The 51,819-nt window shown below is 33.8% G+C and overlaps 4 protein-coding genes across 4 annotated transcripts; 1 reads left to right on the forward strand and 3 right to left on the reverse strand.

Annotated features, from left to right (window-relative positions):
• Positions 1–5,990: 5,990 nt before the first annotated feature.
• Positions 5,991–9,475, reverse strand: LOC137938231 (receptor-like protein EIX1). The gene is made up of 9 exons (XM_068783224.1): positions 9,419–9,475; positions 9,147–9,359; positions 8,890–8,980; positions 8,283–8,586; positions 8,105–8,179; positions 8,004–8,018; positions 7,367–7,942; positions 6,913–7,066; positions 5,991–6,044 (listed from the first exon to the last, which is right to left on the reverse strand). The coding sequence occupies exons 1-9, from the start codon at positions 9,473–9,475 to the stop codon at positions 5,991–5,993; spliced, it is 1,539 nt and encodes a 512-aa protein (XP_068639325.1).
• A 7,858-nt stretch (positions 9,476–17,333) lies between these two features.
• On the reverse strand, positions 17,334–22,519 carry LOC137938233 (receptor-like protein EIX1). Its single transcript, XM_068783225.1, has 10 exons — positions 22,470–22,519; positions 22,116–22,245; positions 19,702–19,763; positions 19,350–19,611; positions 19,212–19,261; positions 18,927–19,124; positions 18,682–18,837; positions 18,046–18,366; positions 17,868–17,942; positions 17,334–17,706 (listed from the first exon to the last, which is right to left on the reverse strand). Exons 1-10 carry the CDS (start codon positions 22,517–22,519, stop codon positions 17,334–17,336), a joined length of 1,677 nt encoding a protein of 558 aa, XP_068639326.1.
• Positions 22,520–28,444: 5,925 nt separating this feature from the next.
• Positions 28,445–29,739, reverse strand: LOC137938234 (probable LRR receptor-like serine/threonine-protein kinase At4g36180). The gene is made up of 5 exons (XM_068783226.1): positions 29,471–29,739; positions 29,288–29,372; positions 29,095–29,183; positions 28,774–28,963; positions 28,445–28,543 (listed from the first exon to the last, which is right to left on the reverse strand). Exons 1-5 carry the CDS (start codon positions 29,737–29,739, stop codon positions 28,445–28,447), a joined length of 732 nt encoding a protein of 243 aa, XP_068639327.1.
• A 13,919-nt stretch (positions 29,740–43,658) lies between these two features.
• LOC137938235 (uncharacterized) lies at positions 43,659–44,180 on the forward strand. Its single transcript, XM_068783227.1, has one exon. The coding sequence runs from the start codon at positions 43,659–43,661 to the stop codon at positions 44,178–44,180; it is 522 nt and encodes a 173-aa protein (XP_068639328.1).
• Positions 44,181–51,819: the final 7,639 nt, after the last annotated feature.

Genomic DNA, 51,819 nt, shown 5'->3' on the forward strand with positions numbered 1-51,819 from the left:
TGTTTTTTTTTGGTTTACATCAATTTTGCAAGCAATGAAATCCAATTGGTAAATGTGTTGGAATATGAAAGCCACCATGACTTGACTTGGGAATGAAAATGGCCGTATGAAGAAGTTGCCTAACTTGTGTATGAAATGGCACAATGTGGACTTGATAGACCAGTGTAAAAGGCCAAAATGCGGATTTGACTAGCATGTGGAAAAATACATAATCAATATTTTAAGTGGAGATTGTGGTCCACCAAATGATACAACTACACATATAACGTGACCTATGGGATAGACTAAGAAGCTCAAAGACACAAACACATCACCATTAAAATAAAGAGGACAGAGACTATAAAAAATATTCAACTACCACCTATGAAAATATCATAATATCACTAACAATGTGTGTTTATGCCTAGAAGAAATCATAGCTAGGCAAGAAAGTGCAGAGAGGAATAATTTTTATTGATATAAGGAAATTTTAAGAGGTAAAATATTTTTAGTCCTGATTCAATTTTCCCTAAAAAAACTCTTTAATGGGACAAGAAAAAAAAACAAAAATTGCTCTTGAAAAAATAATTTGTGTTTGTGTCAATTTTGGGAGATGAGAAAATTTTCATCCCACTTATTCCACAAAACTTTCATGAGGATAGAAAATAATTATCTTATTGCTCCTATTGGAAATGAGTCTTTTAATTTTGTTGATTATGTGTATATGTGTGTGAGTGTATCTATGTGTTTGTTTATTATAAGGATAATGTACTTTTAGAAGATTTGATAGGATTTTGGAATTTTGGTCATTCATTTATAAAATATATCTTTTATAGTTTGAAAAATATTCATAAATTACGTTATGTTTGAAAATAAAAATTCTATTTTTAAATTCTATTTCTGAAAACGTGGTTGACAATTAGCCAAATCAAAATTTTGAACGTGTTGTGCACTCTCCAATCTCCTTCTTTGTCCTTCCCCCATAGCGATGACTCGACAAGTTAAGCCTTAATAGTCTAAAACGAACTGAAAGATAGACCTAAACGAATAGGAGCACACTCTCTCTAAAACTTATGCTAAATTAACTTTTCCCCCATTCAGATGAAAGAGTAAAGGAACAAGTAATGAAATACTCATTACCCTTTCTCTCTATTACCTATTTATAACCCTATCTCTTGTCTCTCCCACACATAGTCTTATTAACTATATTTGGGACTTTTTTAAAGTTTTACTTGAATAAAATTCACTATGAAATTGTTAGCATGCATTTTCTATTGCAATTAACCTATGTTCATTGAAATTTGGATTTTTTTTTATTTTAAATCAATCATGATCCGTTCAAATATTTGAACTCTTTGATACCTTAAAAAAAAAAAAGTGAGCTTGCACTTAAAGTTTACAGTATTATCACCTTAGCAAATGTGTTGGAATATGAAAGCCACCTTGACTTGACTTAGGAATGAAAATGGCCCAATGAAGAAGTTATCTAGCTTGGGTATGAAAATGACAAAATGTGGATTTGACTATTGACTTGTAAATGCCCAAATGAGGACCGGACTAGCCTAATGGAAAAATGCATAGTGAAGACTTTAAGTGGAGATTGTGGTCGAGTAAATGATACAACTACATATATGGCGTGACCATCGAGATAGACTAAGATGCTACAAGTTCATAAAAACATCACTGTTAGAATAAAGATGACAAAAACTACACAAAATATTCAAATATCACCTATGAAAATTAGATAATATCACTAGCAATGTGTGTTCAGGCCTAAGAAGATATCATAGCTAGGTAAGAAAGTAGGAGAAAAATAATTATTCACATGAAATAATTTTTTTGATATATGTAGGTTTTAAGTGGTAAAAATGTTTTTTAACTAACCCCACAAAACCCTTTAATCGACTAAAAAAACATATAAAAAATTACTCATGAAATTAAATCCTTGTTTGTGTTAATTTTGGGAGATGAGAAAATTGTCACCCCAGATCTTCCACAAAAATTTCAAAAAAGGACCAAAAAATAATTTTCTTATTGCCCATTTTGGAAATGAGTCTATTAATTTTTTTGATTATGTGTATGTGTGTTCATGTATCTGTGTGTTTGTTTATTTAAAGGATAATGTATTTTTAGTAGATTTAATAGGATTTTTGAATTTTGGTCATTCATGAAAACTATTCATAAATTATGTTAAGTTCAAAAATAAAAATTCTATTTTTGAAATTTTAGTTTAGGAATATAACTAGTACCACTAGTACCAAAAGAGATAATAAGTAGAAACATAAAACTTGTTATCATATGAAATGGAACAATTGGCTCATGAAAGTCTATCAAGATAAAACAAACATTCAGAGTATTATGTGACTCAAAGATACAATATGGAATATATATAATATTAAGTAATATAATTTTTTTAACATATTTATAGTAATTATAGCCCTTGTAATTATAATTTCATTACATAGTTACATAATATTTTGATTTTATTATTTTGTAAACATCATTTTTAACAAAGAAACATTAAACTAATTGGAGGAAACAATATATTTTTACTCTCAAATTGATTTTTAGTAGTCACTTTTTTCCTTCATTGCTCCATGAAGTAAGAGAAAGGTTGTGGACCCTGAAGGAAAGAACACACCCCAAATTTTGCTTTAAATTGGCATGGGTGTTTTGGATATTTTGAAATGTGTAACCTAGGTCAAACTTTGAGATATATGGTTTTGCCCCCTAAGAAATATATGATCCCATATATAAGGTATGCATCCAACCTTGGTTTCGTAAAGACATCAATGCAAGGATCCTCTGTCTCTCTCCTACATAGTTTTGACCAATCTAGGGCCACTCTATCAGGACCACTGGTTCATCAACCAAGTAGGGTCCAAATTATTATTTTTAATTCAAAATATCAAATTTAACTCTTGTGAGTTTGCATTAATGATGAGTCAAACCCATCTTCACAACACGTATCAAAAGATGGTAGGATGAGGTCCAATGTCTTGCTCTGATAAGCCTAAGCCAAAGTTTGACAACCCCAATTTAAATAGCTAAAAATTAAAATATTTCTCCTATTACATCTGTATTCAGTATTCATTACCTTAATTAGTTAGTTAAAGGAAATCTATTTAGAGGTGTTATTAACTAAATAAATGAAAACATGTTTTAGGATCAACATTATGAAGACACAACTGTTTTGAAAAAGAATCACTAGATAATTTTACATTTTTTAAGAAGAGTTAATTTGTCAAAGTCTCCTCTCTCTCTCTCTCTCTCTCTCTCTCTCTCTCTCTCTCTCTCTCTCTCTCTCTCTCTCTCTCTCTCTCTCTCTCTCTCTCTCTCTCTCTCTCTCTCTCTCTCTCTCTCTCTGTGTGTGTAAAATTATTGGACCAACTATCAGTCAAACCATTTACTCCCTCTATCAAACCATCTTATTACGCATGTTGTAGCTTAGACAAGGATTATGTTTGTTTACATCAAATGGGGATGGGAATAGGTTTTTATCCATTTAGATGAAATCAGTAACGGAACAAGTAATTGAATACCGACTTCCCATTCCCTCTCTTACCTATTTACAAGTATCTCTTGTCTCTCCCATCATAGTCTTATTAACCATATTTGGATCTTTTCAAGTTTTTACTTGAATAAAATTTACAATAAAATTCATAGCAAGCATTTTCTATTGCAATTCATCTATCTTCTTACGAATTGGGATTGTCATAGAGGGATTTGCCTATGGAAGAAAATAGACCTAGGTGTCATCATCTTTTTTAAGTAATGCATACACCACTTAGAATTTTAATAATTGGGAATTAATTTTTACTTTTAATCGATTAAACATAATTATAAAATTTATTAGCACAAGAAATAAAAATTCATGTCAAATTTAATAGGGTTTTTATAATGAAATTATTAAAAATATATAGTATTATATATCATATATAAAAATGTTATTCTTTAGATTCTCAAAGCGTATTGGCTTGTTTGGGAGATAAACAATATCTTCCTCATAGAGGGTACTCAGGCTACAAATGGATTCAAATTTTTTGAAGTATTTCCTTGATGTTTTTTAGAAATATTTTGATTGTTTTTTGGCTAGAGGATAAAAAGGTCATTTTTTATATAAAAAAATAGTCAAGCCGAGTGGTCAGCCTTGAAGAATGAAACACACTGCACTTGCCAAAAACTTCCGTGTTTATTTTTCTTGAAATTACCAGTGAGAAGAGTCTGAAATCATTCTAGTCTACTTGGAGTTAACATTCTTCTCTTTCCGGTTGCTTGTTTTCTTAATCCTCGAGGCGGGAACAATTATGGAGTCATGACAATTGGAAGAGTATTGAGAACATAAAAGATCAATTTTGTGTTCAATTCGTCCTCCTCAAGATTCTGTTGAAGTGTTTTTCTTTGAAAACTGGAGCACTTTTTAGTCCATTCATCGTCTGTTTTCTGTCAAAATAAATAATTGGACATATTCATGAATAACTCGAGTTTGGCTTAGAGCCAGCTTGATTCGATTCCAATAAATCCCAACTCGAATCAAATTTGAGATCGGCTTTCGAATTGTTTGAGTAAACTACCTGAACTCGAACAAGGGTGATTCGATTCACGAAAAAAATGGAGAGCTTCTTAGTTGCACTATAACCCTAGCTTCTCCCTATTGAAAACAACAGGTTTCCAATATCATATATAAGAGATGTATCCAACTCTAGTTTTCATAGTCATTAAGGCCACTGAGATCTCAACTTCATCAACCATGTAGGGGTCAAATTATTTTTATTCTAAAATCGGATTAAAAAATCAGAACTATCTAGGTGTCAATTGTAAGCCTTCAAGAACCTGTGTTTGTAATATTTAATCTCATTTTGTAATACATAGATACATAATATTTTGATCATATTTAATTGTAAATGCAATTTTTCACAAAAGATTAAACAAATCCAAGAAAATAATATAATTTTACTCCCATATTATTTTTAAACGGTCACTTTTCCCTTCAAGGAATCGTCCATGAGGTAAGCGCGACACACTAAAAAAAAGTTATATTCTGAACACAATCATGTTATTAATTTTAATGCACTTCTAAAATAAAACTATTTAGAGGTGTTATTACGTGAATAAATGAAACCAGTTTTAGGATCGACAATTTGAATGCCCAATTATCTTGGGAGAGAATCACTAGACAAGGATTATCACGTCTTTTAAAAAGAAATGCAAGCACATGGAGTTTTATTCATAATCTAATAGTCAATTTAAGCCACTAACATTACTTTTATAGAGCCTCTATAGTAAAAAAGAAAAAAGAATGTTGGCTCACATTTATTTGGACTTTAATATAAAAGAAAGTACCAAGCTTACCTACCGGTCAATCAATCAAATATTATCCCTCTTTCCTTCTCTCTCTACAGAACTACCGGACTTGCTACCAATCAAACTATCTGCTCTCTCTCTTTCTCTCTCAACCGTTAGCAATACATTTCAAATATGACTTCCTATACTATGTAAAATTTCTTTCTCTTTCAATCTCTCTCAATCACACTCAAAATCGAATTCAAATTTAATAGGGATAGAGCTGGGGTGGGCTCGAAAGTGTAATATATATCAATTACCCAAAAATCCAATTCATACTATTGATATATGAGAGATTTACACCCATGATGTCTCAATGGACTTTATGGGACAATACACTCATCATTTTTAAAAATTAAAATTCTTAAAAACACATTATTTCCTACATATTTGTATAAAAATCAAGATACACCGGTTTTGAAAACTATAACTATATAAATCTTTGTTTGAATTAGAGTATAACTTGAGAATTTCATCTCAGAAAGCTAAAGTTTTTTGTAAAAATTAAAACAAAATGTGGATTAGAAGTTCAGAACATACACATTTATACATCACTAGAAAATGAAAATATAGAGACACCCAACTCGCAAAAATAACTAAAAGAGCTAATAATACAACTTAGAATATGGCTATTTTTTAGAATATTTTAAATATCAAATATCAAAGACTCAAAAGAAAGCAGTGTACCAATGAGAATGAGTTGGTCTTATCATGGTTTCCACCTACAGTGTTGTTATAATCATCTAGACTTTAAAACTATGTTGACATTCACTTCAAATTCAAAAAAAAACTTTCCCAACCAAAATAGAATTCCACCATAGTAGATGATCTTTCGTAGCGGAATTATATTTCTTCGAAATATAAAATTTTAAACTATTTCGAAGATCATGCAATTTATCTTAAATAAAGAAATTTTTGGTAGAATTTTTTTTCATTACCAAGATGGTAAAACTTTTGTGGTGGAAAATAAATTCCACCATGATGGTTTCAAATATTTTTTATTAGAAAAAAAATTTGATGGAAATTGTTTCCACCAAAATATTTTTTGGTACACAATATTTTTTGTCAAAACAATATTTCTCAAAAAGACATTCTTTTCATAAAAAGCTTATTTCAATTGAAAATTAATTCTACTGAAAGAAATCATATCTTGCCATGTACTTGTCATAACTCTACTACCAGAAAATCAATTTCCGATGGTAGAGTTTTCTTTTCTTTCTTATTTACTCTACTAGTGAAATATTATTTATGCTTAAGGTGGCTTCTATCGAAGAAAGTAAAAACTACTTTTCTTGTAGTGTTATATTTAATTATGTAATAAATTATTTTAAGTTTTAGTTACAAACCTTTGTTAAAAACTTGACTTGGTCAAGGTACATGGCATGGTTGAACCAGATTCAATTGACTTATCCAAGCCCGATTTATAATAAAACATTCAACAACATCTCCTGGGCCAATTGGTTAATCAGATCCAGGTTTATAATAGAGCATTCAACATTTCCTTTTAACTGATTATTGATTTTCATAATTGGCATGAACTATGTGGCCATGGACTCGTCTTGTAATCACCTATATTTTAACTATACAAACTCGATCTTTCTTCCATGGAATATCACCATACGTTCTCTTGGGTGTTGTATCTTTACTTTGTTTGGTATTCCTTCTTCCCTTAAGCTCCATTGGCAATAAAGTAACTTTTGGGTTGCTCAATTCTCTACTATTAGAAGAAGAATAGTATTTGTAGCTGTCATTATTTCGACACCAAAGAAGACATACATTATTTCTTTTTGTCTTTTGAAAATTTCACTAATATTTTAATAAAGAAAAAAAATGTCACTGTATTTTGAAAAGCCCTACTAAATTATTATGGGAAAGATATTATTGAATGACATTTGCATTTGAAAAAGGATGAGTTACAAAGAAACGGAAAAAAAAAGTCATATCCCTTGAACACTTTTTGAGCTTTGACAATATTATGTATATTTCTAACAAAACCAATCTTGAAAACCATCTATAAATCGAAAAATACATAATTCTCCAAGACCTTTTGAATAGTAAAATTCCAAACACACTTACGAAGCCAACTACAAATCCAAGAGCAATGTCAGCATAGATCCATCTTATTTCAAACCCGTCTTTAAACTCTTCATCATCAATAGTTTGGACCGAAATTTGATCCCTCCCATCACTTTTACATTTTTTTCTCAATGGATATCCACAAAGATGTTCATTACCCACATAAATCGATTCATCATTGAGGATATCAAGTCGATTACCAGATGGAATTATTTTAGAAAAATTGTTGTATGAAAGGTTGAGATAACTCAAAAATGTCAAACTAGCAATAGCTGCAAGAATCGACCCAAAAAGACGGTTTCTTGACAAATCTAGATTTATTAATTGTTGCAGCCTTCCAATGCTTTGTGGGAGCTTCCCAAAAAATCTATTCCTCGACAAGTTCAAAGCAATCAAACCAATAAGGTCTCCAATTTCTTCTGGGATTGTTCCTAATAAATTGTTGTTTGAGAGATCTAAAACAATAACCAATGCAAAATTGGTAGTGTATTCATACACAAACCCATTCATCGACACATCAACCCTTTCTTTGTAATAGGTGCCCCTATAGACAAGTTTATTGTTTGTAACATGATTGATTCTCATGGCTGCATAAATTTTTATACCTCTTGGAATGGCTCCTGTCAGATGATTATGTGATACATGAAGGACTTCCAAATAACCCAAATTTCATAGTTCTGGAATAGTTCTAGTAAACATGTTCAACCTCAATTGGAGTATTTGAAGGTTAAACAACGTTACTCCAATCCAACTTTGAAGACTTCCACTGAATTCGTTCCCACTAAGGTCAAGAGTTTTCAAATTATTACATTTTAAAAAAAAATAAAAGAAATTCTCCGAATAATTTATTCTTCTCAAGGTGCAATCTTTGTATATTCACAAACTGGATGGAAGACCATGGAATATTGCCAGATAAATGGTTTGCCTTCAAATCAAGTACCTTGAGAGATCCACATTTAGCCAAGGTTGGGGGCACACCTCCAGTGAGATTGTTATGGGAAAGATTAAGAATTTTTAATCCCTTCATCTTACCAAATAGAGAAGGAATAACCCCAGAAAATTGATCGTAGGAGATATCAAGAAAATAGACAAGGTTTGTGAGAAAAGGTATTGGACCTGTGAACTTGTTGTAGCTAAGATCAATATATGTATATGAATTAGTGGCAAGTGTAATGTATGGAGGTGAACCTGAAATATTATTCATATTGAGGTTCAAAAAATAAAGTTGAGAAGTCTTGTTCCAAAACCACGATGGTATATTACCCACATATGTTCAGGAGAGATGTAGGGTAGTGAGTTTTTTTTTTTTTTTTTTTTTTAGTATGAAGTCATAGAGGAAATTGTGGCCAAGGCGACAAGATTCAAGATAGAGATATTCAGCTTGAAATGGAGGAACCCGGTCTATAGGAAGACAAAACTCTAGTGAATTTAAGTATAAGTCTAGGGTGGTTAGGTTGTTCAAATTTCAAAAATGTTTTTCAATTACAACACCCTGCAACATAATATTTTCAATTGTAAGAACTTTCAGAGACGAGAGTTCTCCCAAGCATGTAAGAATTGTCCATGAAGGAGCATAACCAATCTAAGTACATAGTATGTAGGTTGTGTAAGTTTCCCATTTAGCTTAGAAAGCCCTTTGTGGTTCGATTACCTCCTGTGACTCCCAAGTAAAGACTAGTAAGAGAGGTCATATTATCAATAGACTCTAGGATTTCTTTGTATAGCTCAACCCCTTTTAGTTACATCGCCTTAATATTCTTCCAACTGCCACCGAATAGATTTGAGAAATTTACTCTGAGGTTATAATTATACCACAAATAGAGCTCCTCCATGTGAAGCAATGTTCCAAACTCTGAAGATATATCACCATAGAAGTCATTAGAACTAAGATCCAAATAATGTAGTTGTGTAAGATTGAGAAATGAGGGCGTTGGGGGAAAATTGAAGGAGAAAATCTCTGCCTATTGAGTATATGTAGGGAAGAAAGTGAGTTAATTACATGAAACCAACAAAAACCTACCATGGAAAGATTAACATAATTCATCTCTAGGTGCTTCAGAGATGCCATATTTACCATCTAGTCAAAATTATCTGCATACAAACACGAGGAGATCTCGTTCGGTCTATGTTGGAAGAACCATCTAAAAATTCAATATAAGAAAGATTTGCAAGATGGAAAGGAATTGAATTTTCTGACTAAATCCTGCATACGACAAGTTCAAATGCCTCAACTTCTTTAAGGAACTGAAAAAATCCGGAATTTGAACTCCATAGAAAGAGTACCCACTCAAGTCAAGGTGTCGGAGATGTTTTAGTTGCAACAACAATACATTGATCCTCCGTAAGCTCATTGCAATTATCCAACACAGAGAATGGTGAACCATAAGGGTCACAAACGAATGCACAGTTGAAGTCGCCCCCATCTCTTCGACCCTAACTCGGTTCTCCCGGTGCTTTATTCTCCTTTCATCTATTTATAGCTTGCACATAGGAGGTTTTGTTTCAGAAAATGAGGTTCAGCCGAATCAAATTTCTATGTTAGAGAACGTGTTGCACACTCTACTGTCCCCTCCTTTCTCCTTCACCCAAAGCAATGACGACTTGACAAGTTAAAGGCTGAATAGTCTGAAATGAACAGAAAGGAACCGATTGCATGTAGTTGATAGAACAATCTAGTGGTAAAATAAATAAAAAAGCCTGTAAATCTCTCTCTTCTCTATCTCATGTTTTACTTCTTTAATTCTGGATGCATTGAGTATAGGTGTTTAAATGGTCAGCGAGGGAAACACAAGAGATTTGCATTTTTTATTTTTTATTTATTTCACGTCGATGATGATAAGCAAGAATCTGGTGGCTATTAGACTTCTTGATACAAATACCGGTGTATCTCAATTTTTCTTTTTGAAACTTTATGGCCTAATGTTCAAGTTCTAATAGCCTTAATGAATTTTAAGGCCATTCGGCTATTAGAACTTTAGACTTTATGGCCTTTAAACAAAAATGTGGAGAAAATCCACTTGGTAAATTTATTGGAATATGAAAGACTTCCTGACTTGAGTTGGGAATGAAAATGGTCATAAGAAGAAGTTAGACTTGACTAGCTTGTGGAAAAATGCATAATGAAGACTTTTAGTAAAAATTGCAGTCCACTAAATGATATATCTACATATGAGGACTTTGACTAACTTGTGGTAAAATGCATAATGAAGAGTTTAAGTGGAGATTGCAATCCTCTAAATGATAAAACAATATATATTACATGACCTATGGGATAAACTAAGATGCTCAAAGCCACAAAAACATCACCATTAAAATAAAGAGGACAAAGACTATAAAAAATATTCAAGTACCACATATGAAAGTGTATTGAATTGTAGCAGTTTTTGTAACATTATCTTGGCATTGCTGAATTGTCTGTCACCCCCCTTAAAATTTGGTTGTAGTAAGTGACGAAAACTATTGAATTTTTTAAAAAGAGAAATACTTCACTAACTTGTTGTAATTTGATTTCAGTGAGTCTTTATTTATAACAGAGAAAAATGGTAGAATTCTATGACGATTAAACCACTCGTGTCCCAGTTCCACACAAAAATTAAATATTAAAAGATTAGTACTAAGCAATGAAATCCTAGAGGCAAATGTGTTGGAATATGAAACCTACCTTGACTTGACTTGACTTGGGAATGAAAATGGCCCAATGAAGAAGTTATCTAGCTTGGGTATGAAAATGACAAAATGTGGATTTGACTATTGACCTGTAAATGCCCAAATGAGGACTGGACTAGCCTAATGGAAAAATGCATAGTGAAGACTTTAAGTGGAAATTGTGGTCCAGTAAATGATATAACTACATATATGGCGTGACCAACGAGATAGACTAAGATGCTACAAGTTCATAAAAACATCATTGTTAGAATAAAGATGACAAAAACTATACAAAATATTCAAATATCACCTATGAATATTAGATAATATCACTAGCAATGTGTGTTCACGCCTAAGAAGATATCATAGCTAGGTAAGAAAGGAAGAGTAAAATAATTATTCACATGACATAAGTTTTTTGATATATGTAGGTTTTTAAGTGGTAAAAATGTTTTTGGACTAACCCCACAAAACCCTTTAATGCAACAGAAAAAACATATAAAAAATTACTCATGAAATTGAATCCTTGTTTGTGTTAATTTCGGGAGATGAGAAAATTGTCACCCCGGATCTTCCACAAAAATTTAAAAAAAGGACCAAAAAATAATTTTCTTATTGCCCATTTTGGAAATGAGTCTATTAATTTTGTTGATTATGTGTATGTGTGTTTGTGTATCTGTGTGTTTGTTTATTTAAAGGATAGTGTACGTTTAGTAGATTTAATAGGATTTTCAAATTTTGGTCATTCACTTGTGAAAATTATCTTTTATAGTTTGAAAACTATTCATAAATTATTTTGGTACTAGTGGTGTTAGTTATATTCCTAAACTAAAATTTCAAAAATAAAAATTCTATTTTTGAAATTTTAGTTTAGGAATATAACTAATACCACTAGTACCAAAAGAGATAATAAGTAGAAACATAAAACTTGTTATCATATGAAATGGAACAATTGGCTCATGAAAGTCTATCAAGATAAAACAGACATTCAGAGTATTATATGACTCAAAGATACAATATGGAATATATATAATATTAAGTAATATAATTTTTTTTAACATATTTATAGTAATTATAGCCCTTGTAATTATAATTTCATTACATAGTTACATAATATTTTGATTTTATTGTTTTGTAAACATCATTTTTAACAAAGAAACATTAAACTAATTGAAGGAAACAATATATTTTTACTCTCAAATTGATTGTTAGTAGTCACTTTTTTCCTTCATTGCTCCACGAAGCAAGAGAAAGGTTGTGGACCCCGAAGGAAAGAACACCCCCCAAATTTTGCTTTAAATTGGCATGGGTGTTTTGGATATTTCGAAATGTGTCACCTAGATCAAACTCTTAGATATATCGTTTTGCCCCCTAGGAAATATATGATCCCATATATAAGGCATGCATCCAACCTTGGATTGGTAAAGACATCAATGCAAGGATCCTTTGTCTCTCTCCTACATAGTTTTGACCAATCTAGGGCCACTCTATCAAGACCACTAGTTCATCAACCAAGTAGGGTCCAAATTATTGTTTTTAATTCAAAATATCAAATTTAACTCTTGTGAATTTGCACTAATGACGAGTCAAGTCCATCTTCACAACATGTATCAAAAGATGGTAGGATGAGGTCCACTGTCTTGCTCTAATAAGCCTAAGCCAAAGTTAGACAGCCCCAATTTAAATAGCTGACAATTAAAATATTTCTCCTATTACATCTGTATTCAGTATTTGATTAATTGTATACGTAATTTTTTTCAAAAATGACATATGCATTGTATTTTTCTCTCTCTCTCAATGCGCCTTATTATTTGGTTTATAGTAAAATGTATTTAGGTAAATGTGTAATCTTACGTAAATTCATAAAATGAGTAAATTACTTTCCTAAATACTTGGATATTATACAATCAAATTATCATTACCTTAATTAGTTAGTTAAAGGAAATCTATTTAGAGGTGTTATTAACTGAATAAATGAAAACATGTTTTAGGATCAACATTATGAAGACCCAATTGTTTTGAAAGAGAATCACTAGATAATTTTACGTTTTTGAAGAAGAGTTAATTTGTCACTCTCTCTCTCTCTCTCTCTCTCTCTCTCTCTCTCTCTTTGTAAAATTATTGGACCAACTATTACGCATGTTGTAGCTTAGACAGGATTATGACCATTCTTTGTTTGGTTTACATCAAATGGGGATGGGAATAGGTTTTTCTCCATTTAGATGAAATCGGTAACGGAACAAGTAATTGAATACCAACTTCCCATTCCCTCTGTTACCTATTTACAACAGTATCTCTTGTCTCTCCCATCCTAGTCTTATTAAGCATATTTAGATCTTTTCAATTTTTTACTTGAATAAAATTTACTATAAAATTCATAGCAAGCATTTTCTATTGCAATTCATCTATCTTCTTATAAATTGGGATTATCATAGAGGGATTTACCTGTGGAAAAAAATAGTCCTAGGTGTCATCATCTTTTTTAAGTAATGCATACACCACTTAGAGTTTTAATAATTGGGAATTAGTTTTTACTTTTAATCTATTAAAAATAATTATAAATTTTATTAGCACAAGAAATAAAAATTCATGTCAAATTTAATAGGGTTTTTATAATGAAATTATTAAAAATATATAGTATTATATATCATATATAAAATGTTATTCTTTATATACTCAAAGTGTATTGGCTTGTTTGGGAGATAAACAATATCTTCTTCATAGAGGGTACTCAGGCTAAAAATGGATTCAAATTTTTTGAAGTATTTCCTTGATTTTTTTAGAAATATTTTGATTGTTTTTTAGCTAGAGGATAAAAAGGTCATTTTTTAATATAAAAAATAGTCAAGCCGAGTGGTCAGCCTTGAAGAATGAAAAACACTGCACTTGCCAAAAACTTCCGAGTTTATTTTTCTTGAAATTACCAGTGAGAAGAGTCTGAAATTATTCTAGTCTACTTGGAGTTAACATTCTCCTCTTTCTAGTTGCTTGTTTTCTTAATCCTCGAGGCGGGAACAATTATGGAGTCATGACAATTGGAAGAGTATTGAGAACACAAAAGATCAATTATGTATTCAATTCGTCCTCCTCAAGATTTTGTTGAAGTGTTTTTCTTTTAAAATTGGAGCACTTTTTAGTCCATTCATCGTCGGTTTTCTGTCAAAAGAAAGAATTGGACATATTATGTCTTTTTAGGTGGCATCGAACCGAACTGGTTCATGAATAACTCCAGTTTGGCTTAGAGCCAGCTTGATTCGATTCAAATAAATCCCATCTCAAATCAAATTCGAGATCGATTTTCGATTTGTTTAAGTAAACTACATGAACTTGAACAAGGGTGATTCGATTCACGAAAAAAATGGAGAGCTTCTTAGTTTCACTGTAACCCTAGCTTCTCCCTATTGAAAACAACATGTTTCCACAATCGTATATAAGAGACGTATCCAACTCTAGTTTTCATAGTCATCAAGGCCACTGAGATCTCAATTTCATCAACCATGTAGGGGTCAAATTATTTTTTATTCTAAAACTCGATTCAAAAATCAGAACTATCTAGGTGTCAATTGTAAGCCTTCAAGAACCTGTGTTTGTAATATTTAATATCATTTTCAATACATAGATACATAATATTTTGATCATATTTATTTTTAAATGCAATTTTCCTCAAAAGATTAAACAAATCCAAGAAAATAATATAATTTTACTCCCATATTATTTTTAATGGTCACTTTTCCCCTTCAAGGAATCTTCCATGGAAGCGCAACACACTATGAGGTAAGCGCAACACACTAACACAATCATGTTATTAATTTTAATGCACTTCTAAAATAAAAATATTTAGAGGTGTTATTACGTGAATAAATGAAACCAGTTTTAGGACCGACAATTCGAAGGCCCAATTATCTTGGGAGAGAATCACTAGACAAGGATTATCACGTCTTTTTAAAAAGAAATGCGAGCACATGGAGTTTTATTCATAATCTAATAGTCAATTTAAGCCACTAACATTACTTTTACCGTGCCTCTACAATAAAAAAGAAAAAAGAATGTTGGCTCACATTTATTTGGACTTTAATATAAAAGAAAGTACCAAGCTTACCTACCGGTCAATCAATCAAATATTATCTCTCTTTCCTTCTCTCTCTACAGAACTACCGAACTTGCTACCAATCAAACTATCTGCTCTCTCTCTTTCTCTCTCAACCGTTAGCAATACATTTCAAATATGACTTCCTATACTATGTAAAATTTCTTTCTCTTTCAATCTCTCTCAATCACACTCAAAATCGAATTCGAATTTAATAGGGATAGAGCTGGGGTGGGCGCAAAAGTTTGATATATATCAATTACCCAAAAATCCAATTATGATATATGAGAGATTTACACCCATGATGTCTCAATGGACTTTATAGGACAATACACTCATAATTTTTAAAAATTAAAATTCCTAAAAACACATTATTTCCAACATATTTGTATAAAAATCAAGATACACCAATTTTGAAAATGATAACTATATGAATCTTTGTTTGAATTAGAGTATAACTTGAGAATTTCATCTCAAATGTGGATTAGAAGTTCAGAACATACACATTTATACATCACTAGAAAATGAAAATTTAAAGGCACCCAACTCTCAAAAATAACTAAAATAACTAATAATAAAACTTAGAATGTGCTATTTTTTAGAATATTTTAAATATGAAATATCAAAGACTCAAAAGAAAGCAGTGTACCAATGAGAATGAGTTGGTCTTATCATGATTTCCACCTACAATGTTGTTATAATCATCTAGATTTTAAAACTATGTTGCCATTCACATCAAATTCAAAAAAGAAAAAAATTCTCAACCAAAATAGAATTCCACCATAGATCTTTCGTAGAGGAATTATATTTCCTAGAAAAATAAAATTTTAAACTATTTCAAAGATCATGCAATTTATCTTAAATAAAGAAATTTTTGGTAGAAAAGGTTTTCATTACCAAAATGGTAAAACTTTTGTGGTGGAAAATAAATTCCACCATGATGGTTTCAATTATTTTTTATTAGAAAATATTTTTATGGAAATTGTTTCCACCAAATTTTTATGTGGTACACAATATTTTTTGTCAAAACAATATTTCTCAAAAAGACTTTATTTTCCTAAAAAATTTATTTCAATTGAAAATTAATTCTACTGAAAGAAAGCATATCTTGCCATGTACTTGTCATAACTCTACGACCAGAAAATCAATTTTTGATGGTAGAGTTTTCTTTTCTTTCTTAGTTACTCTACCAGTGAATTATTATTTATGCTTGATAAGGTGGCTTCTATCGAAGAAAGTAAAAACTATTTTTTTAGTGTTATATTTAATTATGTAATTAATTATTTTAAGTTTTAGTTGCAAACCTTTGTTAAAAACTTGACTTGGTCAAGGTACATGGCATGGTTGAACTAGATTCAATTGACTTATCCAATCCCAAATTTATAATAAAACATTCAACAACATCTCCTGGGCCAATTGGTTAATCTGATCCAGGTTTATAATAGAGCATTCAACATTTCCTTTTAACCGATTATTGATTTTCATAATTGGCACGAACTATGTGGCCATGGACTTGTCTTATAATCACCTATATTTTAACTATACAGACTCGATCTTTCTTCCATGGAATATCACCATATGTTCTCTTGGGTGTTGTATCTTTACTTTGTTTGGTATTCCTTCTTCCCTTAGGCTCCATTGGCAATAAAGTCACTTTTGGGTTGCTCAATTCTCTTCTATTGGAAGAAGAATAGTATTTATAGCTGTCGTTATTTTGACACCAAAGAAGACATACATTATCACTGTTTGTCTTTTGAAAATTTCACAAATATTTTAATAAATAAAAAAAGAATGTCACTGTATTTTGAAAAGCCCTACTAAATTATTATGGGAAGGAAATTATTGAGTGACATTTGCATTTGAAAAAGGATGAGTTACAAAGAAACGAAGAAAAGGCCATATCCCATGAACACTTTTTGAGCTTTGACAATATTATGTATATTTCTAACAAAACCAATCTTGAAAACCATCTACAAATCGAAAAATACATAATTCTCCAAGACCTTTTGAATAAAAAATTCCAAACACACTTACGAAGCCAACTACAAATCCATGAGCAATGTCAGCATAGATCCATCTCATTTCAGACCTGTCTTTAAACTCTTCATCACCAAAAGTTTGGATCGGAATTTGATTCCTCCCATCACTTTTATATTTTTTCTCAATAGATATCCACAAAGATGTGCATTACCACATAAATCGATTAATCATTGAGGGTATCAACTTGATTACTAGATGGAATTATTCTAGACAAATTGTTGTATGAAAGGTTGAGATAACTCAAAAATGTCAAACTAGCAATAGCTGCAAGAATCAACCCAAAAAGACGGTTTCTTGACAAATCTAGATTTATTGATTGTTGCAGCCTTCCAATGCTTTGTGGGAGCTTCCCAAAAAATCTATTCCTCGACAAGTTCAAAACTATCAAACCAATAAGGTCTGTAACTTCTTCTGGGATTGTTCCTGATAAATTGTTGTTTGAGAGATCTAAAACAATAACCAATGAAAAATTGGTAGTGTATTCATACACAAACCCATTCATCGACACATCAACCCTTTCTTTGTAATAGGTGCCCCTATAAAAAAATTTATTGTTTGAAACATGATTGATTCTCATGGTTGCATAAATTTTTATACCTCTTGGAATGGCTCTTGTCAGACGATTATGTACACATCAAGGACTTCCAAATAACCCAAATTCCATAGTTCTGGAATAGTTCTAGTAAACATGTTCAACCTCAATTGGAGTATTTGAAGGTTAGACAACGTTACTCCAATCCAACTTGGAAGGCTTCCACTAAATTCGTTCCCACTAAGGTCAAGAGTTTTCAAATTATTACATTTTAAAAAAAAACAAAGGAAATTCTCCGGATAATTTATTCTTCTCAAGGTGCAATCTTTGTATATTCACAAACTGGATGGAAGACCATGGAATATTGTTAGATAAATGGTTTGCCTTCAAATCCAGTACATTGAGAGATCCACAATTAGCCAAGGTTGGGAGCACACCTCCAGTGAGATTGTTATGAGAAAGATTAAGAATTTCTAATTCCTTCATCTTACCCAACAGAGGAGGAATAACCCCAGAAAATTGATTGTAGGAGATATCAAGAAAATAGACAGGGTTTGTGAGAAAAGATATTGGACCTGTGAACTTGTTGTAGCTCAGATCAATATATGTATATGAATTAGTGGCAAGTGTAATGTATGGAGGTGAACCTGAATTATTATTCATACTGAGGTTCAAAAAATAAAGTTGAGAAGTCTTGTTCCAAAACCACGATAGTACATATGTTCGGGATAGATCTAGGTAAGTGAGTTTATTTTTTTTATTTTTTATTTTTTTAGTATGAAGTCATAGAGGAAATTGTGGGCCAAGACGACAAGATTCAAGATAGAGATATTCAGCTTGAAATGGAGGAACCCGGTCTATAGGAAGACAAAACTCTAGTGAATTTAACAATAAGTCTAGGGTGGTTAGGTTGTTCAAATTTCAAAAAATGTTTTTCAATTACAACACCTTGCAACATAATATTTTCAATTGTAAGAACTTCCAGAGACGAGAGTTCTCCCAAGCATGTAAGAATTGTCCATGAGGTATAACTGGGTTAAATTTTTTAAGGAGCATAACCAATCTAAGTACAGAGTTTGGAGGTTGTGAAAGTTTCCCATTTAGCTTAGAAAGCCCTTTGTGGTTCGATTTCCTCCTGTGACTCCCAAGTAAAGACTAGTAAGAGAGGTCATATTACCAATAGACTCTGGGATTTCTTTGGATAGCTCAATCCCTTTTAGTTACATCGCCTTAATATTCTTCCAACTGCCACCGAATAGATTTGAGAAATTTACTTTGAGGTTATAATTATACCACAAATAGAACTCCTCCAAATGAGGCAATGTTCCAAACTCTGAAGATACATCGCCATAGAAGTCATTAGAACTAAGATCCAAATAACTCAGTTGTGTAAGATTGAGAAATGAGGGCGTTGGGGGACAACTGAAAAAGAAGCTTTCTGCATATCGAGTATTTGTAGAGAAGAAAGAGCTAATTCATCTCTAGCTGCTTCGGAGATGGCATATTTACCATCTAGTCAAAATTATCTGCATACAAACACGAGGAGATCTCGTTCGGTCCTATGTTGGAAGAAACATCCAAAAATTCAATATAAGAAAGATTTCCATGATGGAAAGGAAATGAATTTTTCGACTAAATCCTACATACGACAAGTTCAAATGCCTCAACTTCTTTAAGGAACTGAAAAAAATCCGGAATTTGAACTCCATGGAAAGAGTACCCACTCAAGTCAAGGTGTCGGAGATGTTTTAGTTGCAACAACCCTACATCGATCCTCCGTAAGCTCACTGCAATTATCCAACACTGAGAATGGTGAACCATAAGGGCCACAAACGAATTCACAATTGAAGTCACCTCCATGTCTTGGACACTAACTCTGTTCTCCCGGTGCTTTATTCTCCTTTCATCTCTTTATAGTTTGAACATAGGAGGTTTTGTTTCAGAAAATGAGGTTCAGCTGAATCAAATTTCTGTGTTAGAGCAGTGTTGCACACTCTACTGTCCCCTCCTTTCTCCTTCACCCAAAGCATTGACGACTTGACAAGTTAAAGGCTGAATAGTCTAAAATGAACAGAAAGGAAGCGATTGCATGTAGTTGATAGAACAATCTAGTGGTAAAATAAATAAAAAATCCTGTAAATCCCTCTCTCTTCTCTATCTCATGTTTTACTTCTTTAATTCTGGACTCATTGAGTATAGGTGTTTAAATGGTCAGCGAAGGGAAACACAAGAGATTTGCATTTTTTATTTTTTATTTATTTCATGTCGATGATGATAAGCAAGAATCTGGCGACTATTAGACTTCTTGATACAAATACCGGTGTATCTCAATTTTTCTTTTTGAAACTTTATGGCCTAATGTTCAAGTTCTAATGGCCTTAATGAATTTTAAGGCCCTTCGGTTATTAGAACTTTAGACTTTATGGCCTTTAAACAAAAATGTGGAGAAAATCCACTTGGTAAATGTATTGGAATATGAAAGCCTTGGTGACTTGAGTTGGGAATGAAAATGGTCATAAGAAGTTAGACTTGACTAGCTTATGGAAAAATGCATAATGAAGACTTTTAGTAAAAATTGTAGTCCACTAAATGATATATCTACATATGAGGACTTGACTAGCTTGCAGTAAAATGCATAATGAAGAGTTTAAGTGGAGATTGTAGTCCTCTAAATGATAAAACATTATATATAACATGACCTACGGGATAGATAAGATGCTCAAAGTCACAAAAACATCACCATTAAAATAAAGAGGACAAAGACTATAAAAACTATTCAAGTACCACATATGAAAGTGTCATAATATCACTAACAATGTGTGTTTATGCCAATCGAAAAATCATAGTTGCATAAGAAAGTGCAGACAAAAATAATTATTTACTCGAAATAATTTTTATTGATATAAGTAAATTTTAAGTGGTTAAATTTTTTTAGTCCTGATTCAATTTTCCCTAAAAAAACACTTTAATGGGACAAGAAAACTAACAAAAAAAATGCTCTTGAAAAAAGAATTTGTGTTTGTGTCGATTTTGTTAGATGAGAAAATTTTCATCCCACTTCTTCCACAAAACTTTAAGAGGATAGAAAATAATTATCTTATTTCTCCTATTCAAAATGAGTCTATTAATTTTTTTAATTATGTGTATGTGTGTGTGAGTGTGTCTGAAACCGATGATAAAATAACTTTTCCTCCATTCAGATAAAACAAGTAAAGGAACAAGTAATGAAATACTCACTACCCTTTCCCTCTATTACCTATTTACCACCATATCTCTTGTCTCTCCCACACTTAGTCTTATTAACTATATTTGGGACTTTTTTTTTTAAGTTTTTACTTGAATAAAATTTACTACAAATTTGTTAACAGACATTTTCAATTTCAATTAACCTCTCTTCATTGGAATTTGGATTATTTTTTTTCTCTTAATTCAATTTGATACCTTTAACAAAAACAAGCCAACTTTCACATAAGTTTACAGTATTATCACTTTGCCACATAGTTAAAAAAATTGTAATTAAGTTATTTAACGAATTAAAAAAATCAATGACAAATCAATTAAAAATTTGGTTTATCTATATTGCCAAAAATCAAGGAAAAATATCTTGAATGGTTTGACTGCACATCTCTTGCTATTGTACTATCTTAACTCTCTCATCTCAGTATTATAAAATTAACCATTTTAGGAATTTCCATGTTTTTACTTGAATAAATTTGACTAAAACATTATTTAGCAACTTTATGGTGTTCTAGTCTACAAACATAAATGAGGGTTACACAAGTAGTAGCCTGGACAAGGACCATGAATTTTTTTTTCTTTTTTCTTTTTCTGGTTAACAACAATATTGCAAGCAATAAAAAATATTCAAGTATCACCTATGAAAATGACATAATATGTCTAGCAATATGTGTTTATGCTTAAGAAGAAATCATAGCTAGGTAAGAAAGTATGGAGAAAAATAATTATTCACTTGAAATAAGTTTTTTGATATATGTATGTTTTAAGTGGTAAACCAATTTCCTTCTTGATTAAACTCCATTTGATTCCCTTTTGTCTTTAGACTGTCTCATCTTAGTATTATAAAATTAACCTTTGTAGGACTTTCCAAGTTTTTACTTGAATACAATTTACTAGAAAATCTTTCTCAGATATATGGCGTTTTAGTTTAGAAACATAAATGTGGGGTTACACAAGTAGTAGCCTTGACAAGGACCATGAAGGTTCTTTTTTCTTTTTTCTTTTTCTAGTTTATATCAATATTGTAAGCAATGAAATCCTATAGGCAAATGTGTTGGAATATGAAACCTACCTTGACTTGACTTGACTTGACTTGACTTGGGAATGAAAATGGCCCAATGAAGAAGTTATCTAGCTTGGGTATGAAAATGACAAAATGTGGATTTGACTATTGACCTGTAAATGCCCAAATGAGGACTGGACTAGCCTAATGTTAAAATGCATAGTGAAGACTTTAAGTGGAGATTGTGGTCCAGTAAACGATATAACTACATATATGGCGTGACCAACGAGATAGACTAAGATGCTACAAGTTCATAAAAACATCTCTATTAGAATAAAGATGCCAAAAACTATACAAAATATTCAGATATCACCTATGAAAATTAGATAATATCACTAGCAATGTGTGTTCAGGCCTAAGAAGATATCATAGCTAGGTAAGAAAGTAAGAGAAAAATAATTATTCACATGAAATAAGTTTTTTGATATATGTAAGTTTTTAATTGGTAAAAATGTTTTTTGACTAACCCCACAAAACCCTTTAATGCGACAGAAAAAACATATAAAAAATTACTCATGAAATTAAATCCTTGTTTGTGTTAATTTTGGGATATGAGAAAATTGTCACCCCGGATCTTCCACAAAAAATTTAAAAAATGACCATAAAATAATTCTCTTATTGTCCATTTTGGAAATGAGGCTATTAATTTTGTTGATTATGTGTATGTGTGTTTGTGTATCTGTGTGTTTGTTTATTTAAAGGATAGTGTACGTTTAGTAGATTTAATAGGATTTTCGAATTTTGGTCATTCACTTGTGAAAATTATCTTTTATAGTTTGAAAAATATTCAAAAATTATGTTAAGTTCAAAAATAAAAATTCTCATCAATGGGGAGGTTCAAGAATGTCTTCTTCTTCTGCAAATTTCACGTCATCAATTATTTCATCATTTGACTACTCTTCTGCTGCCGCTGAAATTAACAGCTCAAAATTCTCTTTGCTACTGTTTTAGCGTTATTTCTTCCACTTATCTTCAATTAACAACTACCAAAAGAAGAAAAAAAAACAGCATTTCTTTATGGGTCCTCCCTTGTGAAGATCGTAAACAGAGACGATTGGTGCTTCTTGAATGTGTAGATTTTCGTCATAAATATTACAGTTTTTTGTGATTAATGAAGATGGTCCTTTATGAGTAGGATCTTTTGCCAGCAGAACCCAGGGTAAAGCATCATTCCAGTTTCAGGAAACAGTTTTTTTTTTTTTTTTTTTTTTTTTTTTTTCAGGCTCCATTCTTTTGGAAGAATAGTTGAGACCCATTTCGGTGCGGAACCAAGAGCAAACAAGTAATGATCAAAATGACAGATCTTCTACTATTTAGCCGATGAAACTCCATTTGATTCCCTTTTGTCTTTAGACTGTTGTGAGTCAGTTTAACCTATATTAGCTCGAACCAATATACTGCTTCCAGACTTGCAACCACTGACCAATATCTGGGTTTTTGGTTTGTGGTCATGTGAAATGAATTTTTCATTGCTACTGCTGCTGCTACCATTTTGTTGGTGAGTACAGATTTTTTTGGCTACTTGAAGACTATTATGTGTTGGGGAATGGCTACTGAGCTCCAGAACCACGAAGAAGTGCCAGAAGACCACTTCAGGAGAAAGCTTGCAGCTGCTGTTAGGAGATCTATTTTTTTTCTTGGTTCTCTCAGCCAAAAAAAAAAAAAAGTGTTTTATTTGTCTGTTCTGCATCTCAAATTAATGAGATCAGGTTCTGTTCTGCGTCAAGGTTTTCCTTCTGCTTAACATCTGCACATTTACTTGCTTTTTTCAGCCTCTTGGTTTCTTTGTCCGTCCTTCAATTGTAAACTACAACTATAACGGTGACCATAACTCGGCTATCAAACATAAGAACATTGAATGTTGTTCATTCTATTAATCTCAGAGTTTAGTTTTCATGTATTTTCAGCAACTTTGTGAGATACCACGAAAGCCACTTTGCTTTCTCTCTTGTTTCTATAAAAATTAAACATTTGCTATCATTGTGACGAGGTTCTGGGTATTTTCTCTTCTTGACTTGTTTTTGTTTACGATGAGATCTTATAGGATGCTAGAATGGAATGATGGGTGGTACGATAATGGGGACATAAAGACGAGAAAGACAGTTCAACCTAATGCTGACCAAAGAGGTTTACAGAGATATGAGCAACTGAGGGAACTTTATGGATCTCTTTCAGCAGGTGACAACAATCAACAAGCCAAGAGGCCTTCTGCTTCTTTATCCCCTGAGGATCTTACTGAGTCGGAGTGGTATTATTTGGTCTTCATGTCCCTCACATTTAATCCTGACCTCTGCTGGTTAAATTCGAATCCATTTAATAAAATCTTGGACGAAAGGTCAAATGCATATCTGTTTAATGGGTGGCATGACATCTGATTTATAGAAGTATAATAGTTCAAATGCATAGCTATTTGAGGGAGACTGACCAACTGCTGCTGCTGTTTCTTGCTCCTGATTAGTATTAGGGTCGTGGGAATGAGCTCTAATGCATATCTATTTGGCTGTAATGTGGCATCTGATTTATATGACTATACTAGTTCAGATGCTTTAGAATTTTGAGGGATACTACTGCTATTTCTTGCTTCTGTTAATTATAACGATAGCGACTCTGTTGTGTCTTGTTCTGTGTTGTTTTATTTGTTCATTTACATTATATATTTTGTTTTTAGGCCTTAATCTTTTGAAACTCTTCATTCCATTGAGTAAAGGTGGAGATCCGTCAGCACAGTTATTGCAGCGTTGCCTCACTTGGATGAGCTCCTATTGTCATATAATTATAACCTCGGAGTAAATTGCTCAAATCTATTCGGTGGCAGTAGGAAGAATATTAAGGTGATGGATGTAGATGGGGTTCAACTATACGGGGAAATCCCAGAATCTGTAGGTAATATGACCTCTCTTACTACTCTTTCTTTGGGAGGCATGGGAAGGAATCGAACCACGAAGGGCTTTCTAAGCCAAAAGGGAAACTTGTACAACCTGCAAGCTTTGTACTTAAAGAGGTTTTGAAGATTTGATTGCGCCGAAGCTTGATCGGTTATGCTCCTTAACAAATCTAGTCATCTTATATATTTGAGACTATATGCTTGGGAGAACTCTCGTCTCTAAAAATACTTACAATTAAAAATAGTATGTTGGAAGGTGTTGTACTTGAAAAGCATTTCCAAAATTTGAGCAACCTAACCATTCTTCCACAAAAATTGTCACCCCGGATCTTCCACAAAAATTTAAAGAGAGGACCAAATTTTTTCTTTTATTGCCAATTTAGGAAATGAATCTATTAATTTTCTTGATTATGTGTATGTGTGTGAGTGTGTCTGTGTGTTTGTTTATTTTAAGGATAATGTACTTTTAGTAGATTTAATAGGATTTTTGAATTTTGGTTGTTAAAATTATCTCTTATAGTTTGAACGCTATTCATAAAATTATGTTAAGTTCGAAAATAAAAATTCTATTTTTAAAATTTTAGTTTTGGAATATAACTAGTACCAAAAGAGATAAATAAGTAGAAACACAAAACTATTTTTATCATATGAAATGGAACAATTGGCTCATGAAAGTTTATCAAGATAAAACAAACATTCAGAGTATTATGTGACTCAAAGTTACAATATGGAATAGATATACAATTAAGTAATATAAATTTATTGAACATATTTATAGCAATTATATCCCTTCTTGTAATTATAATTTCATTACATAGTTATATAATATTTTGATTTTATTTTTTTTATAAACATCATTTTGAACAAAGAAACATTAAACTAATCAGAGGAAACAATTTATTTTTACTCTCAGATTGGTTGTTAGTGGTCACTTTTTTCCTTCATTGCTCCTTGAGGTAAGAGAAAGGTTATGGACCTTGAAGGAAAGAACACACCCCAAATGTTGGTTTAAACTGACATGGGTATTTTAGATTTTTTGAAATGTGTCACCTAGATAAAACTTTGAGATATATCACTTTGCCCCCTAGAAAATATATGATCCCATATATAAGAATTGTATCCAACCCTGGTTTCATAAAGACATGAGTGCAAGGATCCTCTGTCTCTCTCCTACATAGTTCAGACTAATCTAGGGCCACTCTATCAGGAATTCTTGTGAATTGGCACTAATGACGAGTCAACCTCATCTTCACAACACGTGTCAAATGATGAGCCTAAATGAAAGTTTTATAACCCCAATTTAAATAGTTGACAATTAGAATTTTTCTCCTATTACATATGTATTTAGTATTTGATTAATTGTATATGTAAATTTAAAAAAAATAAAATGACATATGCATTGTATTTTTTTCTCTCAATGCGCCTTATTATTTGTTTTATTAGTAAAATGTATATAGGTAAATGTGTAATCTTACATAAATTCAAAAAATAAGTAAATTACGTTCTTAAATACTTGGATATTATACAATGAAATTATCATTACCTTAATTAGTTATTTAGAGGAAAACTATTTAGAGGTGTTATTAACTAAATAAATGAAAACATGTTTTAGGATTGACATTATGATGACCCAATTATTTTGGAAGAGAATCACTAGATAATTTTATGTTGTTGAAGAAGAGTTAATCAATCAAACTCTCTCTCTCTATATATATATATAAAATTACTGGACCAACTACTAATCAAACCATCTACTTCCTCTCTCAAACCATCTATTACACATTTAGTCGCTTAGAAAAGGATTATGACTCTTTTTTTGGTTTATAGCAAATGGGGATGGGAATAGGTTTTTCTCCATTTAGATGAAACAGGTAACAGAACAAGTAACTGAATACCAACTACCCATGCCCTCTGTTCCCTATTAACAACAATATCTCTTGTCTCTCCCATCCTAGTCTTATTAACTATATTTGGATCTTTTCAAGTTTTCACTTGAATAAAATATACTATAAATTTCTTAGGAAGCATTTTCTATTGCAATTCACTAGGAATTGGGATTATCATAGAGGGATTTGCCTTTGTGGAAAAAAAAGAGACCTAGATGTTATCATCTTTTTTAAGTGATCCATACACCACTTTGAGTTTTAATAATTTGGAATAAGTTTTTACTTTTTATCTTTTAAACATAATTATAAAATTTATTAGCAAAATAAATAAAAATTCTTATCAAATTTAATAGGTTTTTTATAATAAAATTATTACAAAATATATAGTAATATGATATTCATTATAAAATGTTATTATTTAGATTTCCAAAGGGTATTGACTTGTTTGGGAGATTAACAATATCTTCCTCGTAGAGGATACTCATCCTACAAATGGATTCAAATTTTTTTAAGTATTTCCTTGATTTTTGTAGAAATATTTTGATTGTTTTAGCTAGAGGATAAAAAAGTCAATTTTATTAAAAATAGTCAAGCCAAGTGGTTAAGCCCACTTTTTTTCCCAAGCCACCCTTTTTTTATTTTCTTGCTCGAAGTTACCGCATGGAACTGTGAGAAACATGCATTTGATCAAGCTTGCGATGGTGAAGTCTTCATTCTCTAGAGCCACGGACCGTACCTATGATGATTTGCCTTGGTTCCGAACCTCTGGTTTGCCTTGAAGAATGAAACACATTGCACTTGCCAAAAACTTTCGAGTTTGGTTTTTTTCGTGATTTTACCAGTAAGATGTGTCTAGAATCATTCTAGTCTAATTGGAGTTAGCATTCTCCTCTTTCCAGTTTCTTGTTTTCGAGGTGGAAACAGTTATGGAATCATGACAATTGGAAGAGTATTGAGAACACAAAAGATCAATTTTGTGTTCAATCCGTCCTCTTCAACACTCTATTCAAGTGTTTTTCTTTGGAAACTGGAGCAGTTTTCAGTCCATTTGTCGTATGTTTTCTGTCAAAAGAAAGAATTAGACATGGTTTAGATGCAAACTTTTGCTAAAAACCTGACTTGGTCAAGGTACACGGCATGGTTGAACCAGATTCAATTGACCTAGCTAATCCCGATTTTATAATAAAACATTCAACGACATCTCATGGGTTAATTGGTTAGTTTGACCCAGATTTATAATAGAGCATTCAACATCTTCCTTTTAACTGATTATTGATTTTTGTGTTTGGCATGGACGATGTGACCGTGGACTTGACTTATAACCACCTATATTTTAACTATACAAGCTCGATCTTTCTTCCATGGAATATCACCATATGCTCTCTTAGGTGTATTATCTGTATTTTGCTTGGTATATCTTCTTACCTTAGGCTCCATTGGTAATAAACTTACTTTTGGGTTGCTTAACTCTCTACTATTAGAAAAAGAACAATATTTATAGTTGTCATTATTTCGATACCAAAGAAGACCTACATTATTACCTTTTGTCTTTTGAAAATTTTATTAATATTTAATAAATAAAAAACAAAAAGAATGTCATTGTATTTCTAAAAGCCCTACTAAATTATTATAGGAAAGATATTATTGAATAACATTTACATTTGAAAAAGGATCAGTTACAAAGAAAAGAAAAAAAACCATATCCCATGAATATTTTTTGAGCTTTGACAATATTATGTCTATTTCCAACAAAACCAATCTTGCTAACCATCTACAAATCGAAAATACATAATTCTCTAAGACCTTTCGAATAGTAAAATTCCAAACACACTTATAAAGCCAAATGCAAATCCAGGAGCAATGCCATCATAGATCCATTTCATTTCAAAGCCGCCTGACAATATTATGTCTATTTTCAACGAATCCAATCTTGCAAACCATTTACAAATCGAAAATACATAATTCTCCAAGACCTTTTGAATTGTAAAATTCCAAACACACTGTAAATCCATGAGTAATGGCAGCATATATCCATCTCATTTTAAATACATCTTCAAACTCTTCGTCACCAAAAGATTGGACTACAAGTTGATCTCTCTCATCACTTTTACATTCTTTTCTCAAAGGATATCCACAAAGACCTTCATTACCCACATACATCGATTCATCATTGAGGGTATCAAGTTGATTACTTGATGGAATTATTCCAAACTAATTATTGTATGAAAGGTTGAGATGACTCAAAAATGTCAAACTCGCAATTGCCAGAGGAATCAACCCAAAATGATGCTTGAAAAATTTAGATTTATTAATTGAAGCAACCTTCCAATGCTCTCTGGGAGCTTCCCGAAAAATTGATTTACAGACAAGTTCAAAGCATTCAAACCAATAAAATTACTTTCCAACTTCTTCTGAGATTATTCCTGACAAATTGTTGTTTGAGAGATCTAAAGTAATAACCAATGAAAGAGTGGTAGTGTATTCATACAAAAACCCATTTCATCAACACGCTAACCTTTTCTTTGTAATAGTTGCTCCCATAGTCAAGTGTATTGTTTATAATACGATTGATTCTCATGGCAGTGAAATTTGTTATACCTCTAGGAATGACTTATGTCAAAAAATTATGTGACACATCAAGGACTTGAAAATAACTCAAATTTCATAATTCCGGGATAGTTCCACTAACATGTTGGACCTCAGTTGGAGTATTCGAGGGTTAGACAACCTTACTCCAATCCAACTTGGAAGAGTTCCACTGAATTCTTTCTCACTAAGGTCAAGAGTTTGCAAACTAGTATAATTTTTAAAAAATGAAGGAAGTTCTCCTGACAATTTATTCTTCTCAAGGTGCAAGCTTTGTATATTAACAAATTGAATGGAAGACCATGAAATATTACTAGATAAATGGTTTTCCTTCAAATCAAGCACTTTGAGAGATCCACAGTTAACCAAGGTTGGGGGCATGCTTCCAGTGAAATTGTTATGGGAAAGATTAAGAATTTTTAATTTTTCATCTTACTAAATAGAAGAGGAATTACACTATAAAATTGACTGTATGAGAAATCAAAATATTTGACGGGGTTTGTGAGAAAATGTATGGGATATGTGAACTTGATGTTGTAGCTCAGATCAATCATTGTATATGAATTAGTGGCAAGTGTAATTATGGAGGTGAACTTGAATATTATTCATACTGAGGTTCAAAGATTGAAGCTGAGAATTAATGTTCTCAAACCACGCTGGTATATTACCCTTGGATAATTGAGAGAGATCTAGGTAAGTGAGTTTTTTTTTTTAGTTTGAAACCATAGAGGAAATTGTGGGCCAAGATGACAAGATCCAAGATAGAGATATTCAGCTTGAAATGGAGGAACCCAATCTATAGGAAGATGAAACTCTTGTGAATTTTGCGACAGGTCTAGAGTGGTTAGGTTGTTGAGAATTCGTAAATGCTTTTCAAGTACAACACCTTCAAACATTCTATTTTCAATTTTAATCACTTTCATAGATGTAGGAACGCGTCTAGGAAATCTACCATTCAAGATGTATAAGTTGGTTAGATTTGTTAAGGAGCATAACCAATCAACCTTCGGTGCAATGGAATCTTCAAAATCATTCGAGGACAAAGTTTGCAGGTTGTGTATGTTTCCCATTTGGTTTAGAAAGCCCTACGTGGTTCGATTCCATTTTGCGCTTCCCAAGAAAATATGAGTAAGAGAGGTCATATTACTAATAGACTCTATAATTTCTCCATATAATTGAACGTTACCAAATTGAATTGAGCAATTTACTTTGAGGTTATAATTATATGACATATAGAGTTCCTCTAAGTGAGGCAACAGTTCAAAGTCTAAAGAAATATTTCCATAGAAGTCACTAGAACTAAGATCCAAATAACACAATTGTATAAGATTGAGAAATGAGGGCATTGGGGGGAAACTTGAAAGATAAGTTTGCCATATTTCAAGTATCTGTAGGGAAGAATGTGAGCTAATTACATGAAACCAGAGAGAACCTACCATGGAAACATTAATGAAATTCATCCCTATGTGCTTCAGAGATGACATATTTACCATCCAGTCAAGACTATATGCATACAAACTTGAATAGGAAAATCCAAAAACTCAAGACAACAACAATTTCCAAGATGGAAAGGAATTTTCCTATTGAATCTTGCATACGACAAGCTCAAATGCGTCAACTCCTTTAATGAACCGAGAAAATCCAAAATTTTAACTCCATAGAAAGATTTCCCACTCAAGTCAAGGTGTTGGAGATGTTTTAGTTGCAACAACATTGCATCGATTTGGCCACTATATGTAACGTTACTACAATTATCTAGTTCAGAGATAAGTGGAGTACAAGGACCGTGAAGATGAAGTTGGATCACATACCTTATTTCATTGTGGCATGTAACACCCTATTGTGGTCTTGGGGTTAAGTGTTTGGTTTTTCGCTACCTACTAGATCAGTCTTTTGGGTAGTATTGGTTAGGTACTTAACCTTTGGTATCAGAGTTATACCACTGTTACAAGTTCGAATCCCGAAGGGAGTGACCTAGAGTTAGACGTGGTTTGAGCAACAAAATCGGGCCATGTTGCTAGAGTGAGGTTGTCGTGGATGTCGACTCGTAATGGTGGGAGTATTATTGTGGTCCTAGGTTTAAGTGTTTGGTTTTCCACTACCTACCAGATCAATTTTTTGGGTAGTATTGGCTAGGTACTTAACATTTGGTATCAGAGTTATACCATTATTGTGAGTTTGAATCCCGGAAGGGGCGACCTAGTGCCAAACATGGTTAGAGTGACAAAAGTGGGCCACGTCACTAGAGTGAGGCCGTCGTGGATGTTGGATCGTAACAGTGGGAGTATTGTTGTGGTCCTAAGGTTAAGTCATTGGCTTTCTGCTACCTACCAGATTGGTCTTTTGGGTAGTATTGGCTAGGTACTTAACTTTTGGTATCAGAGTTATACCGTTGTCACGAGTTTGAATCCTAGTTGGGGCGACCTAGAGCCAAACGTGGTTAGAGTGACAAAAGTGGGCCACGTCGCTAGAGTGAGGTCACCGTGGACATCGGATTGTAATGGTGGGAGTATTGTTGTGGTCCTGGGGTTAAGTGTTTGGCTTTTCGCTACCTACCAGCTCGGTCTTTTGTGTAGTATTGTCTAGGTAATTAACATTTGGTATCAGAGCTATACCGCTATTACGAGTTCGAATCCTGGAGGGGGTGACCTAGAGCCAGATATGGTTAGAGAGAAAAAAGTGGGCCATGTCGCTAGAGTGAGGTCGCCATGGACATCGGCTCATAATGGTGGGAATATTGTTGTGGTCTTGGGGTTATGTGTTTGGCTTTTGGCTATCTACCAGATCAGTCTTTTGGATAGTATTGACTAGGTACTTAATACACCCTTCCATTTAAAGCAATCTGGAGTATCATCCCAGGAGGTAAGAAGATTGGATGGATCAATGAGCTTGCTTCTGAGCTTGGTAAGTGCCTCTCTCTCCATATCGAAGCAACCCGCTTGTGAGAACTGATCCTCTTGCATAATATACCCAACAAGAGAAACCCAACAAACGAATTCACAATTGAAGTAGCCTCCAAGTATTAGACACTAACTCCCTTCCCCTTTCAGCCGAATGCAACTACATGTAGTTGGCAGAACAATCTAGTGGCAAAATAAATTAAAAAATCCTATAAATCCCTTCCACTTCTCTCTCTCATGCTTTACTTCTTTAATTCAGGACGCATTGAATTCATTAAATAGGTGTCCAAATGGTAAGCGAGGGAAACACAAGAGATTTGCATTTTTTTTATTTATTTTTTATTTCATGACGATGATGATAAGAAAAAATTTGGCGACTATTAGATTTTTTCATAGAAAGACTATATATCTCGATTTTGCTTTACGAGACTTTATGGCCTGACGTTCTAAAGTTCTAATGGCCGTAAAGATTTTAAGGCCATAAAATCTGATTTGGCTATTAGAACTTTCGACTTTATGGCCTTTTAGTCTAGAAACGTAAATGTGGAGCAAATCGAAATCGATTTTAATAAGGATAGATGTGGGTCGCCTCGAAAATCTAATATGTTTAGATTAACACAAAATCCAATTGATACAATTGATATATGGGAGATTTACATCCCATGATACTCTCATATTTTTAAATAAATAAAATTTTAAAAGCCACATTATTTCTAACGTATCCATATAAAAAAATTTAAATAACCTTATTAGATTAAGAAAACAATTAAGATACACCCATTTTGAATAGGATAAATATATAGATGATTGTTTGAAGTTTACAAATGTTTTATAAAAATTCCGAGCAACTCTGTTGCAACACTGGTTTAGGAAACGATACTATGGAGCGTTCTTCCTACCATCAGACACAAACACGTGATAAGATATAGCTTTAAGTCTTGCACTCCTATGGTTTCTTGGGTGGTGAATCTGATAGGCCCACTTTTTTTCCAAGCCTCCCATTGTTTCTTTTCTTGCTTGAAGTTGCCGCGTGAAACTGCGACAAACATGCATTTGAACCGTCCTCATGAACACTCTGTTTAACTGTTTTTCATTGGAAATCGGAGCAGTTTTCAGTCCATTCATCGTCTGTTTTCTATCATAAGAAAGAATAGGTCATATTATGTGTTTTTACGAGAGCATCAAACCGAACCGGTTCACGAATAACTAGAGCTTGGCTTGGAGCCAGCTCGGTTCTATTCGAATAAATCCCATCTCGGATCGAATTCGAGATCAGTTTTTTATTTGTTTAAGTAAACGAGCCGAACTTGAATAAGCGGTGATTCTATTCGTGAGCTCGTGAAAACAATAGAGAGCTTCTTAGTTTCATTGTAACCCTAGCTTCTCTCTATTGAAGACAATAAATTCCCACAATCATATATAAGAGATGTATCTAAGACTAGTTTTCATAGTCACCAATCCACAGATTCTATGCCTCTCTCCAATATTTTTTGGATTAGAGCCAATCTTGGTTCCTCGTGTAGGGCCATTGAGATCTCAGCTTCATCAACCAAGTAGAAGTCAAATTGTTTTTTATTCAAAAATCAAAACAGTATTGAGAACACAAAAGATCAATTTTGTGTTCAATCCGTCCTCCTCAACACTCTATTCAAGTGTTTTTCTTTGGAAATTGGAGTAGTTTTCAGTCCATTTGTCGTATGTTTTTTGTCAAAAGAAAGAATTAGACATGGTTTAGATGCAAACTTTTGTTAAAAACCTGACTTGGTCAAGGTACATGGCATGGTTGAACCAGATTCAATTGACCTATCCAATCCCGATTTTATAATAAAACATTCAACAACATCTCATGGGTTAATTGGTAAGTTTGATCCAGATTTATAATAGAGCATTCAACATCTTCCTTTTAACTGATTATTGATTTTCGTGTTTGGCATGGACTATGTGCCCATGAACTCGACTTATAATCACCTATATTTTAACTATGCAAGCTCGATCTTTCTTCCATGGAATATAACCATATGCTCTCTTGGGTGTTGTATCTTTATTTTGTTTGGTATTTCTTCTTACCTTAGGCTCTATTGGCAATAAACTTACTTTTGGGTTGCTCAACTCTCTACTATTAGAAGAAGAACAATATTTACAGTTGTCATTATTTCGATACCAAAGAAGACATACATTATTACCTTTTGTCTTTTGAAAAATTTATTAATATTTAATAAAAAAAAAGAATGTCATTGTATTTCTAAAAGCCCTACTAAATTATTATAGGAAAGATATTATTGAATGACATTTGCATTTGAAAAAGGATGAGTTACAAAGAAAAGAAAAAAAGCCATATCCCATGAACATTTTTTGAGCTTTGACAATTATGTCTATTTCCAACAAAACCAATCTTGCTAACCATCTACAAATCGAAAATACATAATTCTCTAAGACCTTTCGAATAGTAAAATTCTAAACACACTTACAAAGCCAAATGCAAATCCAGGAGCAATGCCATCATAGATCCATTTAATTTCAAACCAGCCTGACAATATTATGTCTATTTTCAATGAATCCAATCTTGCAAACCATTTACAAATTGAAAATACATAATTCTCCAAGACCTTTTGAATAGTATAATTTCAAACACACTTATGAAGCTAACTGTAAATCCATGAGTAATGCCAACATAGATCCATCTCATTTTAGATACATCTTCAAACTCTTCGTCACCAAGAGGTTGGACTAGAATTTGATCTCTCTCATCACTTTTACATTCTTTTCTAAAGGATATCCACAAAGACCTTCATTACCCACATAAATCGATTCATCATTGAGGGTATCAAGTTGATTACCTGATGGAATTATGCCAAACAAATTATTGTATGAAAGGTTGAGATGACTCAAAAATGTCAAACTCACAATAGCCAGAGGAATCAACCCAGAATGATGCTTGAAAAATTTAGATTTATTAATTTAAGCAACCTTCCAATGCTCTGTGGGAGCTTCCCGAAAAATTGATTCACCGACAAGTTCAAACCATTCAAACCAATAAAATTACTTTCCAACTTCTTCTGAGATTATTTCTGACAAATTGTTGTTTGAGAGATCTAAAGTAATAACCAATGAAAGAGTGGCAGTGTATTCATACAAAAACCAATTTGATCAACACGCTAACCTTTTCTTGGTAATAGTTGCTCCCATAGTCAAGTGTATTGTTTATAATACGATTGATTCTCATGGCAGTGAAATTGGTTATACCTCTAGGAATGACTTATGTCAAACAATTATGTGACACATCAAGGACTTGGAAATAACTCAAATTTCATAGTTTCGGGATAGTTCCAGTAAACATGTTGGACCTCAATTGGAGTATTCGAGGGGAAGACAACCTTACTCCAATCCAACTTGGAAGAGTTCCGCTGAATTCGTTCCCACTAAGGTCAAGAGTTTGCAAACTAGTATAATTTTTAAAAAAATGAAGGAAGTTCCCTTGACAATTTATTCTTCTCAAGGTGCAAGCTTTGTATATTAACAAATTGAATGGAAAACCATGAAGTATTGCTAGATAAATGGTTTGCCTTCAAATCAAGCACTTTGAGAGATCCACAGTTAACCAAGGTTGGGGGTATGCCTCCAATGAAATTGTTATGTGAAAGATTAAGAATTTTTAATTTTTCATCTTACTAAGTAGAGGAGGAATTACACTAGAAAATTTACTATATGAGAAATCAAAATATATGACGGGGTTTGTGAGAAAGGGTATGGGATATGTGAACTTGTTGTTGTAGCTCAGATCAATCATTGTATATGAATTAGTGGAAGTGTAATGTATGGAGATGAACTTGAAATATTATTCTTACTGAGGTTCAAAGATTGAAGCTGAGAAGTGATGTTCTCAAACCAAGCTGGTATATAACCCCCGGATATTTGAGAGAGATCTAGGTAAGTGAGTTTTTTTTTTTTGAGTTTGAAGCCATAGGGGAAATTGTGGGCCAAGATGACAAGATCCAAGATAGAGATATTCAACTTGAAAAGGAGGAACCCAATCTATAGGAAGATGAAACTCTAGTGAATTTTATGATAGGTCTAGGGTGGCTAGGTTGTTGAGAATTCAAAAATGCTTTTCAAGTACAACACCTTCAAACATACTATATTCAATTCTAAGCACTTTCATAGATGTAGGAACGGGTCTAGGAAATCTACCATTCAAGATGTATAAGTTGGTTAGATTTGTTAAGGAGCATAACCAATCAACCTTCGGTGCAATGGAATCTTCAAAAACATTTGAGGACAAAGTGTGCAGGTTGTGTATGTTTCCCATTTGGTTTAGAAAGCCCTTCATGGTTAGATTCCATTTTGCGCTTCCCAAGAAAATATGAGTAAGAGAGGTCATATTACCAATAGACACTGTAATTTCTCCATATAATTGAACATTATCAAGTTCAATCTGCCACTAAATAGATTTGAGCAATTTACTTTAAGGTTATAATTATATGACATAGAGTTCCTCTAAGTGAGGCAACGGTTCAAAGTCTAAAGAAATATTTCCATAGAAGTCACTAGAACTAAGATCCAAATAACGCAATTGTATAAGATTGAGAAATGAGGGCATTGGGGGGAAACTTGAAAGATAAGTTTGCCATATTTCAAGTATCTGTAGGGAAGAATGTGAGGTAATTACATGAAACCAGTGAGAACCTACCATGGAAACATTAACGAAATTCATCCCTATGTGCTTCAGAGATGACATATTTACCATCCAGTCAAGACTATCTGCATACAAACTTGAATAGGAAAATCCAAAAACTCAAGACAAGAACAATTTCCAAGATGGAAAGGAATTTTCCCGCTGAATCTTGCATACGACAAGCTCAAAAGCCTCAACTCCTTTAATGAACCGAGAAAATCCGGAATTTTAACTCCATAGAAAGAGTTCCCACTCAAGTCAAGGTGTTGGAGATGTTTTAGTTGCAACAACACTGCATCGATTTGGCCACTCTATGTAACGTCACTACAATTATCTAGTTTAGAGATAATTGGAGTACAAGGACCGTGAAGATGAAGTTGGATCACATGCCTTATTTCATTGTGGCATGTAACACCCTGTTGTGGTCCTAGGGTTAAGTGTTTTGTTTTCGCTACCTACTAGATCAGTCTTTTGGGTAGTATTGGCTAGGTACTTAACATTTGGTATCAGAGTTATACCGCTATTACAAGTTCGAATCCCGGAGGGAGTGACCTAGAGTTAGACATGGTTAGAGCAACAAAATGGGGCCACGTTGCTAGAGTGAGGCTGTCGTGGATGTCGACTCGTAACGGTGGGAGTATTATTGTGGTTCTAGGTTTAAGTGCTTGGTTTTCCACTACCTACCAGATCAATTTTTTTGGGTAATATTGGCTAGGTACTTAACATTTGGTATCAGAGTTATACCAATGTTGAGAGTTTGAATCCCAGAGGGGGTGACCTAGTGCGAGATATGGTTAGAGTGACAAAAGTGGGCCATGTCGCTAGAGTGAGGCCATCGTGGATGTTGGCTCATAACGGTGGGAGTATTGTTGTGGTCCTAAGGTTAAGTGATTGGTTTTCTATTACCTACCAGATCGGTTTTTTGGGTAGTATTGGCTAGGTACTTAATATTTGGTATCAGAGTTATACCATTGTCGTGAGTTCGAATCCCAGTTGGGGTGACCTAGAGCCAAACATGGTTAGAGTGACAAAAGAGGGCCACGTCGCTAGAGTGAGGTCACCGTGGACGTCAGATTGTAATGGTGGGAGTATTGTTGTGGTCCTGGGGTTAAGTGTTTGGGTTTTCGCTACCTACTAGCTCGGTCTTTTGGGTAGTATTGTCTATGTAATTAACATTTGGTATCAAAGCTATACCACTATTACGAGTTCGAATCCTGGAGGGGGCAACCTAGAGCCAAACGTGGTTAGAGCAACAAAAGTGGGCCATAATGTTCTAAAGTTCTAATGGCCGTATCTCGATTCTGCTTTACGAGACTTTATGGCCTAATGTTCTAAAGTTCTAATGGCCGTAAAGATTTTAAGGCCATAAAATCTGATTTGGCTATTAGAACTTTAGACTTTATGGCCTTTTAGTCTAGAAACGTAAATGTGGAGCAAATCGAAATCGATTTTAATAAGGATAGATGTGGGTCGCCTCGAAAATCTAATATGTATAGATTAACACAAAATCCAATTGATGCTATTGATATATGGGAGATTTACACCCCATGAAACTCTCATATTTTTAAATAAAAAAATTTTTAAAAGCCACATTATTTCTACCGTATCCATATAAAAAACTTTAAATAACCTAATTAGATTAAGAGAACATTTAAGATACACCTGTTTTGACTAGGATAAATATATAGATGATTGTTTGAAGTTTAGAAATATTTTATAAAAATTACGAGCAACTTTGGTTCAGGAAACGATACTATGGACCGTTCTTCCTACCATCGGACACAAACGTGTGATAAGATATAGCTTTTAGTCTTGCGTTGCTCATCGGATAACTCCACTCCCTTCTGCTCTTGAGATTTCTCGCGGAGCGAGTTTGAACTCCTATGGTTTCTTGGGTGGTGAATCTGATAGGCCCACCTTTTTCCCAAGCCTCCCATTGTTTCTTTTCTTGCTTGAAATAATTGCGACAAACATGCATTTGAACCGTCCTCATGAACACTCTGTTTAAGTGTTTTTCATTGGAAATCAGAGCAGTTTTCAGTCCATTCATCTTCTGTTTTCTATCATAAGAAAGAATAGGTCATATTATGTGTTTTTACGATAGCATCAAACCGAACCGGTTCACGAATAACTAGAGCTTGGCTTGGAGCCAACTCGGTTCTATTCGAATAAATCCCATCTCGGATCGAATTCGAGATCAGTTTTTTATTTGTTTAAGTAAACGAGCCGAACTTGAATAAGCGGTGATTCTATTCGTGAGCTCATGAAAACAATAGAGAGCTTCTTGGTTTCATTGTAACCCTAGCTTCTCTCTATTGCAGACAATAAATTTCCAATATCATATATATGAGATGTATCTAAGACTAGTTTTCATAGTCACCAATCCACAGATTCTATGCTTCTCTCCAATATTTTTTGGACTAGAGCCAATCTTGGTTCCTCGTTCAGGGCCATTGAGATCTCTGCTTCATCAACCAAGTAGATGTCAAATTGTTTTTTATTCAAAAATCAGAATTATCTAGGTGTCAATTGTAAGCTTTCAAGAACTTATGTTTGTAAATTTTAATATATTTTTTAATATATAATTACATAATATTTTGATTGTATTTATTTTTAAATGCAATTTTCCACAAAAGATTCAACAAATTCGAGGAAATGATATAATTTTACTCCAATATTAGTTTTTAATGGTCACTTTTTCCCTTCAAGGAATCTTCCATGAGGTAAACGCAAGACACTAAAAAAAAGTTATATTCTTAACACAATCATGTTATTAATTTTAATGCACTTCTAAAAAAAACTATTTAGAAGTGTTATTACCTGAATAGATGAAAGCCAGTTTTAAGACCGACAATACAAAGGCCCAATTATCTTAGGAGAGATTCACTAGACAAAGATTATCACGTCTTTTAAAAAGAGGAAAAATTATCAGGTATCAATGAATTAAAGAATAATGGGGAATGACTTGAGAAATGTGAACACATGGATTTTATTCATAATCTAATAGTCAATTTAAGCCACTAACATTAATTTTATAGTGCTCCCACAATAAAAAAAGAAAAAAAATGTTGGCATACATTCATTTGGACATTAATATAAAAGAAAGGATTACGCTTACCTACCAGTCAATCAATCAAACTTTATCGCTCTTTCCTACTCTCTCTACAAAACTACCGGACTTGCTACTAATCAAACTATTTGCTCTCTCTCTTTCTCTCTCAACCGTTAGCAATACGTTTCAAATATGACTTCCTATACTAAGTAAGATTTCTTTCTCTTTCAACCTCTCTCTCAATCACACTCCAAATCGAAATCGAATTTAATAGGGATAGAACTGGGGTGGGCTCGAAAGTCTGATATGTATCAATTACCGAAAAATCCAATTCATATTATTGGTATATGGGAGATTTACAACCTATGATGTCTCAATGGACTTAATAGGACAATACTCTCATACTTTTTAAAAATTAAAATTCTCAAAATTTCATTATTTCCGATATATTCTTATAAAAATCGAGATACACCAGTTTTGAATATAATAAGTATATAAGTGTTTGTTTGAATTAGGGTAGAACTTGAGAATTTTATCTCAGAAAGCTAAAAAAAATGTAAAAAAAAAAAAAGAAGAAGGCATTAGAAGTTCAGAACATACACATTTATACATCACTAGAAAATGAAAATTTAGAGACACCTAACTCGTAAAAATGAATCCGAGCAACCAACTTGAGAAGAATGAACCCTGTTGAATAAGAGACACACAGATAAAACCCATTAGCATACCTTTCCAAGAGGTGCTCTCCATGTCGAAAGAGATCGACAGAAAGATTCTCACTGGAGTACATTCTTTCGCCCATCCTCTTTTTATAGAGACGCACTCTACAAGCTTCCTTTCATTTAACGTCTGTCACAATCTGTTGAATCGTATTTGCCTAAGAAAGCTGGCGAGGAAGATGACTTCTTATACCCCTTGTGTTGCTGATATTGTAGCCACTAAATCGAGCAGATAAATAGAAAATCAAGTTTTTTCAAATCTTTCAGTTCTTTCAGATTTTACAACCACACACCGACGTTTCAATGACTTGATGGTCCCAGATGGAAAGCAATAATGGTACTTGATGTGTTAACTTCGTCTAACAAGACTGCTGGAATTTCTTGCCTAGATGCTTGCTGATAGAAGAGTTATATGGAAGAAATGGAAGGCTGATAACTTCCTGTTTCTCTTTTCTTAAGGTGCTAGAACCAGGCTCTCATCTCTTATGCAAAAGACAGAAAGATGCTCAAACCAGCTTTTGCCATCTCTCTCTCTCTTCTCCCTCTAATTCAGCTCCAATGCCATATAGTTGTTGCAGTTAAAAAAACTCTTACGTGGCTGGCCCTTGGATGGGTCGATAGGTCCGCCCATCCATGTGCTCAATGAATCAACTCGTCTCTCATGTCCTATTCCCATATTGACGAGGTAACGGCCAGAGGACGGACTTGCGAGTTGGAAAATCGGCATGACTTGACCGGGGAAAACATCCCAGCGGTATTTCAGAAAAATTTCAGCAATCATGTTGGTTCTTTCTGTTAGGAAATTCACATTTCCTATTCTAATTTGGGTAACATATTTATTATGCAATTATATTTTATATTATTAATAGAATGGGCTGAAATTAAGTGATCTAATTTTTTTAAGCTCATTAAGGAATGGATCATGGATATGGGCTATAAATATGGGACAATTGAGTAGATACCATAGGGAATTATGGGAACCCTATATAAAGAGACACAACATGGTTATGGTCCCCAATATATTAAATCACACACAGTTTCCCTTCTCCCCATTCGGAAGAGAGACGAAGGTCCCATTGAGGAATAAGGCGATTTAGTTGAGGAAGACCACATCCGTTCTTATCATTCATCACAGTAAATTCCGCATCAGAATACAAAATTCACGGAATGGATCCAAGTATGTTTTTAATCCTAATATTCTAGCATGTTGTAAATTCTGAATTAGAATTTACTATTACGGATCTAACAAGTGGTATCAGAGCAGTTCTGTTAGAATATTAGGATTTCTAGATTAATTCATGGAATGTAGAAAAAGAAATTCCACGAAATTCGTATTTTGGGTTGTGAGTTCGTCGGCATCGCCATCGGGTGGAGGATGGCGTTGCAGAGTCCGCTGGGATACGCTGCAACGACTTTGATTGCTGGCCACCAGTGGAGACCACCCCCACCATCTCTCTGCACGTGGCAGAGAGGGCGACGGAAACCCTTCTCTCTGCGCGTGGCAGAGAGGGCGACGAAACACCCCTCCCCCCCGTTTCTCTCTGCGCGTGAGCAGAGAGGGCGACGGAAGAAGCCACAAAGCCTATCGATGAAGCGACATCCGGTGGGAAGAGGGGGAGGCAACAGAGGAAACCTGTCATCGGATGGAATCCGAACAGTGATCGGTGGCTCAGAGACTTCGGGCAAATGGCAGTGCCGACAACCGAGTGTCCGACACTGCAACGCCCGTCAGAAAGAATGGGCGATAGCAACACCTGTCGGGTGCGCTGTCGTGGCCCTTGGGTGACAGCAGTGCCCGTCGGGCATGCTGCCGTGGCCCTTGGGCGGCAGAACCGCCTGTCGGGAGGGCTGTTGTTGCCGAGTCACCGGGCGCGCTGCCATGCCCCTTGGGCAACTGTTGTGGGAGTGCATCCGTTGGGCAACGGGCGCGCTGCTATGTCCGTTGGACAAACTGTAACGCGCCATAAAAAAAATTATTCTTGGGGTTTGTCAAATTTACCTAATGAGATTGACTCGAGTGAGTCAACTCGAATCGGTTGCTACAGATCGGGTCGACTCGAACTAAGCTAGCTCGACTGAACTGACTTTTGCGTTTGGCGTATATGCCCAATAAGGCTGCTCATATTTGTTTGTTACATCTGACTAAATGTTTTGTTTATATATATTACATTACAAAATATTTATCGTAGCTCTAAGGAAATAAAGGCCAATACCGCAGCGCCAAGGGGAGCGGTGCCACAATGTTGGCAACAAAATAAAAAAAAATATATATATATATATATATATATATTTTTTGTTTAGTTGGTCTAGTATTTTTAGTCAAATTGTTTGAAGCTACATGTTACCAAAATAACCTCTATAGTGTAGTATAATTTGACTATAAATACATAGATGTTTGTACGAAGTTATTTATGCAAATTGTGCTCGGCTCAAAGGAAGACACAATTTGGCCAAACCAACAACGTACCTGTGATGATAAATGCGTGACAATTTCATGTGAACAATAGTCGGTCCAAAGAAAGGCTATTTTTTGACAGAACTGATTGTAAGTACTTAATCATTGCACTGAGAGTACCACTTACAATTAATTTCTCTGTCCAAAGACTAGGAATTAATGTTGTACTAGGAATCTTGAGATGGGTCCCCAATTTGGATTTTATTTTGTACTTGTCTATTTTACTTTATATGACATGCTAGTTAATGTGAGTATGTTTGTTTATTTTGTTCTGGATCCAGTTTTTGTTGCTACTGCTTCAAATGTTACTGCTCAAATAAGAAGCATTCCAATGTTAAGCGGGACAAATTTTAGGGCCTAGAAAGATACTGTGGAAATTGTCCTTAGTTGTTTGGATTTAGATCTTGCACTTCGGGTAGAGCCACCCATTTCTACTCCTGATAACCTCAATGAGGTTAAAATTTAGAAGTGGGAGCGCTCTAACTGAATGTGTTTGATGATCATGAAACGCTCGATTCCGGAGGCGTTTCGAGGCTCTATGACAGAGAGCGCGAGCGCCAAGAAGTTCCAAGAAGAAATTGAACAATATTTTGCCAAGAATGAAAAATCTGAGGCGAGTATCCTTTTGGCTAAACTCGTTTTGATGAAGTATAAAGGCAAAGGGAACATAAGAGAGTACATCATGGAAATGTCTCATCTTGCATCAAAACTCAAGTCACTTAAGTTAGAGCTGTCTGAGGACTTGTTCGTGCACTTGGTTCTTATCTCTCTTCCTACACACTTTGGCCAATTCAAAGTGAGTTATAACACTAAGAAGGACAAATGGTCCCTAAATGAGCTTATATCTCATTGTGTGCAAGAAGAAGAGAGGCAGCAACGGGATAAGACTGAAAGTGCTCACTTGGCCTCAACCTCTCAATACAAGAAGAAGAAGAGAGGTAAGGATACTGCGGTATGTTCTTCTTGTTACTTACCATTGCGCCAAAAGACCGGTCTTTTAGCGAAGGCACAACATGCATATTAAAGACAAGTCATTCCAATACTCCCCCGCACGGGGAACACCCGTGTACAAATGCAAATGCACAATCCCACCTATACGGGGACGGCCAAAGACAAAGTCCCACCTATGCGGGGACAAAACAAAGACAAAGTCCCACCTATGCGGGGACAAAACAAATGGGGGGAGCGGGACTCGAACTCTAGACCACCTGCTCTGATACCATGTTACTTACCATTCCGCCAAAAGACCGGTCTTTTAGCGAAGGCGCAGCATGCATATTAAAGACAAGTCATTCCAACACTTCTCAGACTAAGAAACAGAAGAAGTAGGCTAAGGAGTTTACCTGCTTCTTGTGCAAGAAGTCGGGACATATGAAAAAGGATTGTCCCAAGTACGCCGCCTGATGTGTAAAGAAGGGTATGCCTCTAACTTTAGTTTGTTTTGAAGTTAATTTAGCTTATGTACCTAAAGACACTTGGTGGGTGGATTCTGGTGCTACCACTCACATTATTATGTCTTTGCAGGGTTGCTTGTGGAGCCGACCGCCAAGTGATGCTGAAAAATTCATCTTTGTGGGCGATGGCAATAAAGTTGCAGTAGAGGCTATAGGAACTTTTAGATTACAATTAAGCACTGGATTTTATTTGGATTTATTTGAGACATTTGTTACACCATCTTTTAGGCGGAATTTAATTTTTATTTCCATTTTGGACAAATCAGGTTTTTCTTGTTCTTTTGGAAATAATAAAGTTTGTCGCTACCAAAATTCAAATTTTGTTGGTTTCAGTCCCTTAATTGATAATCTATATATGCTTGATGTTGTTAATTCCTATAGAGAAATATTGCAGATTAGTCCACGTGGTACGAAGCAAAAATTGAGTGAGAATTCCACCACATTATGGCACAAACGTTTAGGACATATCTCTCAATAGAGAATTCAAAAGCTTGTGTCGGATGGAATTCTTGAACCCCTAGATACTACAAATTTCCAAGGTTGTGTTAAGTGCATCAAGGGGAAACAAACAAATGTTAGAAAATTAGGTGCTGAAAGAGCTAATGTCTTAGAACTTATACATACAGATATTTGTGGTCCATTCCCTACAGCTTCATGGAATGGCCAACAGTTACTTCATTACGTTCATAGACGATTACTCTAGATTCAGTTACCTATATTTAATACATGAGAAATCACAATCACTGGACGTTTTCAAGTCTTTCAAAGCTGAAGTTGAACTTTAACTTGGAAAGAAAATCAAGGTTGTTAAATCTGACCATGGTGGTGAATACTACGGACGGTATGATGGATCAGGAGAACAATGTCCAGGACCCTTCGCGATTTTTCTCAAAGAGTGTGGAGTTGTTCCGCAATACACCATGTCGGGCAAACCCAACATGAACGGTGTTGCAGAGCGACGAAACCGAACTCTTAAGGATACGGTAAGGACTATGATCAGTCATTCCTCTTTGCCAAAGCCACTTTGGGGAGAAGCTCTCAAGACCGTAGTGTACATCCTTAACAGGGTACCGAGCAAAGCAGTTGCCCAAACCCCCTATGAACTTTGGACAGGCAAGAAGCCTAGCATTAGGCACTTGTACATTTGGGGTTGTCCAGCTGAGGCACGGCCTTATAGGACACATGAAAGAAAACTGGACTCAAGGACGGTTAGCTGTTATTTCACTGGTTACGCTAAACGCTCTCGGGGTAATAAGTTTTACGATCCCAGATCACGATCCTTCTTTGAAACGGGAAATGTGAGATTCCTTGAGGATATCGAGTTTGGAGGGGAAGAAAACATAAGGAATGTTGTCTTTGAAGAACAATCTGTTATTGATAGTGATCAAGTCTTCATACTTATTGCTGTTCAAAACACAATTCAGGCATTAGAGGATAATGTTCAGGCTCTTATTCCTGACATTGTTCAAGATCAAGACAACAATGAGATTCTTCCTCTTGCACCACCTTTAGTACAAACTCAATCACCTCAAGAAGTGCCATTAAGGAGATCCACTAGGGAGAGGAGAAATGCGATTCCAGATGATTATATTATATTTCTCCAAGAACATGAGGATGGCGTCGGATTGACAAAAGATGACCTAATTAACTTATGTCAAGCCTTGCGCAGTTCTAACGCTCAAAAGTGGATTGATGCCATGAAGGATGAGATAACGTCTATGAATGACAATGACGTTTGGGATCTCATCGAGTTGCCTAAAGGTAAGAAGCCCATTGGATATTTAAAACCAAGAGGGATTCAAAGGGCAATGTCGAGAGATATAAGACTCGTCTAGTCGCTAAAGGCTTTACTCAAAGGGAAGGCATAGACTATAAAGAGACTTTATCTCCGGTATCTTCGAAAGACTCTTTTAGAACAATAATGACACTAGTGGCTCATTTAGATCTAGAGCTACATCAGATGGATGTCAAAGCTGTGTTTCTCAATGGAGACATTGATGAGACGATTTATATGGTACAACCAGAAAAATTTGTATCTGGTGATCCAAAGTCTATGGTCTGTAAATCGAAGAAATCCATCTATGGACTCAAACAAGATTCCCGTCAGTGGTATCATAAGTTCAGTGTGAGCAAATACATCTTCTTGATATTATATGTCGATGATATTCTAGTCGCTCATAGCGATATAGGCTTACTGTACGAAACCAAGAAATTTCTGACGAAGAAATTCGAGATGAAAGATCTTGGTTATGCCTCTTTTGTATTAGGTATACAGATACTTAGAGATCGTTCTCAAGGTATCCTTATGTTGTCACAAAAGAGCTATATTTATAAGGTGTTGAGTAGATTCGGCATGAAAGATAGTAAACCAGGTGACACACCCGTCGCTAAAGGAGACAAGTTTAGTCTCAAACAGTGCCCTAAAAATGATCTTGAAAGAACAGAGATACAGAAAATTCCCTATGCATCGGTAGTAGGGATTTTAATGTACGCTCAAGTTTGTACTCATCCCGACATAGCATTTATACTAGGAATTCTAGGCATGTATTTGAGTAATCGGGGTATGCAACATTGGAAGGCAGCCAAACGCGTGATGCATTATTTGAGGAGAACAAAAGACTACATGATTACTTATCGGAGATCAGACAGTTTAGAGATCATTGGGTTCTCTGACTCCGACTTTGTCGGATGCCAAGATAGCAGACGCTCCACATCAGGCCTCATCTTTATGTTGGGTGAAGGAGCTATCTCATGGAAGTTTGCTATGCAAACTCTCATAGCTTCTTCAACCATGGCTGCAGAGTTCATTGCTTGTTTTGAGGCATCCAACCACAGAATATGGTTGCTAGGAGCTCGACGAAGTCAAAGTTTATTGACTTCAAGTTTCTAGTTGTTAAGGAGAGAGTTCAAAATAAGCAGATTTCTATAGAAAAAAGGCTAAAATGAGACTTGACTTTGAAAGTGGATTCACCCCAATAACTCTTCCTCTCGGGAACCGAATCCAATAGATTCCAGTGCAATTCCCTTTCCTATCTCAACTTCACTTGTCACTGAAAATTTTCTAATCTTTGAGTTAGTTTAGGCAAACAAAATTTTTTTTACTAATTCTTCCTAGTCAATTTTATAAAAACCAACCTGTTCGGCCACCAATTGACCCAAAAATGTCATATGACATCATTTATTTTAAACCAATAAAAAACATTGGAGGAGAAATTTTATAAAAATCAACTTGTTTAGTAACCCAATAAGATCAAACCCATATTTTAATAGATTTAACTACCAATTGACTTGAATAATGTCATATGACTTTTTATTATTTTAAAATAATAAAAAGTTGTAGGAAAACTTTCTCTACCATGCAATGTTGGAGAAGGTGGTGCCCGTAAAGAGGAGGGTCTCTTCCCCTCTTACGAATAAAATTCTTGTTGTTGCACACTTTCTTGTCTCCTCCTTTATCCTTCACCCAAACCGATGACTTGAAAAGTAAGACTTCTTGATCTCAAATGTTTTCTTTAATCTTATTTCTCATTTCATAATGTAACCGTCTCAATAAATTGATTTTATTATTGATTATATGTGTAAAAACAGTGACAAAAAATATTTTTAAAATAGAGTAAAATTCTTTAGCAACTTAAAGGCCTTTTTTTTTTGTTTTTTGTTTTTTTGTTTTTTTTTGGTTTACATCAATATTGCAAGCAATGAAATCCAATTGGTAAATGTGTTGGAATATGAAAGCCACCATGACTTGACTTGGGAATGAAAATGGCCGTATGAAGAAGTTGCCTAACTTGTGTATGAAATGGCACAATGTGGACTTGATAGACCAGTGTAAAAGGCCAAAATGCGGATTTGACTAGCATGTGGAAAAATACATAATCAATATTTTAAGTGGAGATTGTGGTCCACCAAATGATACAACTACACATATAACGTGACCTATGGGATAGACTAAGAAGCTCAAAGACACAAACACATCACCATTAAAATAAAGAGGACAGAGACTAAAAAATATTCAACTACCACCTATGAAAATATCATAATATCACTAACAATGTGTGTTTATGCCTAGAAGAAATCATAGCTAGGCAAGAAAGTGCAGAGAGGAATAATTTTTATTGATATAAGGAAATTTTAAGAGGTAAAATATTTTTAGTCCTGATTCAATTTTCCCTAAAAAAACTCTTTAATGGGACAAGAAAAAAAACAAAAATTGCTCTTGAAAAAATAATTTGTGTTTGTGTCAATTTTGGGAGATGAGAAAATTTTCATCCCACTTATTCCACAAAACTTTCAGAGGATAGAAAATAATTATCTTATTGCTCCTATTGGAAATGAGTCTTTTAATTTTGTTGATTATGTGTATATGTATGTGTGTGAGTGTATCTATGTGTTTGTTTATTATAAGGATAATGTACTTTTAGAAGATTTGATAGGATTTTGGAATTTTGGTCATTCATTTATAAAATATATCTTTTATAGTTTGAAAAATATTCATAAATTACGTTATGTTTGAAAATAAAAATTCTATTTTTAAATTCTATTTCTGAAAACGTGGTTGACAATTAGCCAAATCAAAATTTTGAACGTGTTGTGCACTCTCCAATCTCCTTCTTTGTCCTTCCCCCATAGCGATGACTCGACAAGTTAAGCCTTAATAGTTTAAAACGAACTGAAAGATAGACCTAAACGAATAGGAGCACACTCTCTCTAAAACTTATGCTAAATTAACTTTTCCCCCATTCAGATGAAAGAGTAAAGGAACAAGTAATGAAATACTCATTACCCTTTCTCTCTATTACCTATTTATAACCCTATCTCTTGTCTCTCGCACACATAGTCTTATTAACTATATTTGGGACTTTTTTAAAGTTTTACTTGAATAAAATTCACTATGAAATTATTAGCATGCATTTTCTATTGCAATTAACCTATGTTCATTGAAATTTGGATTTTTTTTTATTTTAAATCAATCATGATCCGTTCAAATATTTGAACTCTTTGATACCTTAAAAAAAAAAAAAATGAGCTTGCACTTAAAGTTTACAGTATTATCACCTTAGCAAATGTGTTGGAATATGAAAGCCACCTTGACTTGACTTAGGAATGAAAATGGCCCAATGAAGAAGTTATCTAGCTTGGGTATGAAAATGACAAAATGTGGATTTGACTATTGACTTGTAAATGCCAAAATGAGGACCGGACTAGCCTAATGGAAAAATGCATAGTGAAGACTTTAAGTGGAGATTGTGGTCGAGTAAATGATACAACTACATATATGGCGTGACCATCGAGATAGACTAAGATGCTACAAGTTCATAAAAACATCACTGTTAGAATAAAGATGACAAAAACTACACAAAATATTCAAATATCACCTATGAAAATTAGATAATATCACTAGCAATGTGTGTTCAGGCCTAAGAAGATATCATAGCTAGGTAAGAAAGTAGGAGAAAAATAATTATTCACATGAAATAATTTTTTTGATATATGTAGGTTTTAAGTGGTAAAAATGTTTTTTAACTAACCCCACAAAACCCTTTAATCGACTAAAAAAACATATAAAAAATTACTCATGAAATTAAATCCTTGTTTGTGTTAATTTTGGGAGATGAGAAAATTGTCACCCCAGATCTTCCACAAAAATTTCAAAAAAGGACCAAAAAATAATTTTCTTATTGCCCATTTTGGAAATGAGTCTATTAATTTTTTTGATTATGTGTATGTGTGTTCATGTATCTGTGTGTTTGTTTATTTAAAGGATAATGTATTTTTAGTAGATTTAATAGGATTTTTGAATTTTAGTCATTCACGAAAACTATTCATAAATTATGTTAAGTTCAAAAATAAAAATTCTATTTTTGAAATTTTAGTTTAGGAATATAACTAGTACCACTAGTACCAAAAGAGATAATAAGTAGAAACATAAAACTTGTTATCATATGAAATGGAACAATTGGCTCATGAAAGTCTATCAAGATAAAACAAACATTCAGAGTATTAAGTGACTCAAAGATACAATATGGAATATATATAATATTAAGTAATATAATTTTTTTAACATATTTATAGTAATTATAGCCCTTGTAATTATAATTTCATTACATAGTTACATAATATTTTGATTTTATTATTTTGTAAACATCATTTTTAACAAAGAAAAATTAAACTAATTGGAGGAAACAATATATTTTTACTCTCAAATTGATTTTTAGTAGTCACTTTTTTCCTTCATTGCTCCATGAAGTAAGAGAAAGGTTGTGGACCCTGAAGGAAAGAACACACCCCAAATTTTGCTTTAAATTGGCATGGGTGTTTTGGATATTTTGAAATGTGTAACCTAGGTCAAACTTTGAGATATATGGTTTTGCCCCCTATGAAATATATGATCCCATATATAAGGTATGCATCCAACCTTGGTTTCGTAAAGACATCAATGCAAGGATCCTCTGTCTCTCTCCTACATAGTTTTGACCAATCTAGGGCCACTCTATCAGGACCACTGGTTCATCAACCAAGTAGGGTCCAAATTATTATTTTTAATTCAAAATATCAAATTTAACTCTTGTGAGTTTGCACTAATGATGAGTCAAACCCATCTTCACAACACGTATCAAAAGATGGTAGGATGAGGTCTGATAAGCCTAAGCCAAAGTTTGACAACCCCAATTTAAATAGCTAAAAATTAAAATATTTCTCCTATTACATCTGTATTCAGTATTCATTACCTTAATTAGTTAGTTAAAGGAAATCTATTTAGAGGTGTTATTAACTAAATAAATGAAAACATGTTTTAGGATCAACATTATGAAGACACAACTGTTTTGAAAAAGAATCACTAGATAATTTTACATTTTTTAAGAAGAGTTAATTTGTCAAAGTCTCCTCTCTCTCTCTCTCTCTCTCTCTCTCTCTCTCTCTCTCTCTCTCTCTCTCTCTCTCTCTCTCTCTCTCTCTCTCTCTCTCTCTCTCTCTCTCTCTCTCTCTCTGTGTAAAATTATTGGACCAACTATCAGTCAAACCATTTACTCCCTCTATCAAACCATCTTATTACGCATGTTGTAGCTTAGACAAGGATTATGTTGGTTTACATCAAATGGGGATGGGAATAGGTTTTTATCCATTTAGATGAAATCAGTAACGGAACAAGTAATTGAATACCGACTTCCCATTCCCTCTCTTACCTATTTACAAGTATCTCTTGTCTCT

The sequence above is a fragment of the Aristolochia californica genome, unplaced genomic scaffold (genome assembly GCF_029961685.1).
Source record: "Aristolochia californica isolate CCGP_79_NKW_82.1479 unplaced genomic scaffold, dmAriCali1.0.hap1 SCAF_8, whole genome shotgun sequence".
Lineage (NCBI taxonomy): Eukaryota > Viridiplantae > Streptophyta > Magnoliopsida > Piperales > Aristolochiaceae > Aristolochia > Aristolochia californica.

Bases quoted from the DNA above. Each gene is read 5' to 3' on its own strand.
- LOC137938235 (XM_068783227.1), top strand. From the start codon at position 43,659: ATGAAACGCTCGATTCCGGAGGCGTTTCGAGGCTCTATGACAGAGAGC.
- LOC137938231 (XM_068783224.1), bottom strand. From the start codon at position 9,475: ATGGTAAATATGGCATCTCTGAAGCACCTAGAGATGAATTATGTTAAT. The intron at 9,360-9,418 runs GTAGGTTTTTGT...TATACTCAATAG, and splicing joins ATTATGTTAATCTTTCCATG to GCAGAGATTTTCTCCTTCAA. The intron at 6,045-6,912 runs GTTTGTATAGTT...ACAACACTGTAG, and splicing joins TTCCATGGAAGAAAGATCGA to GTGGAAACCATGATAAGACC.
- LOC137938233 (XM_068783225.1), bottom strand. From the start codon at position 22,519: ATGAGTAATTTTTTATATGTTTTTTCTGTCGCATTAAAGGGTTTTGTG. The intron at 19,262-19,349 runs GTATGTAGGATT...CTTCCAACATAG, and splicing joins TTGAGGCATTTGAACTTGTC to GACCGAACGAGATCTCCTCG. The intron at 18,367-18,681 runs GTTCTTACAATT...TTTGAACCTCAG, and splicing joins GAGAACTCTCGTCTCTGGAA to TATGAATAATAATTCAGGTT.
- LOC137938234 (XM_068783226.1), bottom strand. From the start codon at position 29,739: ATGCCCCCAACCTTGGTTAACTGTGGATCTCTCAAAGTGCTTGATTTG. The intron at 29,184-29,287 runs GTTAGCGTGTTG...GAATAATCTCAG, and splicing joins GCAACTATTACAAAGAAAAG to AAGAAGTTGGAAAGTAATTT. The intron at 28,544-28,773 runs GTGTGTTTGGAA...TTCGATTTGTAG, and splicing joins CCATTACTCATGGATTTACA to ATGGTTAGCAAGATTGGTTT.